This window comes from Haemorhous mexicanus, chromosome 4 (genome assembly GCF_027477595.1).
Source record: "Haemorhous mexicanus isolate bHaeMex1 chromosome 4, bHaeMex1.pri, whole genome shotgun sequence".
NCBI classification, from domain to species: domain Eukaryota; kingdom Metazoa; phylum Chordata; class Aves; order Passeriformes; family Fringillidae; genus Haemorhous; species Haemorhous mexicanus.
This window is the reverse complement of record NC_082344.1, coordinates 42,261,206-42,333,294: the sequence shown is the minus strand read 5'-3', so window position 1 is coordinate 42,333,294 and position 72,089 is coordinate 42,261,206. Positions and strand designations below refer to the sequence as shown.

The 72,089-nt window shown below is 37.0% G+C and overlaps 2 protein-coding genes across 4 annotated transcripts; one reads left to right on the top strand and one right to left on the bottom strand.

Annotated features, from left to right (window-relative positions):
* Window positions 1-21,165: 21,165 nt before the first annotated feature.
* AGA (aspartylglucosaminidase) lies at window positions 21,166-34,012 on the top strand. Of its 2 annotated transcripts, none has more exons than XM_059844572.1 (9): window positions 21,166-21,352; window positions 23,193-23,346; window positions 24,487-24,599; window positions 27,191-27,303; window positions 28,077-28,167; window positions 29,041-29,116; window positions 29,837-29,944; window positions 31,988-32,121; window positions 32,948-34,012. In XM_059844572.1, exons 1-9 carry the CDS (start codon window positions 21,208-21,210, stop codon window positions 33,046-33,048), a joined length of 1,035 nt encoding a protein of 344 aa, XP_059700555.1. In that variant the 5' UTR covers window positions 21,166-21,207; the 3' UTR covers window positions 33,049-34,012. The 2 variants fall into 2 exon arrangements, with proteins under 2 accessions (XP_059700555.1, XP_059700554.1); XM_059844571.1 differs by having other exon boundaries at window positions 28,077-28,191.
* Window positions 34,013-41,848: 7,836 nt separating this feature from the next.
* Window positions 41,849-69,145, bottom strand: NEIL3 (nei like DNA glycosylase 3). 2 transcript variants are annotated; one of them, XM_059844570.1, is made up of 11 exons: window positions 69,023-69,144; window positions 65,763-65,878; window positions 63,677-63,811; window positions 62,173-62,386; window positions 61,024-61,098; window positions 58,415-58,581; window positions 55,280-55,449; window positions 52,545-52,947; window positions 50,513-50,687; window positions 49,526-49,682; window positions 41,849-42,029 (listed from the first exon to the last, which is right to left on the bottom strand). In XM_059844570.1, exons 1-11 carry the CDS (start codon window positions 69,116-69,118, stop codon window positions 41,914-41,916), a joined length of 1,824 nt encoding a protein of 607 aa, XP_059700553.1. In that variant the 5' UTR covers window positions 69,119-69,144; the 3' UTR covers window positions 41,849-41,913. The 2 variants fall into 2 exon arrangements, with proteins under 2 accessions (XP_059700553.1, XP_059700552.1); XM_059844569.1 differs by lacking the exon at window positions 41,849-42,029 and adding an exon at window positions 42,282-42,486 and having other exon boundaries at window positions 69,023-69,145.
* Between the last annotated feature and the right edge of the window lie 2,944 nt (window positions 69,146-72,089).

Sequence of the window (72,089 nt, the reverse complement as noted above, 5' to 3'; positions counted from 1 at the left end):
ATTGCAACGAGCCAGCGAGAGAAAGGCTCAGTTCAGCAGAAAAGTGGATGCCAGGGTAGCCAGCAAAGCATAAATAATGAGAACTCTTTCTATTAACATATTACCCCCCAAACCCCCCTCCAAAAAAACCAACCCCAAAACCAACCAAAGAAGCCAACAATAACAACAAAACAGTACTAATACTCTACATTTTGTTCAATGGGGAAATCAGCTTCAATTTACCAAGGTACCCATGGAACAATAACCATTTAGAAATGTGTTAGGAAGAATCCTACCTGAGAAGAAAGCTTCACTGCTATTTCTGCAAGTGGAAGAAAGCTCCATGGAAATGATCCCCTCTGCATCATTGCATCACATTTGCTGTGGATTATGAAGTCACATAGAAAATTTGTTCTCTCCAAAAGACCAAACAGAAAATGACCCAAGCTGAATCTCATGATTGATTGTTAATGATAACAACATACATCTGACTCATTTCGAAGGAGTTGTGATTTTTCTTTTTAAAGTTTTGTGGTGGCTTTTCTTTCTGATGGAAAGAGAGTGAGAAAACAAGAGCTCATGAGAAAATCTCTTCTCATACTGTAGTCTTCTATAACCAAGGGATTCAAATGTTTGGATAAAGACTCATATTTTTATTCTTTTGTAAACAGAAATGAAAATAAAACTATCTTATTTTCATTTCATGATCACCTTGCAGCTATTTTAATTAATACATATTATTATATTGATATTCTAAGGCAGAAGATGTACAAGTTACTTAGCAAGTCTAAGCATCTCACAGCAGCAGATTACACTGTTGCACAAATTATTGAGCTATTTTATATGTTTGAAAGCATAGTACCAGAAAATGTTGAAACAATAATAAAGAAGGACTTAAATTAATGCACAACTTTTTATTTCAGACAAAACTACAAGTTTCTTCAGTCATATGTATACATGCATTCAAACGGATACAGGCATACATATAAATGTATTTGGATACAGTTTTTAACACAGCACAAAATTCTTAAAACAGCAACCACATCACTGCCATGAGGATAAGAAATACCCACCAGTATTAAATAAAAATATTTTAACCTTTTCAAATTAAGAAAAAAATTCTCTTAAAGTTGCCTCTGTTTTGAAAGCCTTCTACAGATAGAGAAGGAAGCCCAGACAGAGTAGTAAATTCACTTCTCTGGTAATGCAGTTAATTTCTGATTCTGCCAGAATAATGCACAGTGAAGCAGTAAAATTGGGCTGCAATTCTGTACCCTTTAAAGAAAAACTTCTTCTACACTTTATGAAAAAAATCATACTATTGTCACATTGATGAGGAGATTATTCACCTTTTCCCGAAAGCCTAGACTGTTCCCCAAAGTGCTAAATGTCTTCTAAAATAAACTTGATCTTAGAATAGTTATCTCTATTAAACCAGTAAGAACCTTGGGAGCATCTATCTATATTTAAAAGAATTTTAATTACACAGAGCAGACATTTGTATACTCTGATTTCAACAATTCACTTGCTATTAATTATTATTTTAAAACTTCAATAATAGCATGAAATGTAATGTGCGTTTATTTTCAGTCAGATCTCTAAAGATCAGATACAAAACAAATTGAGGCAAAGCTCAATTTCTATCTTTCCCTGCCTAAAATCCACAGAAAAAGAAAGGTAACATTGCCAGTGTTTTCTGACTTTAACTCAGTTGGGAGGCATCGGTGGCAAGTTTCAACTGCTGAGATGCATTTGATGAAAATCTTAAAAGCAATTGAGGAGTTTAAACTGTTGACTTTTATGAATTTGTATTGCGAATTACTCTTTGAAGGCTCTTTACCTGGGAGACTTTGAACTGCCATTGTTGTGCTAAGCTTCCTGTATTTGGAGATAACAAAAATTAACTTTTCAAAGATTCAGTAGTCTGGAAACTGGGAAGTTATTTAAAAGGTTTAGTTCCAAGAGTATAACAAACCCTCAACCCTTAATGATTGGAGAAAATCTTTAATGCTTATCATCCAAATAAGCACGGGTCTATTCTTTTTTTTTTTTTAACAGATAATCTCAGCTCTTTCATTTGTGGATTAGGTGGATATTGTTTTCACAAAATTTTATGGATGATTTGATTTTGGCTTTGAAATGTGGTGGGGCATTGCTGTATTTACTTCATTTTCCTTTTATCCCTATAGAATTTTTTTACACAGTCATTAGGAGCATAAAAGTAGCTTCATGGTGAATTTACCCCTTTCATTTTTTAAGGCATTCCCTAAAGGTAAGACACTTTTTTTTATCATTATTTCTAAACATAAAGGACCTGATCCTGCATGGTAATAAGTGCTCTTAGCTCCCTGCAAAACTAACAGGCAGTGAGCTTGTTTGGCATACTGCACGATGCAAGTCTGGGCTCAGTATGTGTTTTGAGTCACATTCAACCCCTATTTCTGCACAAGAAATCTATTTCTACATGACCAAAGTAGTAATCAGGCAGTCACCTTCTTTCTTCCTTTTTAGTGGCATATGAAACCATGTATTTAATAAACTCAGAAGGCACAGAGTTTGAGGCAGCAGGATGGCCACCGCAGTGCGAGCCTATTCAATCAACCTAGCAAGACAAGGAGATGTGGGGAAAAAACTCATTAGTATCACAAGCTTGCCTGAACTTGCAAAAAAACCCAATATAGATGTTTGAGACTTTGCCTTTGCCTCAGCATCCAGTGTAAAATTTGAAAAAAAATATGCAGCTTTTCCAGAGGATCTTTGTTATGATTAGGGCTTTTCATAAAGTATTTCACAGGGATATTTAATTTTCAGTTTTGCATAATAGAGGGCATGTAGAGAGCTAACAGCTATCTAAAATCTCAGAGAGCTAGAAGAGAAGCCAAAGTATGTCATTCAAATCCAGGATGCAAATTTCTGACATGAAACATCAATATGATATAAAGACAGTGTTCTTTCATGGAAAAAAAAAAAAGGAAAGATACTTATTTTAAAAAGACAAAGGAGACTTTAACATTTTTGAGACAAACCGACAGTTTGAAACTGCATAAAGGATTCTAGAAAAGATAATAATTCTTTCCTTTATGGACACTCTCAAGTCCACAAATGGGAACAAAATGTTTTGGTTAACCAGAGCCTACCTGCATTACTGAGAAGCCTTAATACTCTCAGCAGCTGTAATATAGATCTGTTCTCAGGTCAGAGAACAGAGTCAGCAGAACAGAGCTGAAAATTGCTAAGTCAAATATCAGAAGAAGAGCTCCAGTTAACATACAGTTTGAGTGGGACAACATTTGAGATCTCTAATATTTTTCTAACACACCTAATCTTCAGATGAGAAGTGGTATAACATACAGCAAGAAAAACAGAAGTCCACAAAGCTGAGGGAAATGAGTGAAAATCCTTTCCTCTCTAATTGACAGGATCTAATGCCAGATGGTCTTGCCCTTTAAATAACTGTTCAAACACACATATATAGTCTGGGAGGTGAGGAACAGACAGAATGTGCTATCAGTACTGATTTCCAGCTGTTGACTAGGGGAAATAAGATCATCTGAGTTTCCTCTTCCTTTCTCCATCCCCTCTATCTTCTTCAGCCTGTAAACCTACTGTCTCATAGTTTGCCTCTCAGAAGGGATATTTGCTTAGACTGACTGGGAAAATACATAGCTAATGCAGGCTAACACAAGGCTCTTCTATAATGACTCTCTCACACTGAAATTAATTGTTATCTGAAAAGAAGTATGAAAGATGTTTAGCACACAAAGGCTTAAAAGAAATTTTGCTAGTTTTTATCCTACCTCTAAAACATAAAGTAAAATCCAGGTCATGATTCTAACAAGGTGGCTAAGCTTGTTGGATGTCCATATACCTGATGTCCCAGACTCCCAGAGTTGCCCTGATCAGGGATATTTCTTCATTCACCACAGCATTACACCAAGAAAAGCAAACTAGCAGGAGAAAATCTGAAACCAACTATACTACAGACTGTGTAAAACCCATTCAAAATCCACAAAACAACTGGACATAAATACATTCAGGAAACACTACACAAATAAAAGGAAAAGAAAGTATATTTTTCTTTTCCTCCACATAGCTGCAAAATACTGAGTGGCAGGGATCAATATCAATTCACTGGATGAAACACTGGAAATTTTCACCAAACCCAGAAAGATGAAAATCACAATGATAAGAGTGAAAAGATGCTTCAAAAAAACTACTGGAGCACTATTTTTCTTTTCCATTGAAAACAATTGCCCTTTGTTCATCAGATGTCAATCCAACTCGCTACAGCTTTCATAATAAGGGCTCATGAGTAGGTGTAAATGAAAGAAGAGTCTCTGTTATTTAAATTGAAATGCTCTTGCAATTCCTTGGTATGTAAATTGCAGATTATGTTATATCTTGATAGAGGTGGTATAAATAGATCTGGCAGAATCTAAAGGGACCTTTTGAATTGCTCTGAGTAATACGCACCGTGTCTGAATTTGGCCTTGAATACAGACATGGAGCAAACACAGAAAGGTTTAACTGCTGGAGATATTTAAAATGTAAAAGAGCAGAAATTAACAGGCACAGCAAGGAAGATGATACATCCTCCCTGACACTCAGGATCAAACAAGAATATCAGTACACTTTATGTGGAATTGAACATTTCACAAACCAGTTAAGATTGAACATGACTATGAGCAGTAAAATGTCTCCAAATGACATCAGGACCTAACACCTTGTGAAATCCAACCCTGCTTAGTACCACTGGAGAGGTAAAGCACAAAAATCCATGACACAGAAAACCTTTAAATCTACAATGATGATAATGATGTTTTTTGTCATAAAAACTCCCAAAGAAGTATGAGCTTGTAAGTCTTTTGGGATATAACACATGGCCCAGTGTTTTACAACACCCTTGTTTCTTAACCAAGAAACTAAGCACTTTACACTTGGAAGCTGCAACACTTGGAAACTTTAGCAGGTCTGCTACCAGTATATTGAACTTGTGCAGAAGTTCAATACTCTGGCCTTTCTTCATCTACTGCAGATGATACATGCTGGAGGATAACACTTTTTATCCTGTCCCAGCCATCAAAACTGCAACTGACAAGAAGAAACTAGAAGTTGGGCTAAAAAAAAAGGGGTATCCTGGCTTTGAAAGAAATGTTACATAGCATGTAATAGAATACCTGTGTTGAAAGCTAAGTACTATAAAATGACAGAAAAGTAAATTACAGAAAAATATAAAGTATCCTGATGTGAGCAAGGATGAAGGAATAAAAAGCACTTAGGGATCAATCCATAAAGTAATTTAGGTGTCAATCTGCCAGTATTAACTAATTCCAATGGAAATCCCTTTCTTCCCTTCCCTTCCCTTCCCTTCCCTTCCCTTCCCTTCCCTTCCCTTCCCTTCCCTTCCCTTCCCTTCCCTTCCCTTCCCTTCCCTTCCCTTCCCTTCCCTTCCCTTCCCTTCCCTTCCCTTCCCTTCCCTTCCCTTCCCTTCCCTTCCCTTCCCTTCCCTTCCCTTCCCTTCCCTTCCCTTCCCTTCCCTTCCCTTCCCTTCCCTTCCCTTCCCTTCCCTTCCCTTCCCTTCCCTTCCCTTCCCTTCCCTTCCCTTCCCTTCCCTTCCCTTCCCTTCCCTTCCCTTCCCTTCCCTTCCCTTCCCTTCCCTTCCCTTCCCTTCCCTTCCCTTCCCTTCCCTTCCCTTCCCTTCCCTTCCCTTCCCTTCCCTTCCCTTCCCTTCCCTTCCCTTCCCTTCCCTTCCCTTCCCTTCCCTTCCCTTCCCTTCCCTTCCCTTCCCTTCCCTTCCCTTCCCTTCCCTTCCCTTCCCTTCCCTTCCCTTCCCTTCCCTAACCTTCCCTAACCTTCCCTTCCCAAACCTTCCCTTCCCTTCTCTTCCCCTGGGATGATATTTTCCACCACTCTTGCTTAGCAATCATGCTTAGGTACATTATGTTTCAAATTATAGTCAGTGTCTACTATGAGCAACATGTAACGGCCAAAAGAGGGAAATATAGGCATAGAAAAAAGATGAAACTATAGCAGCCAATAATCTGCGTAGTAATTTTTAAAGGAAAACTGATTTTATAAGCTGTTTCAGATAAAAAGGTCTTGTTTGCACAGCAAATTCAGTAGGCATTTTTGTATAGCACACAACCAGTATAAGCAAATTGGTTTTTCTCCTATTCCAAAATACAGAAGGAAGAAAGAGCACAACTGTATAGCTAAAGATCTTTCTAGAGGTTTTAATTAGTCTTTCATGTCCTACCTGGGATATACAAAAAGTCTAGGTAAGGTAGGTGCATCCCTTTGACAGAGAAAAACATCTGTATTAGAAACACTTTCATTACTTTTTAAAGTTTCCTTGTATTAAAAATTTTCTCATGCCTCTCAAAAAATCAAAAATGCCAACACTTACTAGCACTTGAAAAGTCCTCTGGTAAAGATGCTTCAATTCTGAAAAAGTTTTAAGAAAATGAAACCCTGGAATGTTCTATTTAATATGAATAGATGCTGGTGAAAGAAAGACAAGTTAAGCAACCCACCACAGTCTTGACCTCAAGTCGATGACAAGACTGACACTCCAAATCTGTTCTGACAAAGCACATTCCACAGTTGCATGAAGAAGGTATGGGACACAGTGGTTTGTAATTCTCTGAACAAATGAAAGCACAACATTTTTACACTTCAGCAAAATTGGACCTGGACAATAGGGAACCAAAAACTCATTTGGATACATGTGGTGTTTTAAAACACATCACCAGGATCTTCAAATCGATCCGGTACCTAATGGCAGGCAGCACTGAGATCTCAGCACAGAGACATATGATGACCAGGTATTGTATATGCCTGAAATCCCAGTGGTCACATTATTGTACAAGTTCTTATTTTGTGAAAGGAGGGCTGAGCGAGACCTGCAGGCAGGGAATTACAGTAATCCAGACGATGTCACAGAAGCATGAATTAACGTTTCAGTAACTCTATGCGACAACGCTCTCAAACTTGTTATATTTCTCAGTTGATAATAGGAGTTTTGTTCCCCCTGAATGCACATGATCCCCAAAGAAAAGCCCTCAATTAAAGTTTACCTCTACATTCTGCACAGATGAAGACCAAGCAGTATTTATGTGCAGTACAGAGAAGGGACAAATCTTCAGACATTGTGTTAACAGCATTATTAAGCACAGTGGTCTCATCTTTTTCATGTTTAAAGCAATTTTGGGGCAGTCAGAACTACACTTCATAAGAAATGGGGATCAGATGCTCCTATGGAGTCTGTAGCAAAATAATGTAAGTCTTCTTTTCAATAGCTGTGCAAGCTTTTTACTTCTACTCTTCTATCTTCCCCTGGATCTTATTATCCCCTTTTGTCTACAACGCTTCATCAGAGACACAGCAGTTTAAACTGCTATATGACCTGAGAGATGACTTCTTTATCACCTCTGCACTTTTATAACATAAGTAAGTGACAGATAAAGTATATACAAAAGCCTAGACTGTGACCTGAGCTAATAATTTTTGAAGGCTAAGTCTTGGCATTGTAAGTCTTGCACAGTGCTTGCTCAGGCAAAACCTGCACAAAAACAAGTAAGACTTTTATCAGAGTCAAGCCCAAATGGAAACAGATTAGGGTCCTCAAGATTTGCCCACTTTGGACCTCTGCTTAGAATTTCTTTCAAGAATTTTGGGGCATGTTTCCATAAGCATTCAGAAGAGTGAAAGTCTGTTCTGCTATTTTAAAATACTCAACAGTTCTGTACCTACATTACGGGTGTATGCACCAGGAAATTCAATATGCTACATAACACCAATTTAAGTTTGCCACTAAAATAAACAAAAACTTCTGAGTGGTAGGCCCTGTATATACAGAGGTAGGTGGTGTATCCAGGTGCTCCATGTGCTCATGCATTCTAGGAAAGCATTTCCAGACTTGTTACATTTTGCACCTGGGGACGCTACAGGAGCCTGTGTAGTACCTTCCTCGGGCTGTCAGATATAGAAAAAGATATTTTCCTCTAACAGAACTAGTAAAAATAAAGTCAAAACTGTTAATTTTGTAGCTCTGCTTTATCTTCTATATCTTTGACTTAAGTCAGAGTATTCTGTCCTAATTCATCCATTCTGTAAAGTTATAAAGCTGATTAAAGGTAACAGCAGTTCTGTTTAGCTCAATAAATATAGATTTGAACGGATGAAAAAACCCAAGCAGTTGCTATTGTTTTCTATTACCATTTACATGCTTCATCAAGAATTTCTTCTATCAAAAGCCCTGTGAATCTTGCAAGAAACCTCTGACCAGTTTCATTCCCCAGTATGCATAATGTAAATACCATTGGCTTCTACATGCTAGGAGTGCTAGCATATCTTAGGGGCATATATTATGCTCAAGCAGGGCACTAATTCTATTATTGTCAAAAAGCAGATGTTTTCTTATCTGCACCTTGGAAAGTCAGTTTCATTGAAATTGACAATGCATAGAATAATTTTGCCTGCTAGTATTTTTGAATGCTTTTCCTTTGCTTAAAATCTCTTTTGTTTGTCTCCTGAATGCCCAGGATTCAGCAATCACTCTGAGCCCAAAATAGAAATTATTTTATTACACACCATAATAATTTTAAAATAATTTTATATTTATCTTTAGCCTACTGTCTTTAAAAGCTTTTCAAGTCATACAATCAAAATTTGTCTCATACTAGAAAGATAAAACTTTACATTCTTGTTTACCTGAAATCTAAGATTCTTTCCTGATGCCTTGATTCACAAAGTGAGCTTTCAAGAGAAACAACAAATATTGCAAGCCTCACAGTGCAGTAATGATGGATCATGTCACAGTGTAGTTGGTTGCCCATGTAGAGAAGAAATGCAAAGGGAGATGACAACAGTAAACCTAACAGCAGGCACATAAACAAAAACGAGGAACAACATGGGAAAGAAAATATAATTCAAATTATCAGTTATGCCCTAATAATTAAAAACATATGTAGCTCATAAATTTCTGCTGCATTATGTTGCCAGTGAATGTCCCTATTAAAATAGAGTAATAAGGAAAGATTTTAGCAGGGTTTATAATGTTCTAGTGGGCTTGGGCCCCACTGTCCCCAAAGTGAGAGCCACTTTAGGTTGCCAAAGACTCCTGGTGCTTTGTGAATTTGTTTACTTTTAATACGGACAGCAAAAGGAAATCTAAAATATAGTATCAATTCCAAATTCTCCCAGATTTGCAAGACGCATTTTAACTATAAATAATTTCTTAGTCGTTCCCATAAAATACAAGAATCAAAAGCACTGGAAATTCGGAGATATATGACAGGCCTAATCCAAAAATAATTAAATGTCCTAAATAATTATTGTCTATTTGAGAATTACAGCAGGAATACAATCTATCAAATGAATGGAGGCATAATTGAGACAATTTCACTCAGGAGCAAGTGTTCAGGAAAAAGATTTCTGGGTCAGACAGACTAAACTCTCAGGGTTATAAAGTATCATGGCAGCAAAACCTTCTAAACACAAACCTTGCCAATTTTACTAGAGTCAAAAGTACGGACAGCTCAAAAGACAAAAAATTAACTGGTCAAGTCACATAATGAATCTAGAGAGAGCAAAAGGCCTCCTACAGAGAACAAGGCAAACAGCCTTGCATGAGGACATTCTGAAAACCAACAAAGATTGAATCTGACTGACTTAAAGCATTCATTAATTCACAAGACAAATGAGAAAAATAAAAACTTGGTTCTATAAAATAGAATGTTTTTATTTTAACTCTTGCCATTTATAAAAGGAAGATTTAATATTGAAGTGAAGCCTAACCATTGCATAGGCAGTGCTATAAGCTTTCCTATCCCCAGGCAGCCTATCCACTCCATGCACAGTGAGTCTTAAAAGAGGGACTGCAACTGATCCTAACGCTGGTTTCCAGCTCTGCAGTGTCCTCTTCTGGCCCTGCAGTGCAGACCTCATTCTGCCACAGCTCTCCAGGAGACATCTCTGACTAGTGTCACTAGGTTGGTGCAACTTCCTCTATCCCACATCTTTGAGACGCTGGGCATGTTCTAAAGCATCAGTGCTACAAGAGAGAAACCCAAAGAACTCACAGACAAAGCATTTTTATTCTGCTGTGAATCATTTTTCACATCGATGCTTACAGCTCTGTTATGATCAGAGCAGATATATTTAGCAACTCATTCTAATAAGGTATTTCAAATTTCTGTCTCTAATGAGCTTTCTCCCACTTACTGAAATTAACTCTTTCCCCTGAAGTAACTGAGCTACATGAGCTCCTTTTTACATCACACTCCCCCCCTGCCCTGACACTTCCAAACTCAGTACTAGAGATGATGGGGACCCAAACCAGCTACTAGAGGAGATGGGGTCCACTGGGTACATGTGACTCTTAGAGGTTTGCAATCTACAACAACCTCATATATTTTCTACTTAGGTTGTAAATAAAGTATAAATTTTTGTGAGCATAATTTTTTAAAAAATAGGCTAGGAATTAATGAACATTTATTTATTGCAAACCAGTGTAAAACATTTATGTAGTGCAGTTATTTCTGAACACTTCCATGCTGCTGTAAATTTTGGACAAATAACATACTACATTGCCACCTAGTGAATAAATTCAGAAATTCAACTTAAAAAGAAAATTGAGTATACAGCAGCAGGTTTATGACACAACCTTAAAAACAGCCATCTATAGCTCCCTTGTGATAGTCATGTGGCATATAATCAGGTGTTCACTGACCATGTTAATCCTCATGCCTGTGTGTTTGTGCATGTGTGCATTGCCCTGCCTAATCACTATGCACATATGCATAATTGATGGACATCAGTGTTACCCTGCAAAATATTTGTGCACTGCCACCAGTGTCAAGGAAGCAGAGAAAGCTTATGTGGTGTAGTCTGTCATGATTGCCATCAAACCATTCATGTCTAGGTAACAAAAAATCTGATTTGTTAAGAGTGGTGAGGCAGTCCAAATTCTGCTTGTACACACAGCATTCATCAGACTGTGCTATTTACTTGGACTCTGCTGCCAACAAGCTGGCCTACCAGAAAATTTTCTATGATTTCCAAGATAGACTGCAGGGATAAAAAATCTGTGGTAAATCTCCTGGACTGACAAATTGCAAGTGATATCTTGACAGTCACCATATTAGCTTTTATGTCACACTTATTGCTGTTTCAGAACTTATACTGGGACACAGAAATGCCAGACAAGAGGTGACTATATGAAAATGTTCTAATCAGAGATTATGAAGGCATAAGGCAGTGTTGTACCAAAAATTTTTGAATGTACTCAGTCACCCTGACTGCCAACAGACTTGTTTCAGAAACCATCTTCCTCACCAACACTCTCCACCAAGCAGGCAGGTCGTGACTTGAGAAGTTCAAGGACCAGTTTGTCATTATTTTTTCCAGCAGGGAACATTCGGTTCCTAAGCAAAAGATAACAAAATTACTTACATGACAGAGATTGCCTGTTTGGAAAACTCTGCATTGTTACAGAGAAATCGCTGTTGGCATATTTTGTAACAGTGTCTGTATAGAAGAAAACATCCATACAAAAATATAATGCCTAATAAGCATGAAACAAGTGTAAATTACTAATGGCATATATGTGAGCCCAGATGTTTTTCCTAGTAATGATGAGGATTAGGAAATTAGGATTTCACATTACTGGAGTAGTAAAAAAGCTAAGTATGTTTCACTAGCAGCTGGAAATTGAAGAAGTTCTTTGCAATTATGTCCTCCATTTTAAGTGGATATATGCAGGCATCAGGGAGCTGATGTTAAGATACAATTATCTTAACATTATTATTACTGTGTCCTAAATGTTAAGATACAATTTATATTGTTTTGTCCTCAAAGTCTGTTTGTCTGCATGCAAGTATATATTTACTTTCTTAATTGTCCTCAAGCAGTAGAGGACAATAGAGCCAAAGGCAGCTGAGCTAGCCATGCCCCTAATCACTGGCTCATTTGCTGATCAAGAGTCATTTTCAGAGGCATACCTTCTAATCTGGATTAATTCTTCTTTTTATAAAATAATCAGAACACATTCAAACACATACAGTGTACGGAACACGATGCTGCTTCTGTTTCTCAAGTTAAACAATGAAAAATGCCGCTTGAAAGTCCATACATATCTTAAAACACCAAATGGAGAGGAAGTTCCATGTCCCATCTGGTTTCCAAGAGAATTTTATTATAAATTTTAAATACATTTTTCAGCTGCTGGGTATTACGTTTATTACACGGACTGATCTGTAATCTGTTTTTCTCCTTGACTGAAACCTGGTTTTATGAGTGAGACACTGAAATAAAATGCCCTTTCATCTGCTAGTTCTTACAGACTGTAGACAGAATCATAATTTCATACTATCTGTAGACTAGTAGGAGTCTATATTTGCTACTTCAAAGCCAAATATGTGCAAAGATAATGAATTTAAGTTCTTTAAACACAAGCAGAGGATTGTTTATAACTAAAGCTTGTATAGTTCTGAAAGTAAACACAGTCAAAGATGAAAATTTTGTTGGTATGTCTTTTAACAAACAAAAATTAATTGCAGGGGAAAAAAAAGGCCCGACTTCTAAAACTAGAGACTGACTACACATTATTTGATCCATTTGACGCCTGAATAATATCCCAGATTTTCAATTAAATTAATGTACAGACTTAGTCTCTACATATTTTACATACTTACTTACCATACATTCTTAATAGATATGTCACGGAATAAATCAGAAGACAGAGAATATACAACAGTATAGCAGTCCACATGTCTCTAGAAAACATGCAGTGATAAAAATAGCAACAGTTTAACTTTGAAAATGTAAATAAAGAAAACTGAAACTGCTGAGATGATAAATATCACAAATTGAAATGAAACCAGTTATTTTTTAAAGGGGGTAAAGCCTTTGTTTTCAATAAATGTGAAAGAACAGCCTATTCCTAACATGCTCTGATGAAGACACTTTTAACAAAGCACTGGAGGGTATTTCTGGTATTAAAAAATAACACAGTCCCTGATCCTCTACTTTTTGGTGTGTGTGTATAGTAAATAAAGTTCATACTGATAGTGAATGATATACTATTAGAAGCATATTTGATCAGAGCAAACTTTGGTAATGACAACGAATAAAACATAATAGACAATTTTAGAAACAGAGTTAGAAAAGTGAGGGCACTCATATGACAACCACCATCTTTGTCCCCAGAACAGTTTTACTGCTTTAAGTAGCAACCAGGTAGCAACATTTAGCCATGATCATGATTCCAATACAAGGATTACTGAAATTAACAAATGTTAGAGGAGATTGTTAAATAATTTTCTCTCAAAGTTGGTAAGTAGTTTCATCTGAAGTAGTGTTTTCTGGGATAAGCCTTCTGGACAAAATATTATTAAATAACGTACCACTTATGGATTAAATCAAAACTTAAATTAGGAAAATTAATTACATGGAAAAATCAGCCACATTTTGTTCAATTTGTTATAACACAGGGCAAGGGCAATACCTCAGGATTCCACACTTGTCCTCCCTGCTGTCATACATGCAGTAAATTGTGGTTTGATAAAAATACATTAAATTGGTACATTTTCAAAAACATTTTAGCTGTCATATGCTTTTGTTTTCTGAAGAAACTATGCTTTATATTATGTGTTAGTTATGTGTGATTACTATTATTATTTTATTTTCATTATTACGTGCATGCAATTCTGTAATGGTGCGCAAAAGATTTTTAGGCACATTTTTTGCACTGAGACCATAATTTTTTAAATAGACATAGAAAAGAAAGGCACAATAGAAGACAAAAATATTTCAAGGAAGTTTATTTAAGGTGACTTTGATAGGTAGAAATGAAGAATACTAGGCTCTTAAGAAGCTGGATGGAGGTACTTGAGTCTTCCATACCTCATTCTAGATAGCTCTTTCATCCTCTCACTTCTCTGGGTGCTGCTATTCCTTAGTGAATCTCACTAAATCTCAAGTTTTCATTTGTCTTCCCTAGAGATGCTCTGTAGCTGTGCAGGCACTGGTGCATGCCAGGAGAAAGAGTCCTCTCAATGTATTTATCCATACATACTACTGACGTGAAAGACACATGGGCTCAGATTGTATTGCACAGCTCTCAAATGTAGAAGATGCAGAACTAGAGACACTGTGTCAGCCTGTCCTCTATTTAGGTTCAGGGTGCTCTGTTTAGACTAACAGAAACACAGAAATATTTAGGATGGAAAAGACCCTTAAGATCACCAAGTCCAGCCATCAACCCAGCACTGTCAAGTGCCCCATGCCCTTAAGAACCATGTCAATTAGTTCACTGCTGTCAATTCAGTGGATAATATTTCAAAGACACATCTCTGATTTAAGTCAAATATAAACTATGTCTTTTCATACTACATCTCTGGTAATTCTGCTTACAGGAGAATCAGACATGATAAATTAGTGCTATTACATAAAGAACCACAAGCATGAAAATCCTGGGTATTTTCTGGTGAATTAATTGTCAGTACAAAGGTCAATCCAAGCAAAAATACATCTATTAGTCTTAACATAGCTTTCATGTAAACAAGCTCATAGAGTAATTCCAGCAGATTATTAGACATCCCTATATTTGTATTACTTGTGATTATGAATTAGAATCTCCAGGTGAAATACAGTCAGCTAGAGCCAGCTCAAGAGATATTCCCTCAAGCTACACAGCTGTCCCTCATACACATGAACAAAAGAGCATATGGTAGCTAGTAACATAATTCACCTTAATAAGAAATATGCAGTGTTTATGCACTTAAATATTTTAAGTGAAAAAAATCTAGCAAATTCTCTTTACACCCCAAATCCAAACTGCATTAATTCTATTTAAAAGCTTGATCATTTTTATCAAGTCACAAAAGAGGTGTTTGGTACTAGAGCAGCTCAAAATTAAGTCCTGTTTGAATGGAAGTCTATGGTAACACCATAATTTCAGTACGATACATCCATCTCTCAATCAAGTCTTACAGCCCCTCTAAGTAAAGCCTAAGTGATGTTATTGCTATAGTGATTGCAAGGCTGTTAAATTTTGGCCCAAATCTAGATTTCCTCCAAATAAAGAGTACAGATTATGGGAAAATTAACAGACAATAAAGATGATGGTCTTGACTAAACTTAGCAATTTTAATTTAGTGATACTTGGGTTTAATATTTTAAGATTTTTATTTTTGTAAAAGTGCATTTTAATGTTTTCATGAGAATCAAGACAAAGTAACGATGACCACAGACTACTGTAATTCATGAATTCAGAAATGATGTCTCACACACCATTACACGTGTTATTAGAGACCAAGGGAGTTGCAGGTCAGTAGGTTAGATATGCATCCCTTTTTTCTCATATGGCCACATTCCTGCACAGCATAGAGCTCCAGGCAAGTGCCCTACGTGCCTCGTAGCTTAACAAGTGCTGCTGTTGATGAGGGAGTAGTCATTTACCAGATACTTTTCCAATGAAGCCGATGGGGCCACCAATAGCAGTAGGGGTCTGAAAGGTCAATTTAACTGTTACTTATTCAAATCTGAATTCATATTTATGCTATAAAAACAATGTAGCCTCTCCTTTCAAGTCTAAAGAGTAATTATAAAACCAGAACCCTGCAGAGAAGAAAACTAGGAAGAGATATATTTTATTGATATTTATGTAGGATATGTTGAGTCTGAATCACAACATTATTCCAAAAGTGAAAATCAAAGACAACAGCATATACATGAAACAACTCCTTTCTCTCAAGTAAAAGCTTCTACAATTTCAGAACCATTTATATATACTGAAAACATGAACTCTGAAGTAAAATTCTGCTCTTATTCCAACCTACATAGTCTCCTTTATATTCAGTGGTGATGCACCTGTTTGACCAGAAAAGGCTGAGATTATTATACTCAGATAACCAGACTAAAATCTCACAAAGTAAGTAAATTCTGACTCACACCTGCTGCTAACCATTGGCTTGCCCTCTTGCCTCTAGACATTATATCTTCTGATTTAATCAGTAGAGAAGATCAATTTCTGGCGCAAAAATTACCTTAAAATGTAGTGGTAGGTCATAACTTTGTATTTCTGTGCTTTTTTTATCTCAGCCATCTTATCTTAAAATATAGCTAGGAAAATGTTACCAAGAGGATTTTTGTTCAAGATTCTAGTTCATTAGTCTGAAGTCAAAAAAGACTCATTTCCCACTTCATGCCTGTGACTGGTATCAGACTTCAGTGGGACTTCCAAAGGACAGAAATTAAGTGGCTGGTACATTGCTGAAACAGCTTCGCAAAACAACCTTGATCTGATTTGTACATTTCTTCATTGGTTAGAAAACACTGCATGTGGATACATGTGTGATCCACTGTGCTGTGGATAAAACCAGTTCAGACATCATGGAGTTGGAACTTGCTCTTTACTACTTCTGAGACGCATTCTTAAAACCTGTCTTCAAAGTTTTACAGTAGTTCAACTGAAGTTTGAATTTACACTGAACATTATGGGGATGTGATACCTTAGCAAGCTTTATGGAGCTAGACTTAAGTAGGAGACATGGAAGCCAGTATAAAACAAGGGGGGTGGTAAATACCATGGAATACATGGGAAAAACACAGAATGACACTATTAGTGATATTAGTCCTAACAAAGACTACAAAGAAGCACTTTGGAGAAGGCACTATGCGAGACAATACACAGTTTTCTTTTCAAAGATGGGGCTCACACATTTTAAATTGCCACCTAAAGAAACTAATTATTGCTTTTCCATGGTCTAACCATGAAAATATCACAGTGTTGCATGTGCTGATATACACTCTGGCATTAGATAACTCTAACCTGGTGAGAATCCTGGTTAAAATCTTAGTAGGCATATTCAAACCATTTGAAACAGATATAGACATCATAAGTTGCCATATTTCTATATTAATACTTGTACAATACAGGTTTGCAGTTAGCTTCCTCCCAACACAGAAAACTTTAAATATGCTCATTTAACATTGTCAAGACAACCTTCAGACTTGGATGAAGTAAACAGTAAGTGGCTGTATTTGTCCAATAAGTTCATTATTGCCATGGATTACATTTATAAAGATATCAGAAAGTTACAAAGAATAGTAATTAAAAAAAAAATAAACAACAGTTCCAAAAATGTACCATGATCCATTACATGTTCCATATGACAGCTTTATTACAGCAGTGGACCAGAGCAGCAATTACAAAAAGGAAATATATTACCTATAACTCATTTCGAGAGCGAATGCAACAATAGACCAAAATGATACTACAGGAACATATTATTCTGTGACATGATGTGACAATAATTACTTTGAGGTTACAAAGGAAGAAAAGACACTACTATAAGTTAGAATTTGATTTTTAAAAAAAGAAGTGGAAACAAAAGGAAATTTAGCAATGCAAGCATTGCTATTATTTTTAGTTGTTATTGATGGCTGGTTGGTTTTTATAATTAGCAGCTGTATTTTTTCTCATTATCATTATTAATGCTCATTAACACATTGCCAAGGACTAGAGAGTGATAAGGCAGCAGGTACTGGCGCTACACACTGTACAAACTTTTAACGGAATGACAATTCATACCCAAAAGACCTGAGAGCAGAAGTGAAAGAGAACATGTAACACATGGAAAAAGTCAGCTGGGAAAGACATGAAAGCAGTGGGGAAAGCAGAGGTCTGGATAATCAGGTGTTTCAAATTTTATACACTTTGGCAGATCACACACTGAGGAAGAGTTTTATGGGGGATTCAGGTAAAGTTAACTAAGTAGCTTTGAAAATGTTTACACATAGCTCTTCTCAAGTATGAGAAGAGGCATAAGGCCCTTTCCTAGTAGATTTGAGAGGTAGTTGATGGAGACATACACTATGAATAAATCTGTTCATTCTTTACAGTGTTCTTCAGTGAATGAGTGAACATGTGTATTATAAGAAGCCAAAAAAAGGATTGAAAAAGAAAAAAAGAATTTTGAAATCCAATCCACTGCTTCCACAAATCTACTTAAAAGAGAAAACCACAACACACAATTATTTAAAAATAAATTTTAATTAGCAAGTGCAAATCAAACTTGATTACTTTTATTAGGGAAATTATTCTCATATTTGCTGTTCATGTGTTTATGTTAGTGCTAGAAAATGTAACTAAAATGAAGATAAAAGTGTAAACGAATTATGTAACTATATAACTACAAAATTTAATTAGATTTCAAAGCACATTTACAGAAAATTTGAGACAGCAAAAAGGAGCTAGGCATGCATTTTTTAACAGATGGTGCTAGATTAGGTCACACAGATATAATTGAGGTCAGAATTTGGCCACTGTAGGAACAGACCCTCTCAGTGAAAAAGGTGAATTTCTTCCTGTGTTTTTCATTAATTACTCAGTGCCATACAGTCACAGTGTTGTCTGCTGTAGATCCCCTCACTAATTCCTTGTCCATACAAGCCTTTCTCTAGAACATTCTTTCAATATTATCCATATGAGCAAAAATTCTCCTTGTAGAAATATTGATTTGCTTTTTAGCAGCAGAGACAAAAGCTTGTCAGCATCCCCATTTAGTTCAGCTACGGTCTCTAAGATAACCATAAGTATTGGGGACAAACAGATGAAGGGGCATTTCCACTGCTGATGTAGCAAGGACTGATTCAAAACAAGAGGTAATTTTTAAGAAAATACAAAGATTTTTTGAAATCCTAAGACCTAATTTAAAATACTTTGTGTGAGAGACAACATAAATCAAGAGCCTGTGCATGTAGCAGAACAGACTTGCAGAGTTGTTTTGGACAGACACTGCTCAAATTCTCCCGAGCTTTCAGCATGTAGAAAGAGAGTTTTATTGACCTTGCTGGTGGTTTTATACAGTGTATCTGAAAGCAGTGTTTGCTTTGTTTGTTCACACACAACACAAAAATATATTAAATAGCACTGTATACAGCAAAGCAAGGATTCAAGATTGCATTTATTTCTAGCAGGAAGTCATTCACATTTGAATGCCAGTTAGAAAGCATGCCACAGAAATCAAACCAACCGAATTTCTGCATGAGCCTCAAAGCATAATGTTCTGCTGTTTCAAGTCATACAAAACATTCTCTCCACAGCTGTGCAGGCTCAGCCTGCAGATGAAACCATCACAGTCAATACTTACATGAATAACACCCATATTAAAGTGGTTTTCTTTCACAACAGTCCATTTTATCTCATGAAAAGAAAACTGTATTTGAAAAATATCATTAACGTATTCACTTTATGAATGTGTTAGATTTTTTTTTTTTACTTACTACTAAATTTATTTCCTGAAAATATTTTGTTCTATTTCCCTTCAGCAAAAATTAATCAGGATCTGTGATTCGGCCCATCTCCCTTACCTAACTTCTTTCCACAGAAATACACACAGTATTAAATAAGAACAGTAATAGCAGAAAAAAATCAGCTAATAGTACTTACCTGAGTAAAGGTTTCTCTAGATTACTTGTAGTTTAGCTTTTGGGAAATTGCTGAAACCAAGGCCATACTATCACTGAAGTCAAACTCAATACTGTATTTCATTTTGCTACTTCTGTTATAAAGGAGAATACATTCCTTTGTGGCAATCATTTAATTCCAAAGGCTGTGGAACGTTTTGTTACAATAAAAATATCATTGCTTCAAGCTTCGTAAACCAGTTTGGGTACACTCACAATTTATGTATGCCTACAAACCTCAGGCTGTTACAAATGAGGTCCAAGTATCCCCTCTTAGCACAAACACAAGACCAACATTGCTGCTAAAGTGCAATTGAGTTTGGCACATTATACATTGAAAAGGAGTAATGAGGACAAGCCAAAAGAGTATTTAAAAAAAAAAAAAGAGTTGATTTTATATCCACATAGAAGCAAAAGTCAGCTTTTTTCATTTTGTTCAGATATAACAGCTGGTTGATGACCAGCAGCTCCTTGAACCTAATCAGCCCTGAACACAAGTCAGTGGATTCTGCTTACAGCAGGTAAGCCTTCGGACCTGGAAACTGACAGAGTGCTATGGCAATGGGTCAAATGGCTTTGAACTACAGCTAATTATTTATCAGGAAAAGCTTGAATGGCAGAGGCAGAATTAAGAAATTACTTGTTATAAGTTTTATGATTTCTGTAATGCAAGGGTTTTCACAATTTTTTAAATAATTGGCTGTAGTAGGTCCCAAAAGACGCCCTTCACAGAAATGTCTCTGTGGCATAAGGCACTTTTGACAAAGACATCCATGTTAGCAAGATGAAGATGCTGCAAGTGAGCTTAGGGGGAGATTGCTGCCACCTTGCAGCCCTGCTGTTGCACAGCCTTCCCACACCACTACAACTCAGCTCCTACACTCCAGCACCACTGGCAATCTCATGGGCAGGTGGGAGCCCTGTACAAACAGGTTGGCCATAACACATATGCAGACTCACAGCCTGCAGGTTGAGGAAGGTGATTCTGCCCCTCTAGGCTGCTCTGGTGAGACCCCACCTCAAGTACTGCATCCAGCTCTCTGGGACCCCAACACTGGAAGGAGGTCGACCTGTTGGAGCAAGGCCACACCAGGTTGATCAGAAGGATGGAGCACCTCTCCGAAGAGGAAAACCTGAGATAACTGGAGTTGTTCTGCCTGGAAAGGCTTCAGGGTGACCTATTTGCAGCTTTCCAGTACCGGAAGGGAACTGACTGGAAAGATGAGGCAAGACTATTTAGAAGTGCAGGTAGAGACAAGACAAGGGGAATGAGCTCAAATTGAAACAGAGTAGGTTTAGATAACATATTAGGAAAGAATTAATTACTGTGAGGGTGGTGAGGGACTGGAACAGGCTACTCAGGGAAGCTGTGTATGCCTCGTTCCTGAAATTCAAGACCAGGCTGGATGGGTCTCCAAACAGTTTGGTCTACTGGATAGTAGACCTCCTTGCCTATTGGAAGGGGGGTTGGAACTACGTGATCTTTAAGGTCCCTTCCCACCCAAACCATTCTACGATTCTGTGAAATACAAACTGTATTTGCGGGCGTGGGCCTCGGCCTTTGCTAAGGGTTTATCTCTTCCTTGCCACGACACCGCTCCCGTGACTGCAGAGCCCGAGCCGGGCCGCAGTCAGCGCCGAGCCCGGACGCGTTCGCACGGCCCGCGGCAGCGCGGCCCCGGCCGGGCCCTGCGCGCCTGCGCCGCCTGCTTGGATGCGGCGGAGCGGGGCCGGGCCGGGCCGGGCCGGGCGGCCATGGCGGCGGGTCGCGGCGGGGGCTGGCAGGGAGTGACAGTCGCGGTCCTCTTCCTCGGTGTGCTGACGCCGGCGGGCGCCGCCTCAGCTGCCGCTCTGCCTATAGTCATCAACACCTGGGCGTTTAGGACAGCCACAGAGACAGGTGTCCCGGCGGGCCCCGGGCTGCAGCGGGGCGGGTGGGGTGGTGCTGTGCCGCGCCGCTCGGCGCCTTTCGGGAGCGCCTCCGGCTGAGGGGCTGCCGGGCGGAGCTGGGTGTCGGTGCTGGTTAAGGAAGAACGAGTCTCTGAGGCGAGACTGGGCTGAAGCGTGGCCAGAAGGAGCGGGCTGCGGAGCCCGGGCTCTGCTCGCCGCGTTGTCCCGTCACGGCTCAGGGGCCGCCCCACTGCCGGCGGGGAGGCGGCGGGAGGTGCCTCGGCAGGCCTGGGAAGGGTTACCCTTCCTTCCTGTGGAAGGGCTCAGCGCTGGAGCTTGCCCGTCAGTCTCTCTGCCGCTGGGAGCCTGCCAGCAAATGGTTTCACTTTCCACCGTGGGAAATAACGCTAAAAATACCGACCAAAACCCACAAAAACTAAAGAGGGGAGTTATGAACGGCGGAAAAGCTAGATCAAAAACATGCTTTTATTAATAATGTGGGTTTTGTACTCTTATGCAGTGTCATTTAAAAGTTTTGTGGTTTGGGGTTTTTTTTGAGATTCCTCTAAAGAATTACGTAGTTACATTATTTCTTTGAAGTTCTGTTTTGTGATGTGTTATTGACAGTCAAAGCAGGCTTTCCTGTGGCAACATGCATTAGCTATGAATAGTAATTTTTAAAGACTTGCAGATTATTTTATTACAGACAAGTTGTAAGTAACCCGTTACTACAGAATGCTTGCTTGTGATACGAGTTACCAGTAAAGCCTTGTAATGGTCAGAAGTGAAATACAGTCATGAAAATTGCAAGGCCCTCCCTTGGCTTTGCAGTGTCTGAAAGCCTGTGTTAAGACTATTCACAGCAATAAAAGTAATAGCAATCAGACAGTACTCCTCACGCTGAAGTTTGTAATAGAGGCAAGCATATGTGGAGTTGGATGCAGGGTATTAAGTCTTATTTTTTCCCTGATGCAGGCAACTTCATGTAGTAGTTGTGAAGCATCTGTGATGATTAGGCTTCTTGGCATATGCTGCCTCCCCTGAGCTGGGTCTGTCAGGTGACGGAGTGCCAGAGCCAGCACAAATTGGAGTAAGCAGGACTGTGATTGTCAGTGGCAGCGAACTCAAGCACCTTAGAAGATCTTGCCTGAGGTCCATCCTTGTGAAATCTATCTGCAATGCCTCAGGCTCAGTGTGTCCAAGTCATGTCGTTTGACACGTCTGCAGTGTCTTACAAAGCTGCACCATGATCTAGATCCTGAAGAATGGAACACCAAGGGTTGAACAGGAGAATGTGGAGACTTAATCTCTTATATATAATTTGCACTTTGCTTTTGTGCTTATGTAGTTACTGGTGTAGATTTATACCTTTTTATTCTGCAATTGGACACTTTAATATTCTCATACAAAGCTTTTGAAGGCAGCTTTTTTTGGCTTTTTTTTTTTTTTTTTTTTTTTTTGTGTTGGAAGATATTTTTTCCCTCCCTCTTTCTTTTCCCAGAAGGCTTTAAACAAGCGGTGATAAAGTAATGATTGGTTCTGGACAGAGAAGTGTATTTGATATAATGGTTAATAAATAATACCTCAGTCAAAAGAAAAGCTCTGTTTCTCAGTCAGAAATACTAATCAAATACTCAAATAAAAGAATATTTATAAAAGTGAATAATGAATTTAGAAAATATAACCAATTCTTTTGGTAATATTTATATTTATATTTTGACTTCATAATCTGTAATTTATAGTTTACTGGTTTTTATCCACTTATGCAGTGCACCTGCATCATGTCCCTCTTCAAGCGGCAGTGGAAGCTCTCTTCCCTAGTGACATTTAATTATTTGTGTTGATTACAGCTTGGAGAGTGTTAGAGTCGGGAGGTTCAGAGCTGGATGCAGTTGAGAGAGGCTGTGGCCAGTGTGAGATCGATCAGTGCGATGGGAGCGTGGGATACGGAGGAAGCCCAGATGAAAGTGGAGAAACAACTCTGGATGCAATGATTATGGATGGGTAAGGAAACTGTGCTGAGAAGAGAATGATTCCTGCTATTATAGATGACTCAGACCCCAAGTGGGAATGCATTACAAGAGTGTCATTGAGAAGAATAAAAAGTTCACAAGGCAAAAGGGACAGCGCTGGGAACGTGGCCGATCCTCAGAGGCTCATCCACAAAATGGCATCTCCACATTTTATACCCCTGGTGTTCCATCAGCTTGCTGCATATTTATTTTGATTTTACATAGTCTTGCCCCATGTCACTGTCCTGGGTGCCCACGCAGTTTTGTCACTGGTCCTCAGGGCCATCACTGGATGAGTTCTGCTCCTTTTAAGGTCGTGTTTCAAAGGTTAGGCCAGCAATAGTCTGTCCAATGTGAACTTACAAACCCACACAACAACACAAAACCAACCTCACAACTAGGCCACTGCAACAACATCAGCCAATCCATAGCACATATCACTGTATCAATATTGACAACATAATATTTAATCAACAATATAATTAAAATATCAATTCATACAACACTCAGTGAAAGCCAACTTCCATTAACTTGTTTCTCATCTCCCATTTTTGGCACACTTAAGGGTTGTTACAGGATCTTGATGCTTTGGGGCTGATTATGGGACAAGCTAACTTGTGGAACAAGGGAAAATAACATACCTGATTGTTTGAAGAGTAGGAAATGACTCTTCACTTGTAGTGCATTAATCCAGTTCTAGGTATAGCAGTTGAAACAGATGGTTTGCAGCATTGTTAGCTTTCCCTTTACATTCAATCCATAAATATTTCACTTTTGGAGCAATTGTCTTCCATAATTTATTTGCTGTTTAAAGCTGTCGTGATTAAAAAGTAATTGCAAATGTCAGGTTCATGTTGTGAGTTTATGTAACAAAATAGTTACTCTACTGAAAATACTGCTGTGAATGGAAGTACTGTTTCTTGAGCTATATCTCCATGCCTGTGAAAGGAAACGATATATGTAGGAAGTCTTTCCCTACTAATGTAGTGACATCTGTCTGTGGCATAGAACAATTAAAGCATTATGGTAAAGGAGCAAGCTTTTTGATTTAGATGAGAACAGATTTTGTCTTGTAAAAAATTTGCAATTATTCTTGTAGTTATAATAAGTTTCAAATATTCCTTGTTTCCAGCAACACTATGGAAGTTGGGGCTGTTGCGGATCTCAGGCATGTGAAAAATGCGATTGGTGTAGCACGAAAGGTCATTGAATACACTAAGCATACATTACTAGTGGGAGAGTCAGGTAATTATTCCTTTAACTGTTTCCAAGTCAAACCCTCATTTTAAAACACTTCATAATAAAATTGCCATGTTTTCATCTTGCTAATACAGGTGGAAGAATTCCTTGAAAATCAAATCAATCTACTCAAATAGTTCAAAAGTGTTTATTCTTTCATTCTGTGACCATGAAATAGATTTATTTTTAGACAGAAAAAATAGTTGTATGATTTTTTCCATCAGCTTAACTGCAAATATTGACTTGTAATCCCAAGGCTAATATCACTGATATCCAAATTACCAAAGATGATTTATTAAAAGACACTACAGAAACTGTTAGATGTAAATGTTGCATTTAAAACAAGTAACTTTTTCTAAGGAATGGCAGAATTAATAGACACTGGAGTGTATATTATAAATTCTCATATTTTGGTATCTATTGAGTGTGATTAGTGTATTTCATAGTTTAAAAGTATTAGTGAGAACTCATTAGAGGCTGTACTCCCAGGCACAACAAAAGAGCAATAGCAAATTGGGGGATTAGTTGAACTTTTTAAATACAGGCTGCTGTTGGTAAAGTAGTACCAGTTTCAAAAAGAGCTGTTCATTCCTTAGAGGTCTGTGAGTGGTGAACAGGTTTCTTGGCTTTTAGGAAGTCTGCTCTGAGCCTGTACCTGCTCAGAAGGAAATATGCAGATAAGTGTGGAAAATGACATCTGAGCATTAATGGTGATTCAATTGCTTTGAAATTGATAAGAAAAGATAAAATATTCTTGAAGTAATTAGCTTGTGCTAAAGTAAGTGCATGAGCAATTTTTTGATGGAGTAAAATGGAACAATTTTGGGAGGTGAGGATACAATTTGACTGAAGGTCTGAACAGAGAAACCTGTAGATTCTGTTTAATTTAAGGGAATTGACATGATGATGAGTGGCTTTTCTAAGAGAAATTTCACATGTAGTGCAGAAAAAGAAATTGGTCAGGTGTTAAATAGTGGAGGGAGAAATACTACTAATACTCATTTGCCCCTCATTGCTAGTTACCATCGTTTTAAATTTTAATCAGGAGAATGAACAGAAAGAATAAGGAGAATGAAGAAACAGAAGGATTAAAGTGCTGATTTTAGATACATCTTCCAACCTAAGAAGATAGCTCTTTGCCTAATGGAGGATGTGGACAAGTTTATTACGCTAAACACTTACTGTCAGTGATAGCTTACTCAGAAGAAAACAGCTAGCAGTAATGGCAAAAGAAAGATGTGAAAGCTAAAGATTCATCTGAGTAAAAATTGGAGATGGTATTTAATGTTAATGAATTAATGAAAACAGTGGAGAAATTGAGAAAGACTATTTCTTTTGAAGAAATGTATTTTTTTGGAAATCAGAACTTGGATAAGAGAAACTCTGGTTGTCTTCACCAGATGAAGATGAATTAAAAAAAAATCCATATGAACCTTCAAACTGGCATGTGAGAGATCAAAGTAGAAATACTTGTATTCCTAAACAGAAATACTTGTATTACAGAAAAGATAGCTAGAACAGTAAAATATTTTCATATAAATGCATGTAATCTCTGCAGGCATTTATTCAAAATGCAAAATTATTAACTCTGCTTCCTGGAATAGAAACAATGTTTCAAAAACTATGAAATAATTCTTGACAAACATGCACAAGCACAATTTTATCTTACAAAAAACCCACAAAAACAAACAAACAAGAAATAAAAACAAAAAACCCCCAAAACAACAAAAACCTCCAAATTCTGCCTGTTTGTTCTATAAGTGGGAAAGTACTTATTTAATTGAAGCTGTCAGTTTTCTTTTCCTCTGAGTGCTGGTACTTGTGTCAGTTTTTAAGAAAAACATGGAAAAGCAGACCAGAAGTAATTGAAAGCTTCTCTTAATTCTTGGACTGGATAAGTTTGTTCAGCTGTGTATTATAGTGACATTATTATCAAAGATTATATCTGTTACTGGGTAATCTCAAAGGTATCTACAGCTAAAAGATGACAGGAGAGTTGATCTTTTTTCTTTTCTCTTTGCCTAATGAGAAGTCGTTCTCAGAAGTGTAGCATTCTTTCATTGCTTGTGTTGGTATTTCTTTTGCTCTCTTGCCACCTACTATATTAATTTTCAAAACAAGGAAGCAGTCACTTCTAAAGATGCAAGGACAAAGTGAAATGTGATGTAAGCTGGTGGATTGCTTTTTCAGGTATCAGTTTTAATGGTAAACATAGTGTTATGTTATTTATATTTGATAAAAACTTGCTTTTTAGGGAAAATACACTTATATTTGTATGACTTATTTATTTCTGTGACACCTAGGCCATTCTTGCTTCACATTCTGAATTGTGTCCAGTTGATTAACAGAGTTGAATTTGTTTCTCTTTCAATGGGAACACTTTTTATGTCACTGCCTGTGAAGTGAGAGTTGGCTACTGCAGTTGTACATCACTCTAGTGGCTGATACTGCTCCATGAAGATGTATTACTCTTCTCCAAAAAGAATGTCCAATTTCTTGATTTCTAAAAAAAACAAAACATGAATACATTATCATAAAACCCATAAAACTGTGAATAAATTAATGTTTCTTTTTTTATTTTATTCCTGCTTTTCAAGCCTCCCTGTTTGCTGTAAGAATGGGGTTTCCATATGAAGATTTAACTACCCGGAAATCCCTTTCGCTGTATTCAGAGTGGCTTAATCAAAGCTGTCAGCCAAACTACTGGAAGGTACAGTGCAGTGATAGCAGTGAAGGGAAGATTTAGAAAGTCAGTAGTGCCTCTTCCTTTCAGCATATATTGAAGTTACGCTTTACATGTGAAGAAAAATAAGTTTTGCTTATTAGACAGAACAAACTTGGTATTACTAAGCACTTGCTAGACTTGGGAGTCTATGTGTCTAGTTATTATTTCTTAGGTCCTGCTGCTTTTGACCTTGCTGCAGTAGTGTTTTGGTGTGGGAGTTAATTAGTTCTTAATTGGGACAGGGCTTACCAAAATAAACAAAGCAGTGCATGTATTTTTTGATGCATGTATAAATTTCTGAAAGAAAATCTTACAGTAGTAATTAAGGTCTTTAAATAGTTTAGAGGCATTACGCAGACCTATGAATACAGCACGTTAGTGCAGATGTCCATTAAACTTGCCTGTAGTGGTGAGCTTGGCTGCTTGTTTGAATGGGGCTTTTTTTTGCTTTGGGTGTTACAGCTTTCTACATGTTTGTACACTGGTTTGGGGGTTTTTTTGACCAGTCAGTTGAGCAAAAGAGAATTCTTAATTTGAACAACGTAACTTTTCCAGGAAAATCTTTTTACTGAATAATACCAGAAATCAGTCTTTATTTATGAAGCAAAACAATTTTCGGGATCTCAGTACATCTCTGTGGTTTAAGTACTGTGCATCTAATGCCTTTATGGTAGATTGTAGGTATTGACTGGAGTATTTTTTAATTTATCTGTATTGAATATGTTACATTATTCATGCAAATCACAAACTAATTACAGAATGTGGTGCCAGACTCTTCAAAATCCTGTGGACCGTACAAACGGCGTGAAGAAGTAACTTATAAAAAAGAACAGACCAGCTCACAAAGAAGTATTCATAACCATGATACTATTGGTAACAACTTTTGGTAACTCTGATGCTGATCTTTTTTTTCCTTATTCCTCTACCAATTAAATCATACTTATTTAAAGAAGAGTATTTAATATAGGAATTATTTTCTGTTTATAGGGGTTTCAAGATTCTGTTACTTATGTGTTAGGATGGAGTGCCTAAAAGTAGAATTTGGTTTTGTTTTTTTCAAGTTCATTTGGCTGCACAGACACTTGCTTCATTTTTTGCCATTAACTCTTGTTCATTGCCCTGCTGCTTTTCCCATAGGTAGCTTGGCATAATTGCTTGGGCAGCTCTGGATGCTTAGGAAACTAAGTTTAAAATAATTATGTTTGTCTTGATTATGGTGCATTGTCAGAACAACTTAAAAGGCCTTGCTGTGGTAGAAGAAATGAGTATACCATTAGTCCTGTTGCCAGCTAAAAGCAGTGTTTTTTACACTCCTTAAGCTTATAAAATAAAGTTTGCTTTCATTTTTCTTCTATTCTGGCTTTTTTCTAAATCAGTAAACTTCTACAGAAACTGACATTAAAACAAGTTAGCAGTAGTAGTCCCAAAAACTTCTGAGAGTTTACTGATTGAGGATTGTTAATTGCTAAGACTGTAAGTTGATTGATGAGCAGATCAGACGAAGGACTAGGGCAGTTACAGATTCATGTCTTTCATATCTTTATACTTCTTAGTCTTGAAACTTACACTTTTTTGTTTAGTTTGGATTTTCCTAAGTTAAGCAATTACTTTTTGTCTGATGGTCTTTACAATACCAAGAATTAACAACAAATTGTTAGTGCCAACTAAATAAATATGCTAGTAGTGTTCCTGAATATGCTTTGTCCCTGTTGAAAATCTTAGGTATGGTTGTAATTGGTGTGAGTGGAACTGTTGCTTCTGGGACATCTACTAATGGCGCAATCCACAAACTTCCAGGGTTAGTATCTCCCATTTTACAAAAAAGCTTTTTTCCCCACCTTGTTTCTTATGTTAAACTTGTCTTTGGGGCTTAAAACGTTAACCTGTAGATCACAAAATGGCTTTGCTTTTTTTTGTGCACTTGCCATAAATCCTAATATTGAGAAACTGAGTCAGTTGCAAGAGTACATGTTGCTTTTGAGGGAATGCTTGTTTTTCAGCTTGGTTAATTCACCATATAGAGACACAAACAAGTGGCACAGTTGTGAGACAACTTGTAAGGCAAGGCACCAGGGACAAATAAGCATTTTGGAGAAGTGCTCAGTCTCCTAAGAAATGTACATAAAATCAATGCCTCAGGCTTGTGTTATGTCTTTGAGATACTTTTTCTACAAAGTTAGGATTATTGTCTGTCAACCAAGTCAGACAACTTCTGGATTTAGCAACAAGTTACTGAACATGTTAATGTCCCCAGTTGCTTACTGTTGCCCACAGGCTAAAGCTCACTGGTTTAACTATAGTCAGTATAATAACAGACAGTTATGCATTGGTGGTGGTTTGAGCCTCGGGTCAGTCAGGTTATCTCAGATCATTTTTTCAGGTAGTTTTAAGAGAAGACTTTTGACTGCAGTGAATTGACCTCTTTACCTGTTCTGTTCTCCTGTGGGTTTAATGCTAAGTCAGCTGGAGGCAGTGAGGCTGACAGAGTTTGGTTTTTATTTTCCATTGTTCACTACAGCCGTGTGGGAGATTCTCCGATAGCTGGAGCGGGATCCTACGCAGATAGTACAGCCGGAGGAGCTGCAGCCACTGGGGATGGTGACATCATGATGCGTTTCTTACCCAGGTTTGTCCTTAGGGAAGACTTCGCTAGATTTCTGCAGCAAAATGTGGACTCAGCAAATGAAGAAATTGATTAAAAATAAGGTCTGACTTAGTGGCTGCTGAAGTGGGAGTAAAGGAAGGAGTGGAAGGGGAAAGAATAGTAGCAGAGGCAAGTTACCCTTATGATCTGACTTTAATATCTTGATGACAGATCCCTTAATACTGCCAAGCTGTGAGCAAACAGGCAGTGGGTAATGAGTATATTTCCAACCTGTATGCTTTTTAGCAGAACCGATTAGCTTTCTTCCCCAAAGCATTTTTTTGTGTGGGAAAATATCATAAATTGTAGAAAGGATGAGCTGTGGGTCTCGGCTCACTCAGGAGGTATCACTGCAGCAATCCTTTGTAATCGCATCTAATTTGAAACTGAAAGAGGTGTTTTAGTGTTGTCACAGTGGTTGCATAAACTGTGTAAGAAATGGCTCTCTTTGTGAGCATCCTCATGGGTCGGTCTCAGTAGGAATCAATTGTGGAAGTCCGTGCTGAACATAATGGGCACTGATGCTTGAAGGATAATATAGAAGTCGCCTTCATATTGCTCAGGCAACTTTTCTGAAACTCTGGCAGCCAAGAAAGCCTGCTAGTTGTTGCATATGTACAGATGTTGTCAGTGAATTTTAAGCTGTTCTGAATCAGTCTTTCAAATACAAGGCAGTTGACATCTTCATGAATTATCTGTCTTGTCATATAAGATACCAAGATGAGTAGTGAGTTGATCTCCACTATATGGTTAGTCAGTAAAAGCTTAGATCACACTTAAGCAGCCTGAAGTGTTTGTCTGTAATGCTTAAAGCATTTGATGTTGGCACCAGTGGGTTAATCACCAGAATAGGTGCTAATTACTGTTTCCCTATAGATAAAGTTTTTTACTAATTCCATGATATTTGGATATTCCCACATGAAAACAAAGACAAGAATTAACCTCCCGGAAGTGAAGGAAGTGTTAAATAAAGGGCAAAATTGTTAATATTTTCCATATGCCTTCACTGAGGTGGTAACTTCTTCTTGAGTTTTTGATTAGTCAAGAGTGAAATACAGCTTTATATTCAGATAGTTATCTTTAGATAACTTGAACCTATTTGATTGTTAGAATAAATCAAAATAATAGGGAGTCTCGAAATGTAAGAGTTTTTTCTTTTCTGTGGTACTTTGATAACATCTGTAATTAATGCAATCTGTAGATGTCTTAGTGTAACGAGTTTCTCTTGGTATATGCATCTTTCATCAAGGTGATAAAATGTTGTTCGCTAAGTTATGTCATAAGTTATCATTTATTTAATCTTCAGGTTCTGAAAGCAAATGGCAGCATAAGTAATTTTTTACCTCAGGACATTTTGGAAATGCAGCTGGTGCATCTTACGCAATTTCTTTCTCTATAGAGGAAATTAATTTTGATTACTCTTAGAATAAGGGGTTTTTTTTAATCACTTTGCAAAAAGTTTGAAAGTGGCTCAAAGTCCTGATCAAAAAATGGTACCTTCATATTCATAAAAAAAAGAAAATCTGTCAATTTTGATGTTTTCAGAAACTTGATTTTTTTTATGCTTACTGAACTCAGTAATTTATCAGTAATGTAATATTGAGTTTTCCTCAAAAAATTATCTTGACATTAGCCTTTCTGAAAATTAGCATTTACTTCTAATGTTAAATCAAATCATTTGATGAAAAGTAGAAGCCACTAAGTCTTCTAAGCCACTGCTCCTTGCAGTTCTTTAACTGATCTTTTGCTTAGCCTCTTCTACTGCAAATGATCAGAGTTCTGTGTTGGTTTGGCCTTCCAGAGAATGGTACATGGTAAAGATGTCATCTTGTAGTCCCTTTTAGTCTTGTTTTTAATTGCTTTTTGTGTACAATTTGAGTAATAATTGCCAATAAGAAGTTGGCCTAAAAAATTATCACGTGTTTCCATTATTCAAAGAAATCAGGGTCTCTTCTATGGTGTTTTAAATTATGTAACCTAAATATGGCTAATTTTCTGGGTATGGGGTTGGATTTTTTTTTTTAGTTATCAAGCTGTGGAATATATGAGAATGGGAACAGACCCAACAGTAGCCTGTCAGAAAGTTATTTCCAGAATCCAGAAGTACGCTCCAAAGTTCTTTGGTGCTATCATTTGTGCCAATACAACTGGAAGTTATGGTATGTATTTTGTTTTGCAGACAAAGGTGCTTGACCCTTACTAGGTCACAAATGTACAGAACTGAACATAGACTTTAAAGAACTCTTTAATTATTCTTTGAAGACTGCAGCAGTACTGGCCATTCACAGTATGGAATGCTGGTTAGCAGGGCAGCTGTGTCCTAGTGCAGACTGGAGATAATTTAATTTTGCGTTTTGATGTCTTAAGCTTTGACAAAATTTATAGAAGTCTTAGCAAAACCAAAAATATTTACAACCTTCATTTGTTTTCCTGGACTGTATATGATTAATTTGAAGGTTTTAAAAAAAGACTGCTTTGCCTTCCCTAGATAATGCATAAGGGAGAGAGAATAAGAATGTTAAGCATAGCTTCAAAGTGATCTAAGAGTAGTCATTGTACCAGGCATCTCATTAGTGAACTCTTAGATCCGTAGGAAGTACAATTTGCTAATCAATGTGGATTATTTAGTTAGACTGCTTTGCTTATTCTTTGATCTGCTACTTCCTATAGTTCTGTGTTTAAGAGATAAGTGTTGAAGGAACTCATTAAATTAATCAGGATTGAAAGAGAGAGAGATTTTCCTGACTTGTGTCACTGTTTTGAATTGTACTATAAGGGCATTAATTGCACTACAATGGCCAGCAGTACTTTATTTTAACCTAAAAATTAAATACTTTCAAGATTTCTTGGGTTAAACAGATTGTAAAAGAATAATTATACCACTGTAGTAGAATTAATAACTGGATCTTTAGATGATAAAATACAATGACAGAGAGACTAATCCCAAATGTAGTAAATTAGAATCTTGTTTTCTGTTTTTCGTAGGTGCTGCATGTAATAAAATTCCAGGATTCACTCAGTTTCACTTCATGGTTTCAAACCCTTTGCTAAGTCGACCAACTGAGCAAGTAGTAGACTGCATTTAATTCCTTTTGTCCTGTTAGCATCTCAACGTAGAAGAGGACAGCGCTAAGTTCCAAAATGGTTGTTTCTAGCATTTGATGGCTATTATGGTCTGCTTGTTTTCCTAAGAACTGAGTAGCCAGAAGTGATGAATAGTAACCATTGAACAGGCCCTTTGCCTTGCCATTTAAAAATATATTTGTCAGACATTTGGAATAACAGGCTGGAAGTGGAACTATGACTCTACACATAAAACTTATGTTGAGAATATTTGTCTAAGATTTAGTCAAGGTTTTCTCTTGAAGAGAATTGCATGAAAATGCTGACACACAAGGAAAGGGGCTTGAGGAGTACTGGAGACTATTTCAAAGCTTTAATGAAGAGAGAAGACCTTATGGACCATTCTAACTTGTTACACAACAGCTGAGAATACATTTGAATAGAGAGTACATGCAAGCATCCCTGGTAGTATAAACCTTCAAGGAATTTTGGTTGACTGACTGGATGTGAAGACGACTGGAAACCATCCTGTCACCCATTTTTTGTAGTGGAAGTTAAGTTCTGAACCATAATCACAGTGATTTCCTTGTCAGTAACATGCTGTGCACTCACCCTACACCCTAATGTCCTACAGCACATTAACATCTGCAGAGGAGCAGTTGAATGCCTAGAGTGTGTCAGTTACCTATAGCTTTGGCTTTTGTCACTTTCTGTGTCTAGAGACACCAGGATTCGTTTTTAATAGAACTTTAGCATCATGAGGATTATTCCACAGGTATTTGAAAATCTGTTTGATCATTCTCTTAAATTGGTAGCTTGCTGATTTGATGGAATCTTTGCTAAATTTGAGCTAGGAAATGGCAAAAGAGGAGACCAAATAAAAAGAATGTGTCTCATCACTTTAATTATTCTCTGTCTACTTAAATAAAATCATTGGATAATAAAAGCACACATTAATGTGTTAATAAAGCTGTTTAGATCCTTGTGTACTGTGCCTTACTTTAATTGTTTCTTTATGTTTCAAGGTGGTATCTTTAAAAGCTGAAAATTAACCATTCAAACTAGAATGGCTATGTTTAATGACTTGCTGTTGAACTTCATCAGCAAAGTGATTTACTCACTTCTGTCACTGGATCCTCAGAGCATGTTATAGCAGTATTCACTGCAGGCCACAGACAGCTTTTGTCAGAGAAGTTCCTACTGAATACATCTGTAATGGATTAAGATAAGTTTTCTACCCATGCTACCTACAATCCTTCTTCCATGGCTGCTCTATCTTCAGATAACTCAGGCAGTCAAGTGCAAATAGATTAATAAAATCTTTGTGATTGCTACTTTGAAGATTGCATTGTGGGTTATGAACATAGAAGGTTCAGTGCTGGGAGCAGAGCTGTAATGTCTCAAATTGCTGCAGCTGAATCCTCCAGGATTCATTTTTCAAAGAGGTTTGGGAACATCCTTAGCTTGCTTTCTAGAGTGCTTATGTCACTCTGTACTAGCTAGTCTATGCCAGTAAAGGTTATAAGTGCCCTATAACTGTATCTTGAAGTCACTGTTACAGTGTTCCTACATAGCTTATCTGTGCTGGCTGACAGCAGCTGAACATGAGCCAGCTGTGTCCAGGTGGCCAAGAAGGCCAGTGGCATCCTGGCCTGTATCAGCAACAGTGTGGCCAGTGGGACCAGGGTAGGGATTGTCCCTCTGTGCTCAGCACTGGTGAAACCAGACTTTGAGTCCTGTGTCCATTTCTGGGCCCCTCATGACACAAGGGACATTGAGGGGCTGGAGTGAGTCCAGAGAAGGGCAATGGAGCTGTTGAAGGGTCTAGAGAGTAAATCCTAGGAGTGGCTGAGGGAGTGGGGTTGTTTAGCCTGGAGAAAAGGAGGCTAATGGGGGACCTTATTTCTCTTTACCACTGCCTGAAAGGAGGGTGTAGCAAGGTGAGAGGCAGCCTTTTTATCCAGACTACCAGTGACAGGACAAGGGGAAATGGCCTCAAGCTGTGTTCAGGTTGGATATCAGGAGGAGTTTCTTCACTGGAAGGGTAGTCAAGCATAGGAAAGGGCTGCCCAAGGATGGTGGAGTCACTGTCTCTGGAAGTGTTCCATAAAAGACTGGACATAGCACTTTGTAATATGGTTTTGTTGGCATGGTGATGTTTGGTGAAAGGTTGGACTTGGTGATCCTGGAGATCTTTTCCAACCTTACTCATTCTATTATTCTATGAAAATTACTTGTCTCCATGAGACATAGGCACTAATACATGTGGTTTGATAATATGGGTTCCTTTGTGATGATGCATTAGTTATAAATGAAAGGGTTAGTTTGTGTAAATTATTTTCATATATCATTAATTTTACAATATATTAAATCTTAATATTATGAATGTGCCATTCTGTTATGGACAGAATTCAGAATTAGAAAAATAATTGGCTCGATATTTTGTCTTAAAATATTTCTTTGAAGTTTGTTAATGATGATCTGTTATGCTTAGCCGACACACAAATTCTTTTGGAAAAGATATCAAGTACAGACTCCTGTCAAAAGTAAGCAAAAACTATGACAATCTGTTGGGGTTGCAAAAAAGTATTTTGCTGTTTTCGATTTCAGTTTTTACTATGCAACTTTTATGCCACAGAATATGAGGATTTGCAATGTAGTGGTTCAATTGAATGCATCTGTCTGTAAAGCTGTGGAGCTTCTTAAAGTTCATTAGCTTCTTTTTAGCCATTTTTTATCTGTTTCTAAAGACAGAAAAAGAATCTTTGCTCAACGGTCTGACTAAAAGTGAACTGTGCTCTGTTTTTGCATGGCATCAAATTGTTCCTTAATAAAGCAATCTGTGTGTACCCTGGCAATGTTTCGTGTGCACTTACTGAAGAAAGCTTCCCTGTGATTTCACCATTTGTAGGTTACCACTGAAACACGTTCTTTCATTTGTAGCTGCCTCAGTCAGGAATAATTCAGAGTTTTAGAGAATTCAAGACTGATTTTTAGATGGAATCTACAATGCTGTATAAACTGAAGTGAATCTATCAGCATTTGTTGAGTTTAGTTTATCACGTGACTGTTGTAACTCATTAACAGTGCTTTTCATTCTTGTTTTGAAACACAGAATGTGTGCAGGATTTTTGTGCTATTATCTATAGTCTGAGCATGAAGAAACATCAGTTATACTGTTAAATTTACTCCAGCTCTAATATACAGCAGGTATGTTATATATTAAGTACTGAAGTACAAATGTTCTCACTGGAGGATCTGCTCATTCCTCCACATAGATTCCATTAAATTTACAAAAACTGAAATATTCATGGGGCAGAAATGAATGATTCTCAGGATTATGTGACTAATATTATTATTGTTTAAGCTGCTGAGTCAGAAGGAAACATTTATGTTTGTGCATTTAACAACCTTAGCTGTGTTTTCATTTTCTTTTTTTCTCTTGACAGTTGGAATCAATGTAAGTAAATACAGCTGCTGGTGCAGTCCTGTCTCAGTGTGATTAACTCATACCTGTACAGTGACAGGTGGTGGTCTGTGAATAAAAGCAATAGCAACTTCAAAGGGTGCCAGTTTAGGGAATCCCTGCTACTAGTGAGTTTTTTTTTTTTCCTTTTTTCTAATAAGATAGAGAAAAAGCTTTACAAGAAGTTTTGATTATACTTTTTCCAGGTAGAGCTTCATAAAAGCAATTGTATTGTAAATGTTAGGAGTTGTTTTTTTTTTTTAGAAATGGTGATTTTGTTTCTCTGCATAGAAAAAAACCTGTCTTGTGTTAGATGAAGTTTCCTATTTTCACCCTTTGCATACTTGCCAGCCAGACTGTGAAATACATTTTGACCCTAATTCTCTGTTGCTATGTTATGCTTTTGATTGCTGCTGTTGTGTAATTACATAGGAAGCAGTGGCCTTTGCCACTTGAATGTAGTTGGAAAGTTGTGTTGCGTTTTATATTTCTAATTTCTAAACATTTATCATTTAAAGATCTGGAGAAATAAGAAATTCAATTTAGCAAGAAATCCTGAGGCGTCATTTTTTTTTTGAATATTCTTATGTGCAGATGGGAAGACCCAAACTTGTGATTTTTTCAATACAAGTATAGAAAGATTGTTATAGACCTAACCCTCCCAAACAGGAGAAAGGCTTTTTCCCCTATAATCAGAACAATCCCACTGGTGTTTTTCCTGTTCTGCTGTAAATGGTACTTTATATTTTCTTCAGATCTGTAGTTTGTCAGTTTATAAATGTTTTCTTTATATTAATTTTGCTTTCTTTGCTGTCAGCAGACCTGTCATAACAGCTTTCTTGACACATTCTGGCTATATCCATCCAGGTTCAACTGTTGCTCAGTTTTGTTTTTGAAGTGTATTTCATGCATGATGTAGACTGTGTTGTAGTATAATTTTGTCATGCAGTATTTGGCAGGGAGGATTCAGTTCTATATGACATGACCTTTTAAAGATGGCATAATTACTGAAGCAGTACAGTATTGCAGCAGTACAGGTTTAGAATTATACTTAGCGAGATCATGAATGCTTATTGTTCATAAGTAGATGCTTGATGGCATATGTGGTTATTTATTAATACAGTGTAACAGGCTTTTTGAAAACAAAAACAGTTATGCTGCTAGCTTAATGCTGCTCCTGGATAGACATTGTTACAAGAAAAATTCCAAGACAAATTCTCATGGATCATCTGTGAGATTTGTGGTTGGGTTGGCAGGCTGATACGTGGAGAAGTACAAAGGAACTGAAACTTCCCATAAATTAATATTTTTATCTGTAGCATTTTTCCTGAGCATTGGGTAGCAATGTAGAATTCACAATTTCCTACTTTCCTTGTGTAACCATTTCTTTAGACAGGTGGGGTTTTTTTCTGGAGGATTTACAGTAATAGATGTAACAAAATATTATAGCTTAAAAGGGTGGGTGTAAAGGTATTATAAACAAGTTTAATTCATATGCAGTCAAGTGTGTTTTGTTAATCTGGTTGTTACTGAAGACTAATTTGTATGTTATAGGGTAGAAAATAAATTACATTGGAGTAGCTGCAGTGTTAATCAACTGTAACTTTTGACATTCCATCTGTACCCATTCTTACAAATCTGCCCACATGAAAAGTCCTGTGATCTCACTTCTCAGATAGAGTTATGACAGATCTTGTTAGTGCTTAGTGAAAGTGCAAGCTAGCCCCAAAAATGGATCTTTAGGGGTAACATGACTTTGCTGCATGAGATTAAGGGTGTTACTGGCCTTTAACTGATTTCTGCAGTGCTACTTCTCCCTGCCTGCTGTGTCTCTTCACTGGAGGTTACTGTTCCTATACCAGGACTGGCAGACTGGTGCATGCTTCATTCCAGATCCGAAAGTTTAGCCTCTCTGACCTCCCACTGCACTTTGCACTGAGAATAGCAGTTGCCTGCACCCCATTCCATCGACTCCAAATTCCCATCTAAGAGCTGCAAGAAAAGGCTGCAGGGCTTGCTGGGGGAGCATGCATTAAGTATGTATATCATACCATCATAATTCCTGGTTTGAGCTCCAGGAATCATAGTTACTGCAGTGCTAGTTAAATCCACCAAAAGCAACTGTATTGGACAAGGGAGAATTAAGTGTTAATAACAATGAATAACGAAGGGCTGAAGACAAGGTTATATTTGTCTATCTTTCAAGGATGGTTTCAGCTGAAGAAAGATTTTGCTGCTCAAGAGAAGCAGGATACTACCCACATCCTGGAATATGTGTTCTCTCTTCTGTTATGCAGTTGGTTCTGGTAATTGTATAGCTCCACAAAATGGATCAGCTTGCTGTCTAGCTAAAAAAGAGTAATTTTTTTATTTTTCAGAATGTAAGCAAGCTGCTCTGTTTTACTTTAGCCACACAGTTGCTAACACTAACAAAAGGTAGAATGCAGGAATACGCAGTAGGGCACTGAGGAGCACGGGAAACTATCCAGCTGGTGACAGCACATTCTTAGTTTGGCAAAAAAGACTCTTCTAAATGTTCCTGCAGATTGAAGTAAGGTGCCTGTCTCTCTGCAGGTTTCATGATTCAACCCTCAGGCTAGAGGCCCACTTACTCTTTTTCCCCAGTACAATTCTGTAAAAGATACGAAAAATCGGGAAGGCCATCTACTATTCTTTTATTCTTTTATTTTTTTATCAACAGGCTATTGTCATGTTTCCCTTATTCTCTCTTCTGTCATGTAAATACCTAATTATCTACCATAGGTTTCCCATTTTCAGGATGGGAAAGTACAGAGTCCCATATAACTTTCAGATCACCTTCTCTTTGTTAAGATGTGAATTTGAATTTCTGCTGACTGAGGAGGCTTTACAGCTTCAGAACAGCTGCTGCTACTACAATGCTTTATGAAAATGTGAGCACTATGAATTCAGTCTCCTTGACTGGCTATTTAATTGAAAGTCGCTGTGAGATGTGCTCTGTGTTAACACCGCTGTGTTTGGACAGACTGTGAGATTGGATTCTTGGGGAGTTCTGTCATGGGGATGTCTGGTTACTGAATCACAAAGAGTTTTAGGGAAGAGACAATCACCAATATGCTCAGTGGAGCTATGATAACATCTGCAGGCACACTCAAGAATAGAGCCATAACCCTGTAACTTAATTTGAAAAATCAAGACTCTTTCAGACTTGGGAATAGAAGTTTGATCTTGCATAAAGTTCTACTTTTATAACAATAATGTAGTGCCTCACTAGGAGAAATGTAAGTGCTAATGCCAGATAAATATTCCAACTGTCATTTATAATTATAATTTTTGCACATTGGTCAGGCAGCTATTCATAATATGCCAATCAGTGTTGAACTTAACCATTATGTTCTGCTTTGCACCTAGAATTTTTCCAGGTTTGGCATTTGGGAAGAACTTCAAATGCATACTGGGAGTTCAGGCAATGTGGTCCTCCAATAGAGTATCTCATGTAAGTGCCTCTAAAGTATTTCTCACACATATAAAGTATTTGTTACAGCAAATAACAAAATCCCTGGACAATACAGTACTACTGAAACCTTTAGTATTCATTGAGAGTGCTCCAAAAAAGGGCAAAGTTGCCTTTCCTTGGGAAATTCCAAAAGAGACCTAGAAACCGGAGTCCAATATTTTAAGCTTTATGAAGACCTCAGTACGTTGTAGCAGCCGCTGCTTTCTCTCTTTGTAAGTATCCCACATCTGTATGGGATTTTGGTAGTGGGGTAGCATAAAACTGGTAGCTCCCACTGCTAGTAAGATAACAGGCCCTCAAGCTCAACCCCAGGGCCTTGTTGGATGGACCTGCTGGTCCACCACACTGACTGCTGCTCAGCAGGCAGGGAGTTTGTGCATCTGTGGCTTGTTGCATTTCTTCTAATGACTCTGCTATTATGTGTGAAGTGAAAATCCATGTTCAAATAATAACCTGCCTAATTATCCTAGAACGCTGAGGCCAAAGAATCTTTTTCTCCTCATTTTCCTTTAATAAGACACAATTCATTTATACTAGGTGGAATAGCTTCAGTAAGAAACATGGAATGATGAGGAAGATAGCATGTGAAGGATGAGCTGCTTCTTTAGGAAGATGGAAGATTCCATTAGGGTACACATCCTGACCCATGTCTGTTCCTGTTAGTGCTGGTTAGGTAACGTGGGAATCAACACATACCAGTAACAAAGGCAACCTCCAAGCCACACCTACAATGTAGAGTAGATTTATTTAATTGTGAAACTTGTTCACAGGGCAGCAGAGGCACAGAGGGACAGAGGCTCCTTGGGCTTAGCTCATCCTAGTGGGCACCAGGAGGGTCTCTGCCTGCCTTACTACTACAGAAGGCTTTGTGCATCTCTGTGAGAGTGTGTTATGTTCACAGGAATTCCACTTAAAACAGGCAGAAGATAAACCACCCTAGACATAATAAATGGACATTTTTTTTCCCAGACTGACATTTTTAGCAATCCCAGCTGCAAGGTCACTTTGAGCAAAACTATTCCCTCCTCCTCACCACATCTTCTGGTTTTAACCCTTTCCTCCCATTCCTTACCATCTGTTAAGCATTCCTTGAATACCAGCAGAGCTCAGAAAACAGACCAAATTCCTGAGTTGTACACTAATAAGGCATTAAGGCAACTTTCTGGTAAAACTTCTGACTACGAGAATTTTCTGTCAGTGTGGGTTTTTAACTTCCCACTTCTGACATTTTTCATTTTAACAAGTGTCTGTTCCCAATAATGTTATGACTTAATAGTGAACGACCAACAGCATACATATCTCATGCCTCAGAATTACAAGCTAGGTGTTCTTTTCTCACAGAATAAGTAAATTTTATTTTCAAACCAAATATGTGAGACTACCAGCCTAGGCACAACCCTTTTCTTTATGCAGTCCCAGTTTCAGGTCTGCCATCCCTGTGTGGAATTTACAGTTACCAAATTTCAATATTTTTAATGATGTTCTGGCAATGTTAGCAGCCTTTCCACAGGAGAACCATTTAGCAGATATCACTGTACTCTCAGTAATTAATTAATTAATGATCAGTATATCTTTCCTATATCCAAAAATGTTTACTTAAACCTTACTTAACAGGGTTACGGAAGTGTGTTCAGAAAGGACGCTTCAGGGTGAGCTATCTGGTAAAGCAGTGTTACAGCCTGAAGAGAAAAGTGCACGCTGATTTAGGTGAGTGATTGTGAATGCCATCTGTCTTAATCATATGGCCAAGCACATGAAATTGATGTTTCAGGATATTTTATAACTGAAACAGCTGCATTCATTCATTCATTCATTCATTCATTCATTCATTCATTCATTCATTCATTCTTATTGCCGGGAATAAGTGGGAATTGTTTTATTTTCTTCTGTAATCTGAGAACATATTTTCCATTGACTGCCTCAAACTCACACCTTTATGAAGTCTTCCAAAACTTCTAGAAAAATTATAGTTCTAGCTGACCCAAACAAATTGCTGGACTTGTTTTTCTGCCTGAGAAGAGAGTTACGGTCATCTGGCACGTCTGCAAAGAAATTATAGAATAAATTACCATTACTATAATGTATTTATCATGGTGGCAAAATTATATGTGAATGCTCATAATGAAGAATTGAAGGTCATCTCTTTTGATTTAGCTGTTTTTTTGCAATGCAAAATCCTTTTATTGTTTGCAATATCTAGGAAACAAGATTTTCAGTGGATATGTACAGTATTCTCTAACTTAGCAGTTTTCAGTAAAGAACAGTAATAACACATACCCTTGATTTTAAATAAATATTTTGAGTTGGGTATACTTTCATTTTCAAAGTTGATGTAGTTGTGCTTTTTTAGCACTTAACACTGAGTATGGCTGGTTCTTGACTCACAGTCCTGAGCAAATGCAGCCTGCTGCCAGTTGGTGGCTGAGCCTCCAGTTCTGCCACTAAAGGAGTAGAATCCAAGAGCTGCAGATTTTGTGTGTCCCCCAGTCATTCTTGCACCTAGGAAACAATCCCAACCCCAGTTACAAGGGGTTTTTTTCTGTTATTTTTTCAATCACACAGCCCAAACAAGCTCTAAATATAGTGTGAATATAATCACCTAAACTGTCATTAAAAGACTCCTCTCAATCAGCAGAGCCTGTTCGCTGATTGTCACCCGAAACCTTGCAATTAACCCAACTAGTATTTTTGACAAAATAGAAAAGTGTAACTTGATTAATAGTGCTATCTCAGGAATGTTTTTTCCAGTATTTATTACCATTAAAGGTGCCAGTCCTGCATAACATAACAATTTTTAAGACTTCACAACAGATACAACTAAATGAATATATGAAAAATAGGCTTTATCTAGCTTCTAGAGATTTTACGAACAAAGTTCAAGTGCTTGAATTTTTCCATGCGCTTCATGTGAAGATGTAACAATAAATTAAATTAAGGTAATCCACCATATGCAGTCAATAAGGCTTTAAACTGAATTTGAAAGTAATGTGTTCTAGGCAGCACCCAAATGTAGCTTGTCTAGAGCAATGAGGAGGAAATAAGAGTTGTTTGAATTGCAACTGTTAGTCATTATCAAGGACTGAGTTCAGCAGTACCTAATGTACTACATTCAAACTAGCATCACCTGAGATCTGCTAAATAAAGTTTTAGGTTAGTAATCATGCCAGGTTTTTTTTGGGGGGTGGGGAGGAGAGCCTCATTGTATGCACTATAGTTTCAGGGCTTTACCCCTTACCTGAATTCCACCTTCTATTCTGTCCCCTAACTGCTTTTCTCCTTCTGTTTCCATATCTAAATAATTCCTGTTCTGGTTTATCAAAACAAATTAGAATTAGCAAAATACAGCTGAAACGTCTGTATGTGCTGTAACATATCTGACTAGTTTTCTGGCAAAAGTTTTTTCTATGCTTATGTCTCATTCTGCATTGCTGTGTCCAAAAATGCCAAGTCAGGCTGTAGAGGATACTTTATATGGTTAAACCTTGCTTTGATCACCTGATCTTTGTCAGGGTTGGGCTATGTGGGAATCCAAGAACCTTTAGTAGCTAATGTCAAGACTACATGTTTAGTGCATTTCCCCTACAAAAGGAAAACATATTTTTTGGTGTGTTTATGTAATGGTGGATTTTTTTTTTTTGACTTTTAATTCCTTTTCAGTGGTTCCCTGTCTCACAAAGATGAAAAAATTTCAAAGGTAACTTTTTGAAACCTTCTGTCCTTATTGTGAACTTCTTGTGTAACATTGTTGCTACTTTTAGCATCTGACACTTTAAATTACTTACAGTAATCCTGAGTAATTTATGATAAAAGAATGGGATATGATAATATTAGATATATTTGTTCTGGTCTACTTGGAGTCAGTTAATGTTTTTAAGAAATGCATTTGCTGAAAGCCTACTTTTATAGAAGGTCGAGGGGTTTATCTTTTTTTTTTTTTTGTATTGTAAAGCCTTGTCCCATTAAATGAATTTAGGCTGACTAAAAATAATTATATTCTGTTTTTCTAGAGAAGTGTACATGAGACATTGCTTGGATTTCTAGGTGAAACTGTATGGCATTGAAATACTAGGTGATGATTGAACCTTGGAAAGAAGCTGAGAAGTGGCAAATAGAGTGCAACTAACGTGAGCTGCCTGAGAAGCAAAGGATAAATTATCTATTCTATGTGTACAGTAATAAAAAAAAAAGTGCATTGTTTTTCTAATTTCTTGTTCATACAAATGGATTTTAAGCTTGTTCATGCATTCTAGTGTTGACTGCATCTTTTATCTTCTACAAGGCCAAGTATTGACTTAAATGTTATTTCTCAGTTGTTATCAAAGCAAGTTACATTATTATATTCAAGACCACGTCAGGTGAAAGTACCATCCTTAAGAAATTTCCCAACAGCCCACCATCTTTGTCTTGAGTGGAACTTTGGTTAAGTGTATTTTTCACTTCCATAGGTTCAGCAGTATTGCTATCGTAAAGAGTTTAACTTTTATATTGCAAAGTTGCTCCTCAAATGTAGTCTAGATTTAAAATTTAAAATTTAAAATTTTAAAATTTTTTAGAGACATCTTGTAACTTGAGTGTTTTTCTAAAGACATTTCAAAATTTTCATTTTTATGTTTAGGTTATCCTGAAGTTCTAGAACATATTTAATAAATTAATAAATGCTTGGATTTTGTTTCTTTTTTACTAAAACCTTTGGGGTTTTGCTGGTATAGAATTATTTATAGTTGAGAAATGTAGTCTGGATTATTTTTATGAGAGGTTATGTATTATTTTTTCTCTAATTATTCTTAATGGATATTGCCTTAGGTTTGAAATAATGTTAGCCTAAGCCAATACTGTGCTTTTCAAAAGTCAGCTAGCTGGAGCAAAAGCACCTTACAAATGCTACTTAACTGGGGGCAGGTGATCAAACAAAGCTGGTGATCCCTGTGTTGTGCTGCATTGTTTTTTGAATAAAGCTTAAAATGCATTTCCCAGTTTTCCCCATTTCAGGTGGTCTCTTCCATACTGCAGTGTCCCTGTCTCTAATAAATTATAAAGGATGCTTTGCACATCAAATGGTTACTGTCACTGTTGTCATGAGTACTGTGATAGAACAAAAGAAGTTATGTTTAAAGAAAATAGCCAGAAAAAAAATTCTAAATCTACATGTTTTCTACAGAAGTGTAGGGTAGATAATTATTTAGACCACACAGGCTTTTAGTGTCTGACTTGGATTTCAGCTCCATAAATAGTTGCACCAGTCAAATGGGCTTTCTCCTCTGCCAAAACAGAGGAACTCTTGCTTCACTTTCCCCTTCAGCGTTCCTAACTACACAGTTCATCCCACCTTTAAGTCAGGCTCTGCTGCTCAGTGTCAAGAGGTCTCTACTCTGCCATCTCTCTGTTAAGAATATTCACCTAAAACCTTAGTATTAAAAGATCAGTAGTGTTAGCACCTTTTCATAGTATGATCATATCACATGGCTAATCGCTGAACGACAGTCATGTTGTTTAAAGTTGATTTTATAATAAAAAATTCTAAAGCATACAAACTCTGCAGGGACCTGCAGTTTCTACAGCAGTGGCAATTCAGTAAGTTAAATAACTAAAGCACTAACTATGTTTAGACAATACTGTGTACACTCTGAATTCTGCTCACCCGTAAATGTGCTTGATGCATTTTTAATAAGCTTTCATATGGAAAATAATTTGTTGTGTTCTCTCCTTAGATTGGCTTTTTTTTTTGTTGTTCCACTAATATAAATTATAGTGCATTCCCACACACTTCTAAATTAATTTTGAATGTATGTTTTGAATATTCAAGTAAAAATTTGACATAATAAACAACCTTTCAGGCATCAGAGAAATTAAAAACAGACGTGCAGAATATTAAGTTACACTGGATGATGAACTCTGCCTATCATCAGCAAGCTGAATTGCAGAAAGTGCAAAAAGGTACAAGAAGAGGCATTGAAAAGAATTTTAAATCTTCTAGAATGTTCACAGTTGCTGTGAAGTCTGTTAGATTTTACAATACCTTTTGATTTCATGTCAAAGATGCTTAGCCACTAATGATCAGCATTCATACAGATATTAAGGAAGGCATCCTCTGCTTCTTTGAAAGTCCCTTTCCATCATCAAGCTAAATGACTCTTACGTAAGTTTCCGCTCCAGAAAAACAAGTGAGAACTAACACCTTTTTATGTAGGAAGGTGGATACAGAATAGCTGTATCATTGTAAAGGTCTGTAGTCACAGTTGTGACATAGTCATGTCCTAAAACTTGAGTGCATATTTTTAGGGTAAATTTAGTTGTCCCACAGTGAATTAATACTACTGTAGAATAGAATACTACTGTATTCTATTCATTTATTTGCTAAATTTGTATTGATGTCAAATGGCATGCCTGTCTTTAACAAGTACCTGGTTAAAAAACTATTTTAAATAAGGGTTTAAAGGCATGAAACCAGGCATAAAATCTGTTGATTATAAACCAAATGGCACAAATTGGAAAATAAACATTAATTACAGTCTGAAGGATATACTCTGCCTAAACTTACCTAAACTGTAACAGTAATAAAAGTGCTACTAATAAAGCAGAAACTGGTTATGGCACATGGCATTAGTATTTTTGAGTTTAAAACTTTTACCCCACAACTTGTATGAACTTGATTTGATCCTCTAAAACCTGTTCTGTATAGCATCTCAGCTGAGTTCAGGGGCTTTTTTAGGTTAGTTTTGTGCTACATAAAACATGTTTTCAGCTTAAGGTAAAAGACAGGTTTCTATTATGAGTCATGCTATCACCATGTAGTGTTAATGTCTAAAAAAGTTTTCTAGAAGTTGTACACAAGAGTACTTAGAAGTCAGCTTTACTGGAAGTCTCCTTTTTATTACAGATCTGTCCTTAGCACCTCATTTTAGAAATCATCCAGTCAAAGGAGCTTATGTGAGCCTGTCATTCCTGACAGCTTCCTGCAGGCTGTTAGGTAATAATCCCATTTCTCTTGGTTGTGTTCGGGTAAAGGCCAAAGTAACAAAACTGTGTCAGAACCCTAAGGCCTTTAGAAAGGGCTGTATTTTTCTAAAAGCTTTACATTTCTTTTCTAAAAGATTTACATTTGCTTTCATTAGGAATAGAAATTACAGAAAATCTTTGTGAAAAGCAGCTCCCTCTTTTAACTTAGGTCCTGTTATTCTTTTTAGCCTTCACAGTTCATTGTGTGCTACACAAGCCATTAAACTGGGTAAGCCAGATATAAATCTGAAAGAAGTGTGTTCCATCACTTGCGCTCTGATAGATGAATCAATGTGAAAAAATAAAAATATATTTGTAAACTATTAGAATAAAAGCTGAAAATCAGGACTTTTATCTGGTTTTGCACCCTTGGTTGCAGTTTCTTTTTGAAAGGTTGAGTGGGGATCTATTCCAAGATAAGTTTTGTTGCCAGCTTTTTTGGTCAAAACTTGTTATAACCAGCTATCAGCCAGACCTTGTTAAACAAGCTACAAAGGGCCATCGTCTCCAAGGGAAGAAAAAAAAAAAAAAGAATTTAAAAAGCAGTGTTGGCAAAAGCAGTAAGGTTTGCAGAGACATCTAATGAATTAGAATTCACTCTCTTGTTTAGCTTCCTATTTTCTTTAAGTGTAAACATGTGCGATTCCTTCATATCCTAGTTCACTGTGACAAGCTCAGGGTGTCCTTGCCCTTTGATTTCCCCATCTGCTGTTCCTCACCTTGTGACATTACACAACTAGCATATATAGCAAAATTAGGGTGGTACAAATATACCATATACAACATATTCAAGAAATGCAAGAACAGAAAAAGTAAAGTGATTGCAGTAGTTAATAAATGCACTTAATCCTTTAAAACTTCTATGCATTTTATTTAAACAGATATTCACTAGTTTTCTTGCTATTAGGCTAAAAAATATATATGTAAGAACCCAACTGTTATTTTTCATGTGTTAAAGTTTGAAAAATTCATTTAACTTCCAGCTTCAGAGAAATTTTAACATTCATAGAAGGCAAGTAATCAGAAATGGTTGTATTTCTTTTTTATTTTTCAACTTTAACTGAACTTCTAAAGATTGATCCCTGTGCCAGGGATCCAAAAGCATGTACAATTTGAAAATAATCAAACACTTTATCACCATAATGAATTGTACAAATACAAGTGAGGAACCAGTTAGATTGCAATTTTAAAGATTTAGATGCATAGGCACAAGCTAGCAGCAACGTATCTTTGCAACAAGAAGCATCATAGAAAGAGATAGCAACGGAAAAATAAGTCCTCACCATGTGAAGTAGCTTGTTTTTGTACTCAGGAGTTCTGTACCTCATGAAAGAGATATATTATTTTGAAAGAGGCCATTGAACAACATAAAGATTATACTTTCTACAATCTGATTAAAAAAAATTTTCTTCATGTAAAAGGAAAGTTTTGAAAGATTTCAAAGGTATCAAACACTACTGAAAAGAGGAAGAAAATAAGCTTCTGAATTTGTGCTGCTTAGGAAAAGAATTAACAGTTTCCTTTACATCATGGAATGGAAGATTTAATTGGAGTGAAGTTATACAATGTTCTCAAGAAAATCAAGTAGTCCTCAATAAAACAAAATACTGCAAGTATTTGCACAGACCAAAGAACCATCTGCAAGGTGCTTTTAAATGTGCTTCATCCCACATATTTTGCTGGGAAGCAACACTATTTCCCATTATTTTCAATTAAAAACTGGTTGCAACTGAATGATGTATGAAGCTGAATAATGTACGACCATTTCACTAGTCTCATTTTCCTTGGTATCTATAGTACACTTTCGAAAGATTTGAAGAATTATGTTTCTGATTTGATAGCTTACCATATTCTATTTACTCTACCACTTGCTTCAGGTAAAACCAACAAACATAAACTGAGTTTTAGCTATCTTGGATGTAAGATTTTATTATCTATTTTATATGGATTGGGGGAAAAAAATGTTCAGTAACAACTAGAAGAAAATAAAGATGTGGATTTAGAATAAATGATTTAGAAAACCAGAGTCATGTTATTTGTTTTAGGGAATTTTTTTGTCATTTTCCAAATCTAAGCAAGGTCAATCAACTGTTGTAACATTTGAATTGTACAGTTCATTGCTGTTTCATCTTAAGCTCTGAGAAAGCAGATAGTGGTATTTAATAAAGTATATTCTTTTTATTCACTTTTGTTAAATACATGTTTACACTTAAGAAAATTTAAAACAATACATGAAAATTTAAAATCATTTAAAACAATATATATAAAAAGTGCAATTTTTCATTAGAAATACAATGGGATGTCACACTATGTTGCAAGCTAAATGTTTATTTCAAAATTGTAGGCTGCATACAAGCAGTGTTTAACTTTTATAGGACTATGTAACATCACTCTTTCTAGATCTATTCTTTACATTGGAGCTCTTTTACTAGTAAATGAGTGAACAGGGAAAAAGACCAAAACAGAAATTACTATGAATGTTACAAGCACTTAAGACATCCTGAAGAACAGTAAGATGAGCATCATGGAAGAATCTGCATACCTGGCCCATTTTCTGCCCATTGGAAGAAGCCACACTGTTTTTCCTTCCCAAGAGGGCACACAAAAAAGTTCTTTCCATTATTGGGACCGATCTTCAACACAGTCTTCATAACACATCGCTTGCCATGGTTACAAAACGGAAAATCCAGGTCAGCCCACTGCCAAAGAAACAGGTATCAGGCACATGTGATGGCTATGACTTCCTTATTTTAAAATGGACAATAGAAAAAGAACTACAGTGGATGCCATGGAAAAAATTCTTCCTAGTAATTAGATTAGTTTTATCTCTTTTGTGAACACTTTTTAGATTTTTCTTTAACATCAACTGCTACTGCATGCTCTTTGACTGGTATAAATTGAAATTATGTTAGCACATAGTTGTTTTTTTTTTTTTTTTTCAAATGTAGGCATTACTGTCTTGAGTCCATCTATTAACTACCTGATAGTCATGACTGTCAGGTCACTTTTCAGGTCAACCTCTTTTAAGACACCTACATCCATAGCAAGGAGCAGAGGCCACCAGTTGCAGCTAGGAAGTCATATTAGGTATTAGTGCAGCAGTGGGAGGGTTTGCCCAGGGCGATTAAAGAATCACCATCCTGAGAAGTTGTCAGGATTTTGGCTAGCCAGAAACATGACTGACAATTAGATCTAGCTTGTAATAGTCCTTTCAGGAAGAAGCTGATCTGAACAACTTGTACAGGTCCCCTCAAACCAGTATTTCTCTTATGCATCTGTTTTACATCACTCAGAAGCAGATTAGGAGCATTTGCACAAGCAGGTGCCATCTCAACACTAAGAGAAGTAACTAAAACTGTTACGTTCATAGCTATTATTATGCTCTTAGTTTCAGTTCAGTGTGCAAGAGTATTTATGTCAAACTTTAAATGGAATATATCTGCTGTCCATGATTGACAGGTCACTGGGCCAAGGAGGTTGCAGGAACAAGCACTGATTATAAAAACAGGTCCTGAAGTTTTATACGTACTTGAAAGTATTCACACTGATTTTCCCTGGAGAGAGGGCAACAGTAAAACTGCCTTCCCTTGTTTTTTCCATCCTTCCTCACAACTCTGAGGCTGCAGAGACGGCTGTGTTTACTGCAGCGAGGATGCCCCACGCTCAACATACCAGTATCATCTCTCACATTAGTTTGAGGTGCGCTGTAATGACAGGTTACAAAATTACTTCTACATAATTTAAAAGGGATTACCAGCCAAAGAACTCTCTTCTACCATTACAACAGCTCACCCCGTGTACTTTTGCACACAGTGACAAAGGACTTGCTTCTCTAATGCACCTTTATTGTGCCTTTAAAGCTGAATGATTGCAAGTTGTGAATAGACACGACTGTGTGCTGTCCTTGAGGTATTATACCCTGAGGTTTTCCCCACCATGTCTTAAATTATTTTGAAGTACTCAAATTCATGTATGAAACAAAATAAATATTACTACCGATGTTATACTGCCCACCTCAAATTCTGTTATGTTCTAAAAGAGTATTCTGTTCTCAGTGGGAAAAAGACCAATACCACTAATTACTCCAGTCTGAAGGCATTTGTATGCTTCACAGAAAAGACTCCCACCCTCTTTACTGAAGCGTTACAGTAATGCTCAAATCACATTTGGACAAAAAATAATCCAGATGATGGGATGAAATAGAATTCTCTGAATGGGATATAGTTTCCTTCTTCCTCATGATTGAGACAACTTCTGACTGTCTGCAATACACAAGGTTTCATTTAAAAATTGTGACATGAAAAAGATTAATGCTCTGAAATGTATCTTTCCAATACATTTATAGAGCAGAAAAGCAGTAATGGAACCTTAATGAAAATAGAAAATATTAATTCATTCTGGTCAAGTTATCAGGTTAGGAATTTTATGTTGTCTTCTATGTCTGGAGGATTGCAGTCCTGCAGACACCAGCAGTTTTATTCCAACACCTCATTAAAACAGAAGAAGATAAAAATAACCAACAGATTTTTTGTTGGTTTTGGTTGTTTAAGAAAATACTATAAAAAAAGCATTTCAGTTGATGACTTGCTACAACAACCTGTTGTCATGATTGATACTATCTTATTTCTTGTTTACAGTCCTCTGTATTCTCAATTATCCTGCCTACAGCCTCAGTTCCTCAGTCTGTACTGAAAGTGTGAGGAGGAATTGTATTCATTCTGTCTAGCCTGGCTAGTCAGTGAGATCATTTCAAAACTGGTGCTTCAATAATGTAAGAAGTAATTTCTGTATTTCAGAACAGACACATGACGAAGAATTTTGTAACATATCATCAATATTTCACATTCAGCCTGCGTAATTTACCATTTTAAGTGACATCTACCTTGCACTCCTATTACTGTTGTTACAATCTGCCCAACTTTTCTGTGACAACCCTCATAGATTCTCACATTTCTCTTAACTAGGCAATGGATGTGTCTAAACAGGGCTCTGTAAATAAAAGTATGGGTAGAGAATTGAAGTGGTTATATACAGAATGAGGAGGGAAGTTAAGAGTAAAAGCAGTGATGGGGAGCTCATCAAGGTAACTGTACAGAGCTTCCTCTCAAGGAAGAATGTTGAAACCTGGTAGTTGACAAATAACTTAAATTAGAATACATTCATCCAGATAGCTTCCTTTTGTAATCTTTCACACTGATTTTAAGATCTCTCTAAGTAGACAGCAACTACTAAGTGCTAAGATCAGACAACTTAAGTAGAAATGTGCTTGACCTATTAAAACTAGACTGGCCTATTCAATGGGAAGAGCTGAACTATGAACAGCTGTTTAGCTTACAGCAGTACTGGCTAGATGCCAAAATCAGGACTTTTCTAGTGACAGCCTAGGTAATTCAGTGCTTTTGAAATCTGAATTAAATTATAGTTAGCCTAGAATAAGTTACATCTGGCAGAAATCCAAAGACAACACTGTCTGAGCCAAACAGCACAGTATTCAATTAATATTTAAGGATAAAGTTGGTTTATGGGATTACAAAGACTTTCTTTCATTTTAGAATACATACCTGATTGCTGTATTATATGGGTGAACCACAGGTACATGGTCAGTTTTCTGTTTCTTCTGTATGTGTTTGAAAGAGACAGGCTGCTGACAGGAAGACAAAGCCAGGGCAGCTACATTTGTTGAGGAGTCCTTCTCTGTGCTTCCCGCTGACTGGCAGGCATTGCTTTGGATCTGTTTACAATTGCTTTTTGGAAAAACACACTGAGAGTGTTCACCAGATATCTGGATATCATTTCTCAAAACAGTTTTGTTACCAAGATCTGTTAAGACAAGAGTTGTAGTTCCAAACGCAGTTTTCCTATTGATCTTTATTTCTGTGCTTGGTTTTCTGAAATCATTACAAGGGTACTTCATTAAGTTTGTGTTAAAGGCTGCAGAATCTTCAAAACTCTCCATCTTTGGAACTAAGGAAAAAAATTTATTAGTTATAATCCATCTGCATAGAATGCTACATTATATTTCTGATCTGTATTCATAAGTTGTCATTGGAGAATGAAAGAGTAAATTTACAGTATCATCTCAAAACCTCACAGTATCATCTCACAAATTAGATAAGAGTACAAAATATTTTACAATAAAAAAACTCATGCACCTTTAGAGTCATGTAAAACATGTGTTTCAAGATAGCATTACTATTGCTTGAGTAGGATCAATTAATAGTACTATGTAAATGAAAGCTATGAGACAATTAACCATAAAAAATTTAATTTGGCCCAAACACAAGGATTAAAGTATTCAAATTTTTCAAAAGAACCTTTGATAACCCCAGTAATGGGAGATCACAGAGTACAGCACCTCCCAGCAGCAATGCATTATCCATTTTTTAAGTATTACCTTACTATTGAAACAAAAATGAATATTCAGATTTTGGGGTTTCTTGTGTTTTCAGAGTTCCCACCCTTTCCAAACTTTGTGTTCATCCAAAATTAGTAATCCAAAATTAGTAAGAGGTTTTTCAGAAGAAAGCAGTTCAGAAATTTGCTTTGTGGTATAAACAGTTTCTTCACAGAATCAGAGGCCCTCCTAGTGGGCAATAATAATTTCAAAAGAATGGGAATAGTTTAATAATGCAAATTTAATACATAAGGAGTCTGTAGGCAATCCCCTTCCTGGGAAAAGGGTGAAAACCTAACGGCATCCTATGTGCAATCATTTTAGGTAGCTGTGAAACCACAGTGTTCCAGGAGAGAGTCCTTCCTTTTCTACTATATCCAGTGTATTCCATACAAAGAAGAGGGAATTAAGCAGAACATGGGTAGATGAGACATACACAAGGGCACACTCTCTCCAAAGGCATTCTCACTCAGAAACAAAATAAGAATCTCTACATTTGACTTGGAACATGACTTGTTTCCAGGCTCCTTCCATTTTGCCACTACTGCACAGTCAAACATACTGGTTTCATTCAGACTTTTTAAGAAAGAATAGTAGTAGCTTGGCCTTGTACTTAGCAAAGGAGCATGGAAATTGTAATGTAATTGTAAATATCTGTCTACAGACTGAATTATTTCAGCTGTAGGGCCAGCAGCTAATTTTACAGACCAAGTAGTCTGTCCTCAAAAATTCAGACTTTTCTGCTGACAGTAGGTATTTTTAGAAACAACATTAAAAAACCAAACACTGAATCAAGTGAGAAGGGAAACACTCCTAAGGATTAAAAAAAAAGAGAGGTAAGAAAACCTATATTTGAAAAAAAAAAAAAAAAAAAAATCTCAAATACCACTCCTATGCAAAAATAAAGTCTTATTAAAAAAACCAATTTCCCGTCAGTATTCCATCAAGTCTAAGACAGCTTCAAATTCCACACCTCATTTCAGTAACTGCATGTAACTAAACAAGTAAAACTCACAAGTATAGGAGAAGGAACAAGATTTTGTTTCAAAGCTTAAAGTAAAGCATTTGTGCACATGGCATGACATATTATAAAGGCCAGCTGACAGCATTAATTGCAGGATAAATGTTAGTTGGTAAATCCTACTCTGTGAACAGATTAAAATTTTCAGGTTTCTGGTGCTGATTTGGCAGAAGAATTATGCAAGATTAGCCTGTGTTGCCAACAACTGTCATGTAAGACACAAAGACATACTTTTATTGATTCCTGACCTGAGAAAATGAACTATAGCTAGTGCCAAATAAGCGTTTTCCACACATCACTCCAGTCATAAAATGATTAAGCAATGAAGCAATATTTCATGTAGATAGCAGCATTAAAAGCTCCAACAAGACACAAACAACAAATTGAGGTAAGAAGTTCAGAATCATTTTTACTCTGAACTTGAAGGGAAAAAAGAAGCCTTAGAGAAACCTGGCATCCTTTTAGAAAAGGGTACTAAAATGTATTGCTTTTGTTCACATGAAAGAATGACAGGTAATTTCCTGACCTTTTTCTGACCTTTGACGATTTCTAATTCAGACTTATACTGCAAACTTTGAGGGATTTTAAGGAGAGTTGAAAGAATGGAGATTTTTCTCAGTCCTTGCACCAGTAAAAACAAAGGGTCACTGAAGACACTGATCTATAGAACCCCACCTGCACACCAGGCTGGAAGACGACACTTACAGGGTTTAAGACAAGACAGTTTCCATATTGTCTGTGTGAGGTTTCTTCAAAATCTGACTTCGAGTTAGCTAGTTATATATATATGGTTCACAATGAGACACTTCTACATAAAAACTACACCGAAATCATAGACCTCCCCTCTTTCCCAATACAGATGCCAGACAACCCTTCAGTACCTTCAGGTCTTGAAGTCAAACAGGCATCACAAATTTCAGCAGAAGGCTTGTTTATTAGGGTGCAGCACATACACGTCCACTCCTCTTCAGATTTCCGAGCTACATGTTCATTAGAACATGACCCCCTGCCATATGCCCAGCCAATTAGGCTGTTTCTAGCTGGCAGTTTGCTGTGAAACAAAAGAATGATGTTAGTGTTTTGTGACGTTCCCCCTACAAATTGCCTTACACCACTCTGTGCAGGGAGGCATGGGCCAGAGAACAAGCAGTATGCACTGTTAAGCCTCCTATCAGAGCTCGGACAGCATGTCACTGCTCAAGTTTGATTTTTCTTTTCTTTACCTCAAGGGAAAATCTTTCCAGATGCTGCAGAAGTAATACAAATAAAAATATTTAAACAAGAAATTGACGCAAAGTTAATAATTAACTGGTGTACTCTCCAGGACAATGCCCCAGTCTCTCAGATTCCTTACCACTTCCAAGTACTGCAGCAAAAAGCTTGGTGAGAAAGGGAGACTGTTTCAGGGCTTTCCTCCCATCTCTTGTACACAACACTTGCTAACAAATGCATTACTGGATGAAGAACTGTTTAGAAGATGAACTGCAGAAATCACAGTCTAGCAAATATTTTTTTTTGTTCTCATTTAAATGCTACACATAAGCCCACATTGTTATCATAACAGCCAAAAGCACTGAAAGCTTTAAAAGTTAGAGGGTCTCTTGTGTGTCACCATCTGCTAGAAAGCCTTTTAAAATGTAGGAACCTGCTCAGAATTAAGGAACCCAGCTGTGACCTGTGCGACAAAGCTACTCCAGACACCACTAAAGATTTAATTGTATTTATTTTCCTGTAAATTATAACTTCCTATGTTGATAGACTGATTTAGAATCACAGTTACTCCTTTACAGCTTCCTGTTATAAAGGGCTGCTCTTGTCTATCCAAACCCTGACAGCGTATTAAATGTAACTTGAATTCACTAGTTCATGTATGTATGCTTTTAAGTGCTATGATATTATCCAACTTACGGCTGATCAGTTGTCAAGCGGTTTTTTATGTAGTTTTTGTGGAATTCTGGACTTTTTGGATACTTTTATTAATCCCAAGAATTTAAGCACTTCAATCAATAATGCAAATGCTGTAGCTGGGCACTGTTGTGACATTCCTTTGACCCATCACTTTTTCCATAATGATCACTTTCTGTAAGAGGCTAGAGTTCTAAGACAATGGTAGAGATATCCACTACCTACCACATCTTCCACAACAGGAAAACTAAGGAGGATAATGAGAACTGCTGACATTCCAAAGAGTCTCAGCTGTTAAGAGGTAGAACAGACATTACACCAGCATTCACCAAAATAGTGTGGCTAGCAAACAAAACAGCTGAACTGCGTGAAAATGGGTATTTTCACATTATTAGATCAATTGTTCTACACAGTTATCAAAAAATGCATTACTAGACTAAATATATTCAGTGTGTCATCTGTCCTGTCATTATACTCTCATACCCTTTCCCAGTTTATGAAATATGTGGGGAAATGTCTATTTTTTAAATTCAAGGTACATTTGAATTTGATGGGCTAAATTTATAATGGGGATTTTCTAATTTTTTTTTTTTTTCAGTTGAGCAAAATCCTAAGCTAGTTAACGTGACCACAGAACCACTGGGTTGAATTCTACAGTTTATGATCAGTAGCAAGTCAGTCTAATTACATGGGCCCCTTCCAGTCTTTAAATGTGAAAAGCCTGGAATGGCAAATAAATTAATTGAGCTATACATAATTTTACATAGTAACAGTTACTGTAAAAGAGAAGAGAGCAGTAGAAAAAAAAGAACTGACCATTAGGATAAGGACAAAACAAGAAACCATCTTTTTATTTTATAGCTACCACTACCATGTTTTTAACTTAAATACAGCACTCTTTAATTGTTTATTAAAAAGTACAAGAAAATGCTAAATCACTACTTGTTCTAGAAAATGGAAAGATTTTTTTCCTGACACTGTTTTCTAGTTATCTGACTCAACAGAAGAATGCTGTCTCCCTACACTTCTGCAAAATATCTCATTATTACTTTCTGAAAATACAGCAGATTTGGGTTATCAGCTTGTGAAATATTTATCTTCCATGCTGGAATTTTCAATATTTGATCTGTACTCAAAGGCAATTTTTTAAGCTTTAAGCAAAATCCCTTCAGCCATCTGAGTCTTGAAAGAAGCTTGGAGGTAGGAGAGGGATTTGTGCGTTCTGTAAATCTTATCTAAAACATATATATATATACACACACACACTAACGAGGCAAAGTCACAAAGTGAAACAGCATCTTATATTAGACTGACAGAGAGTATAAAGGCAGAATTCTGAAACCTCAGATGAAAATTTTCAAGAATAACCGATGCCTAAGTCTGAATAGGGTACTTTTGTAACTTTTACCTTTTGACCCTTTGTGATATCAAATGCACTTTCTGCTTTCCTGAAATAAAAGGAGGAAAGCTGCTGCTAGCACAATTTATGTGGAAGTGAAAGTGCCTCTGTAGCACACCTACAGCAAAAGCTTTTAAAATCCAGTAAGGAGGAAGAAAAAGTACTAAGCCCCTAAAATATTTGCTGCACCATGAATTTACTGAAGTTTAGTTATCCTCAGTATAATTCTATATCCAGAAGAAAATCACACAGATGCACAGCTATCTAGATATGCCATGACTGATGGGGCTATCCTGCAAAAAGAAAGACAAATTCCTACTTCATTATATTCAACTCAGTTGTATGGAAACATCCATGCCCTTTATATTGATAACACCAAGAACAAAGGGCAACTTTTCCGGTGACTTAGTTTCAGTGAATAAATCTGAGTACTCTGAATTGTTTCATAATTCCTACATTTGATTAGAGCAATAGCTGCTTCATAATAGATGACACCTTTGAAAAGAATAGTAGCAAAGAATCAAAGCATCTAACCATTTTTAAATACCAATAGCCAAAACCTTTTTTTTTTTCTGCAAGAGGTTCTGTTTTCATCTGGCATAGTTAATTTAGTTATAAAATGCACACAGATTCATTCTATTTCAAAGGGGGTGTCCTTTTATTGTAACAGCACTTTGAGGTGCTTAAAAACGTCACCATGCTACCATCATACCTAAGATTGACAAGCTGGGGATCTGCCTTTTGACATTGAGAGCAGAAGTAAGTCATCCTGTTATGGTCTCCCAGACGGCACACGGTGATGCTGCCACTGCACTCCCTGCAGGCTGGGCGCTTGTACACTCTGTAGTGTCGGTACAGCGGGGACCCAGCTTTGCGGCACTGAAACAGAACGTGTTTAAAATCCTAGTTAGAGACTCAGGATCAATTTTACATGAGTCTGAAAATAAAAAAACCCTACATAAACTGTCAACTCAATGACTACATGAAGATATTTAAAAGAGACACTAATAAAGGCTATCCCTGTATTTCTCATTATTTTATGCAAAGAACTGACAAATCAGGTATAACAGTGTCTATAATTATCCACATAATGAAATAAAAGGGGGAAAAAAGCATACTAGCAAGGTGCAAGCAAATGCATGCTAGGAACTCTGAGTTCAGCTGGACCAGCACTGATTCAGCACCAGTTGTCTTTGACCTGACATCTGCAGGAGTCTTCTTGAAGAGCTAATGAACTCCAAACAATGCAGCATAGAAAACACAACAAACATAAACTACAAAACAAACACCACCTTCTCTCACCCCCAAAGAGCTAAAAACTCAGCACAGCTCAGATGTGATACTACAATATGGGTTAATAAGCCTTCCCAAAACCTAAAGAACTGTGCAATGCAGAAATATTCCCAAGATTCTGTAAATGCTGGGTAGTGCCCAGTAAAGTTGTGCAGCTACGTCTTGGCCCTGGCCATGCCAGACAACTTGGCTCATGAAAAGCCACTTGGCACTATGGTGAGCTCCCCAGAGTCTGGCAGAAAGCCATATTAAATTAAGTATAGTACAAGCCCAAGGGCACTGACCTGAAAAGCCTGCAGACAGCTGGTAGGCGCATTTCATGAGACAATTCCCAAAACACCCATGTAGTCAGCATAGACACACTACAGCTAAAAGGGGCAAAAACAATCTAAACAAGAAGAGCCCAGCAGAGATGCAGCCAACTCTGCAGAGCCACCCAAGTTTCTGCCCTACAATTGCAAATCCTTGGGCTCAGTTCAAAGAACACCACAGCTGGCCAAGTAATACCAGCACAGCCCTGGCAGAGTTCTCTAGCTCTAGCTCCATAACGTATGAAAACCCTTGGAGTTCTCCCAAAACACAGGTGTCACTGAGCACAGTGCATTTGCTTCTACTGTGCTCTTATTCATCAGTCTTGCTGAAACAGAATTCTTGTGCCAGTGCAAACTAGTAATTCAATCAGAAGGAATTACTAATATATATTTGCATGAATATTCACAGCTGCCTCCTCAAGGTTTTCCGTTTCTTATGAGTAGCTTTTTTCCCAGTTATGCAAAAACCAAACAAAAGCAACAGCTTTTTACATAAACAAGATTCATCTCTGCATTTGTAATGATGAAGTATGATGACTGCAAACAATCTATAAAAAAATTCAAGCACTATCCCTCATTAACATATTTTCATGATGTCTCTTTAAGATGGAAGGAGAGGCTAGCCCTTTTAAAAGTACTTGACTGATGAGTACTTGCTAAGTGTGGACTACAGAAGTTTTCAAATTGGATAAACAGAAAGTATAACTTGCTTATTATCAGTCCAAAAGCCTTTAAATTTCTGAGTATTAGAGTTGTTGCAGAACTAGAAGGTGTCTCTTTACTGGCAGACTTCATTATGAAGTCCAGAGAAATGAAAACATTTCCCTACCAAAAAACCAAAATACTCTTCAGTGGGTTGAGGGAAAGTAGATATTTAAGCAGACTGATAAACCAATTAAAGTTTTAGCCTTTATGATTTTACGAATGTTAGGTGCCCTCACCCTCACCTACCAAAGAAATTATTTTTAGCACTGCTAGCTCCTTGCCTTTCATGAACATCAAGAGCAAAAGACAAAAATGTCACTACTGCTTTTCTTTTTTTTTTTTTTTTTTTGTTTGCAGCCTAAAGAAACAAAACATACAAGAATTAGGTCATATTTTCTCTTTTTCTATTGTGGAAAGTTAAAGAGCACCATGAATTATGGAGTTTATACAGGAAGAAATTAAGTCCTACTGAAGTTATAGCACTAGGGAGAAATTGTAATTTATTTCACTTTATCAACCAAAACATTATTTGAGTTAGGAAAAAAAAGTTGTTAGAAGTTGCAAACTATTTAGTCAAACAAATTTAATTGTTATTTCAAGTTTGATATAGGAAGGAACATCAACTACCTTCATACTTCCCAGGGACAATCTCTAGTTCCTAGTTTGAAGAGTAATCTTTATGTTACCTTACATGTAACTTTGTGCTTAGCCTACATCAACTGTGACATGTTCAGACTGGCATAACAGCACATGCACAGAAAGACTGAACTGGCCCTCAGGCAGCATTTGTGAAAGTCTTTTGGGCCAAACTGTGCATATTTTGACAATCTTGACTCTCCCTACCTTTCCATCATCCGACAATTCACAATTAATATAGAGCCCACAAACCAACATTCCTAATCATAGAAACATTTGCTTTGTTGCATCTTTATACTGTTTTCACCAGATGATCACACATAGCTAACATGCCAGAGTAACATTTTGGAAGTTTTCCAGAAATATGTGCCAATACCTTATAAAAAAGCAGGGTAAAGTCACGGGTCATTTTCACCAAGCGACGTATATGCTCATCTGTCAGTTGGCAAACCTGTAAGAAAGACAAGAATGAGTTTTAGAATATTACAATGCTAAGGGACCAAAAAATAGACCTATGATGTAAGTGCACTTTGAACACTGATGTGGAGTTGCTTTTCTCCATGTTGTGGTAATTCCCTGACCCTATTATATGTATCATCTCAGTAAAACAACACACATTTACATTCTATGCTACAAAAACTCACTGCTTGCATACCAAAAAACGTGCTATGCCTCAACCATGCAAAACATGTGCTAGAAAATTCAGTTGTCTTACCCTATATTGACCAAAGAGCACATGATCACATAAATAAGAGTTAACAAGTCTCACATCCCTCCTAATTTCCTCATGGATCATAATATGACCTATCGTCTGAGGCTCTTTTCTCTGAGACATATTCAGGAAGAATACATGAGTCAAAGGCATCACAATTAGAGAGATTTATCAACCAAATTTATTTTTCTTAAGAACCCAAAATTTTAAATCACTTCTTTTTTTCTCTGCTATATCTCAGATAAAATTAAAATCCAGATTGATCCTATGAACAATTTTTGATGTTTAAAAAACTTTTCATAGACTAATCTTCCCCAGTTTCCATTTACATCCTATGCAATCTCTGTTTTGCAAAAATCATTTTCTCATTCAAAGTTTGAAAACACATGCTTGTGGATCTTAGAACATAAAAAGTATGATAAACAATGGTAAAAAAAACAATTGATGCCAGCTAGCAGGATAAGAAGTGGAAGAAGGGGCTGCAAAAATTATCGACTCTACCACATGAACTATTTTGGGTAGTAAATGAACAAAAAAAACCTGAGCACTCTTCACTTTCCCTTATTTATGGACTGTCAGTTTAATGGCAGCATAACAGCATGTCAGACTTATAATACAAAAATTAATCAGCTCCAAGGAATGCCATGAAAAACCTCCTTTTATAATGATAAAACATTAATTCAGTGTCCAAGAATAACTTAAGAAACTACAGATGACAAAACAAAGGTAAAAAAAGATAGCAAAATATTAAATAAATATGTATTTAAATTCTTAATATTTTGGTGTCCTTAAAAACCATCCTGAGACATTCACCTTAAGAGCTGGATGAAGACCACTATCAAAGAGTGCTTCATTCTTTATGATATTTCCCACTCCAGGTAATACTGATTGATCCAATAACACATCACACAACATACGGGTGTTCTGCTGCTTAATCTCATGTTCTGCTCTTGAGAAGCTAAACTTTGGAGAACAGACATCCAAACTCTCCATCATCCTCACTTTCTGCTCACACTCAGCTGCATTTCTGGAAGAGAAAAATACACTGATTAATTTTTATTTTAAATATAATCTAATATTGCAGTGTGGTTTTAAAAACAACACAATAAATTAGAGCATTATATGCAAATAACAGAAACCATGAAAATATCAGTGACAAGAAGTGGCATGGAAATTCCATTAAACACCTCTTCCAAAAACAGGTCAATGATACATGCATGGAACATGCATCTAGTCCAACATATAAGAAATCATCTCATTTTATTCCTAGTAGCTTGAAAAATATTTGCCAGCTACTTGCTTTAAAACTACTTCCAAGATGGGAATCCCATGTGTTTGGACCCTCAAACTTACCTAACTGTATGGTTACATGGTCCACTAGTTACATTTTTATATATATATATATATATTTATGTATATATATATATATATGTAAATATAATTTACATATTATATTTCAAAGAATCACAGAATATTCTGAGTTGGAAGGATCCCACAAGGATCATGAAGTCCAGTACTTAAGTGAATGGCCCAAATGGGGATAAAATCCTCAGTCCTGGCATTATTAGCACTATGCTCTAAACAACCAAGCGAATTATAATTATTTAATAGATGTATGTAGTAGTAGATTATTAACAGTAGTTATAAATTTTAAAAATACATATATTCATATTTTAAGACATATATTATTAGGATAAGCATACTCATTTGAAAATAATATCATACAAGAAGTCTTGTATCTTTGTGTTTTGTAATTTTATGTACACTTACATATGTTGCATGAATTTACATGCCCATTTCCATTCAAGAGCCTCGATCACTAAAATCAAGCTTGCTGGTGTGTTTTTTTAGCAGTGTGAAGTACAGTGCTAATGGGCATAAACATCTGCTTAATGTAAATTAGAACAATTATAAAAATTTGCTTCCATAAAGAAAAAAATAAAAACCCAACCTTGGGAGCACAAAAATTTGAAACCAGTAATTTTGACAGGCTGTTTGTTACTCTTGTTAAGAAGCGAGACTTGGATAGAAATTAACAGAGCAATGGGTTTCAGCATACAGATCTAAGGAGAGAATTAAATCCAACTTTCATCCCCAGTCTTGACACTACCTAATGAAACTATGGCATAGATGAAAATACGGCATACTTAAACTGAATGTAAGCTCTGATACAAAAGTAACAAACTGAAATTACCATACCAACAAATATGATATGTTTAGGAAGTTTTTTCTTGATAGAATCCAAGCACTTAACAATTTGTACATTATTTTTTCATTTACCTTAAAAGATAGTTATAAAAAGAAATAAACAGTTTACCTATACTCTACTGTCACATCCCAAAAACAAACAGTATCCTCCATAAGCTGTATCTCCAAAACTGGTTGTGCTCCATTTCTGTCTTTGCTTCCATCAGGATTAATGTGCATGGAACCATTCATACCAAAGTGAATCCTCGGAAAGAAAGAGAGTTTTTATAGGCATTTTAACTTTGCTATTGATTCCAAGCACTACACCAGTCTATTTTTAGAGCTGTGAACCTAAGCAAGTCAGTATGCATGTACATTAATTCCAGTCATTACCAGTAACACAGCAACAAACTTAGCTTACAGAATGCTCAATTCCCAAAGAAGAAAGAATGCTCCCCAAGTAAAAATCCCTCCAAAACATAGCTGTTTTTGTGTAGTCTTCATAATTCATTATGCATAAGTCAAACCTGATCATTAAGAAGCACCATTTCTGGTGCACTTAGAATTTTTTTTCACTTGACATGCTGATCGTCCAACACAGATTCGTAAAATTTCAGGAAGGCTGAAAGAAATGAGGCCACTTGACCAGAAAATTTTCTGCTAAATCAGGCAGAAGTCACCTGGTAAGAAAAGAAGGAATTTAGTCCCCATATTCCCACCACTGTTATCACATTGCAGCTAAATCCAGTAACACCATAAACAACATAATTAGTATTTGCCATATGTTGTTTTCTGCTTTTCTTTGCCTACAACCACAGCAAAACCTGCAAGTCAATTAAAAATTAATAAAAGAAATAAACTGAAAAATGCACAGATGGCAAAGTAAAAGAACAGACCCTTTCACGCATTCATTTTACAGATTAGTAATGCTTTAAGAGGTCTTAAGTTTTATAAAATATTCTACGAGGAGCTATGGTCTGACTATTACCTCATACATTTTATTTATTACAATTTCACCTGGTACCATCAAGTCCTAAAAACCATAAGACAGCAGGAATTCCTATTGCTATACACTGTATATCAGAAAAAGTATATTATTTTGTAGTTACAAGAAGATTTAATGGACTAAACCACATAAATGACCAAAGAAGTGCAATATCAGTTCTCTATTTCCAGTAAACCCAGCTTTCTTACATTCCCGGAAGGACAGGCATTTTAAATATTTGCAGATGGGCTAAGATAACATGTAATTAAGCCTATTCTTAAAGTTACTCGTTAAAACATGAAAAAATTAATGCTCTGAGTTACTTAAAAACCTGTGTCTTTCCAAAACTCTTCTTACAAGTCAGATGAGGTGATATAGTTGTTTCTATCACTTTCATCTTCAAAAGCCATTTTCAATTCTCAAGTGCCATGAGTAGTACTGCACAGGCTTAACTAGCCAAACTTATTTTTAAACCTAGACAAATTTATTTTTAAACCAAACTCTTGCATCTTGCTTACAAATGGTGATGCATTAAATGCTTCCAGAAAATTATTTTTATTCAGTTTTTAGCTGATGGTTTCATTTACCAAGCTCCAGCATACTATTTGAAATAAACTTTAAGAATCAAACTATTAGCTATTCTAGTGCCTTCTCAGTTCATGACTAGAAAAAAAAAATTGAATCATCACTACATGTTTACATTCAAAAGCATTAAGAAATTTATAAAATTTAATTCTAAAGTGTTTCATTACTTTTGATGTCCTGAAATAGGGAAAAATATAAAACTTCTTTTTAATTACAAATATAAAAGGCATGCTAATTAAACCTAGGAAATGTTACGCAATGAGAACTAGTAGTAAGGAGTTGATGATTTCTAGTTTTAAAGTAAAAAGGTGAGATTTTAGAATTATTTCATGCTACACGATACTGCAGGGATCTGAATGCACTGCATGTATTATAACTGTTTTGACTCCACAAAATGCAACTTCCTGTTTGAAACAAAGCATGTCAACAAAAAACTGTCCTTTTCAGATACCTTTACATGGAATCTTGGAGTAAAGCAGTAAGTTATCTAAACATGTGACTCTATCAGTATGCCTACAGTCCAGAGAGGCTGATGAGAAGTTTCCCTCTAACACTTTCAAATCTCTGAAAGTGCCATTAGCAAGATCAAGATGACCCCCTCAAATACATTCAATCTGAATGCATAGGAAGCCTTTTTCTCACTTACCTCAAAGCTTTCTGATCAAAATACATAAAAAGTTCCTTTCCCAATGTCTCCACACCCCTGTAAACGTGGCCAACAAGGAAATCATGACCAGAGATGCTCTCTTTACTTGCAGCAGTCTGAAAAATGAGTACATACACACAAAAAGATTAAAGAGAATTTATACTGCTTATATTCTAGCACCAGTACACATTCAGCAAGCAGCTGTACTAACTACTTTTCCAGCTTGGACAACATTTACTATTTTCTCCTTAAGCATTCTACCAAAAACAATGGGACTATTAACCCAGGAAGAAATCACTATTGCTAATGCTATCATAACTTACCTCAATTTTTTTCCTAACTAAAACAATACATCTTTTTTTAATCAGGGAATTTTATGTCTTTTCCTTCGAGTCATGAATTTATAATAAGAGTTTCAGACTGGTGTAAAATGAACAGGTACAGTTTGAATATTGAAAACATGTCAGTGTCAATTCTGCCATTTGCAGATCTATATCTTTCTTCAAATGTTAATAACAGGCTTTCAGTATTTTGCATAGTGCATTGTGTGTTACAGAAAAGCCTCCACTGAGCCCACAGAGATATCTCTCTCTTCCTACTAGTTTAAGGTCTAATCTCAGAAGCAGGTGAGCAGCAGGTAGGACACTACTAGAGAACAAGATAAATGTGAGATTGAAGCAGTCATATTTTCTTGCATAGCACATTGAAAACACACTGAAATTACAAGGAATGTCAACAGGCTATCTGGTCCAAACACCTGGTCAAAGCAGATACACTTAGGACAGGGAGCCCAGGGCCTTTTCCACTCAGACTCAGAGCAGCTCCAGGGACGGACACTCCAATCTCTTTGGGCACTTGTTCCATGGCTTGACTATTGTTGTGGTGGAAATTTTTTCTTAATACCTACTGAGAACTTCTCCTGTTGTCCCCTGTATCTGATGCTTCTCACCCACTGTGCACGTCCAACAGGAGCCTAGCTCTGTCTTCTCTATATCCTCCTTACAGCTACCTGAGGAGAGCAATAAAACCCCAGTTCTGTCAGCTTCTCCTTGAGCACCATGTGCTTCACCCTGCTAATCATACCAGAGGACTCACTCTAGTATGTTGTTATCTTGTTATTAATAGGGAGTTGCAAACTCAGGAGCAGCCTTGCAATTGCTGCTCAGAGGTAAGCATCACTCTCCTCAGCCTGAAGAGCCCAGCATGGGGCTGTCCCTCTTCTTGGAACTCAGTTTCTGCAGGACCCTAAGATCCTTTTTTGATGCAGAGCATTTCCCATCTGAGCAGCATCCAGGACTGTGCTGTTCCATGACACTCTTCTGTTCCAAGTGCAGGATTCTGCAAGTCCTGCAAATGCTGAACTTGACCTTCTACTTTCAGCCCATTTTTCTCAGCCTGTGAAGGTCCCCCTGACTAGCACCCCAAGGTCCCTTCAGACCCTGCTGAAACCTGTGAGCAGCAGATTCACTGTCCTCATAGCCCTGACGGCAGGGCTTCAGTTGCAGCACTCAATTTCAATGCAAATATGTATGAAAGCAACTCGGGGAAATCAGCCAGGCTTCTGCTAGTTAGTGACATTTCAGAGCTACTCTCTATGCAATCTCCCATGTATTATTACCTCGAAATGATATATATTTAGACAGTTTTATGGTTATTATTCTGTCGAGTAAGAAAATAAAAACATTTCTCGCATAACACTTTCTTTGTCTGTTTTCAAAATATGAAGAAAGCAAAATTTTGCTCCCATGTTCATGCTTTCCAATAAAAGTCTGCTGCTGTGCAACAATGCTTATTTTAACTTTAATCCACTCAGGGTTGTTTAAAATAAACCAGAATAGGAAATGACTGAGATGGAAAACTAACTTGTGTTTTCAAATATTTGAAGTTAAATTCATACCTCTTTGGTATCAGGCAAACCCTTACAGTCATCATAGTACAAACTCTCCTAAACAGTGTAATCTTCAGCAGTGGCCAAGGCTTTGGCCATGGTTAGCGGCCTCTGTGAAATCTAAAAAGTCCAAGACCCTTAGGTTGGTCATTTTCCAATGAATAGAGGCTGCCCTGAGGTGACTTTTACTGCACAAAGTGATGATAACGAATCTATTTGAGGAAGTGAGATTTTTTTTAGAAACCTTAGGAGCATAACTCCTTATTTCAAAAATCTGACCTGAAAGATATTAACCTATAAAAGCTAGTCCCAAGACATATCTTAGACAGACGTATTTTTCAACCACATTCTTTCCTAAATTGTTTCACTGAAGTACTATCTTACTGTGCCTTAATCACAAACTCCTACAATGCTTTATACACACTATAAGTGGGTAAAAATTCCCCAACTTTCTGCCTAGCAGAATCCAATATATTTACTTGCAACAAAAGCAACACACAGTCTTTTAAAGATGAGCAAAATGAGGCATGGGAAAAAAGATCCCTTAGCTAACTCTGTAATCAAAACCAGAGGACAGTACCTACACATTTCTCAGCCAAGTGATTTCTCCATCTGCTACAAGGTCCCAGCAGCTTTATACTAGTGAACTATTTTATGCTGTCAATGAAAGGATACAAACCAAATGTCACACTCGTTATTTTAACACTTGATCCAATTAAAATTGCTTTAAAAAATAATTATAGAAGTAAAAGCCCCCTTTCTGCAGGTCAACGTGTACCTTTCTCAGGTTTCACACAGACAGAATCATACCATGGTTTGGTTTAGAAGGGACCTTGAGCATCTAGGACATGTCTAGACTGAGAAGAAGACATGTCTGGACTATGGAGAAGGAAGACTAGCAATAATTTCCCTTCTATTTAACGTTTCCTCGAGCAACATGGTATTTTGAAGTTTATCTTAAGTGAACACGAGCCATTCTATAAGCTTTCCCTCATTACTCCTCAAATCTCCCGTTTCTACAGCTTCAGCATCGCCTTTACACATCTGACCTGCCGAGACCTATTATGCTGCTGACAGGAATATTTCTCAACTTCAAGGAAGCACAAAGACAGTACTCGCAGATAACACCCACCATCACCCACGGGCGACGGCAGCGGCGGCACGGGGTGCAACAACCACCCCTCTCGGAGCTCCGCCCGCCAGCCCCTGGCACCCTAGTGGCTCCTGCCCGCTCGCTTGCTCTCACCCACACCCGCCGGCAGTGACCACCGCGAGCAATAGCGCTGGGCCCCGCTGCCCGGCCCTGTCCCGGCGGCCGAGCCGGCAGCGCCGCTCCCCCGCCCTGTCCGTGCCCGTGTCCCTGTGCCCTCACCGCGCCGCCGCCCCGCGCGGCCCGCACGCGCTGTCCCGGGCGCAGGCGCGCCCGCAGGCGCTCGGCGCAGAGCGCGCAGCCCGGGCCCTCCACCATGGCCGCGATGGCCGCCGCCGCCTTTCGAACGTCCCGCTCGCCTGAGGGCGGTGCGGCCCGCCAGGCACCGCCCCGCTATTTCCTGTTTGTTTCCTTCTCGAAGGCTGCTCCTGCTGCTCGGGCGATCCTCACTGGCGGCTGGTGGCTCCCTGCTGTTGTCTAAAATACGCGCAAGTGCATCTTCCTTCAAGACTTGATCCGCAATCAGAAATTAATTTCAGCTTTTAAAAAGTCGGTGTTTACTAGGTTTCTGCAGTCAGCCCAGGTTTAGAGAAGTAAAATGCTCCTTTCTCCATCATGTTTGAAGTACAAACAGGCATAATAAATTATACGAGCTCTAAGAAAACTGGGGGAATTTGCATTGCAAGGTAGAACGTTGGACACCATTTCCCAATTGCTCATGAGACAATACTCACGCTAGTTAAAAACAATGTTATTTCTTATATACACTCCCTGTATCCAGTCTTCTATCTGGGTTCAATCAATATGTGTTTTTCTTAAAATAATTTTTTTTTTCTTTTAAACATGGAGGGAAGTGGATAAATCAGGCTATAAGATGTTTCTTTGTTGAAATAAAATATAACTCACATTTTAGGCTGAAGTTAGGGTGTGCTACCCTTGTTGCAAATGCCTTTTTTTCTCAGTGGTGTTTTTGCTGTGGTCTTTCAAAATCAAGACAATAAGGCAACTCTTAGACAGAATTAAGCTCACCAGTCAGAAATCAGCAATGTTAAAAAATGGCATGCGGAAGTGATTTTTCTGCTGCTCTAGAATTCTGCCATACTAGTCTTACAAGCAATTAGAAATTGATACGTAACTCAGGTTTCTATATTAATATTTAAAGTACCTTAAGAGCACACACAATATTTCCTGTCACTTGGCAGTCAAATATAATGTTTTTCATAACAAGGGATTTCATTTCCTAGCTGGATATTTCTCAGTTGATGGTTTCTGCAGTGTGCTACCGCAGATTGGGTTTTCAGTTCCACATCTAATTCTGCAGATTGATCAGAAGTTCCAATAGTAACCATTAATTAGGTTCTCTAGCCATTTTTCACTTATTTACATGAATTTTGACCAGAAATTGTGCATTAAGTCACCTTTTCCATGCACTTTTATTCTGCTAAAAGCTGACTTGCAGGTATGCCCAATCTGTTGTTGGTGAGATTCATCTTAAAGTGTTTGGTGGGGACAAACATTTGGGAATTTCTTTGCTGTAATAAAAACATTTAATAAAATATTTGAAACAAAGGGAAGAGAGGTAATAGCAGTGTAATATACCAGTCTGACTGTTCTGTATTCTGTAGCAAATGACTAGTGCTGAACTTTAAATCGGGATAGTTTATAGGTAAAATTACCTAAATGACAACAGCTGAATGAAGAACAGTTGTTGGGCGATATTATTGCTGATATAATTTCTTAGTGATCTAATAGTGTAGCCAAGTTAGAAATATACAGCTGTTTGTGTTTTACAGCATTCCAAATAGAATACTTTTGTGAAAGTATTTCCTTAAGTCAGGAAATCTCAGTTGCTGCCATTCAGTTTCAACAATGAAGTTACCAGGCTACAAGGCAAGTATTAAGTATAAAAAAATTAAAATTCATTAAATTTGTTCCAGAGTTCAGTATTAGAATTTAATATTTGCTGGCAGCTAATTCCATCAATAGTTGTTCACACCTTGTTTTGATTTTGAAAAATCCAATGTCCACAATAATCTCTACCACAGGTAACTAAATGTGCAAATTCGAGACAAACAAGCAAATAAATACTCAAGTAGAAGTTTAAGATTTGACTGGTTTTTTTACTTCCTGACTGCCTTTACATCAACAAAATTGTTCTATTGTACAATAATTGATGTAGGCAGTAACACAAATTATTTGCAGTGAAAGGCAAAATCTCTTTTTAAAATAAAAATTGAGTAAGTCTACATATGCTCATAAATTTGACCTGTGTTCTTGGACTCTGTGCACAGCTGCCTCTGTTATTTTTCCCAATGAGGTTTGCAGGCATCATTTCTTATTTTATTTGTGCATTTGCATATTTACCATCAGATAATAGCCTACAACAGAACAGTGTGCTCAGCACTGGACACTCACATTTTGGTATATTAATGCAGTTGTGATCTCATTAGAAAAAAAACAAACACAGAGAAGTGCATTTCTTTCTAAAACTTCAGGTTTCCCAGAAATATAAAAAGAATACAATTCTTTTTTTTAATTCAGGTTTCCAGAATTTATATAGAAGCCCTAATTCTCTACATTGTCCCAGTTCATGTAACAGAACATTTGGCATAAAATTTATGTGGCTAATTGGTGCAAGTAGAGCAACTGCTAAAACTTTTTAGTTTATGCATATTTTCTTCCTTGGATTAATATTTTAATCTTAGAACATTGGTGCTCAGTTTCAACACCTAAGTTAAATTTGCAATTAATAGAGCTTTGAAAGTGGTATTGGCAAGTAATATTATCGTATGGCAAATATAGATCAATTTAAATAAAGACCAACTTAAATATCATTTTAGATCTAATAATAAAATTACATTTTTCTGAAGGCAACACAAGAGAACAGAAATATGCAGAGTACAAGCACGCTCTGTTCAAATCCAGCAGTATGAAGAACATCAGCACTGAGATCCTTGCTAAAGCATAGGGGTGTTTTTTCTACTGGCTGGTTGAAGTATACACTGAACTACAAAGATATTCCCTTTATGGTGACAAAATCTTGGATAAGAATTAATAATCAGCGATGACTGATCCATTTCATGGTTGCTTAGAGAGTTAATGTGAACAGTTAAGCACACTCAGAATTGCTCATCATGTAATCCCAATGAAATCCTTCTTAAACCTTGTAAAAACATTCCCAAATCCTTAAAAATTAAGTCTCTTAATGCAATTAATCCAAATAGTTGCGCTGTCCAGGGAATGTGTTCTGGTTATAAATTCCTGGTCTGCCAGTGATTTTTGTGGGTCA

Coding starts and splice junctions, on each gene's coding strand:
- AGA (XM_059844571.1), top strand. CDS start 21,208: ATGGCGGCGGGTCGCGGCGGGGGCTGGCAGGGAGTGACAGTCGCGGTC. Junction 27,304..28,076: donor GTCAGCCAAACTACTGGAAG/GTACAGTGCAGT, acceptor AACTAATTACAG/AATGTGGTGCCAGACTCTTC. Junction 28,192..29,040: donor TCATAACCATGATACTATTG/GTAACAACTTTT, acceptor TGAAAATCTTAG/GTATGGTTGTAATTGGTGTG.
- NEIL3 (XM_059844569.1), bottom strand. CDS start 69,118: ATGGTGGAGGGCCCGGGCTGCGCGCTCTGCGCCGAGCGCCTGCGGGCG. Junction 58,582..61,023: donor TTACCCTGCTTTTTTATAAG/GTATTGGCACAT, acceptor GTTCTGTTTCAG/TGCCGCAAAGCTGGGTCCCC. Junction 49,683..50,512: donor ATCAGTGTGAATACTTTCAA/GTACGTATAAAA, acceptor TTTCTTTGGCAG/TGGGCTGACCTGGATTTTCC.